This window comes from Microcebus murinus, chromosome 19 (assembly GCF_040939455.1).
Source record: "Microcebus murinus isolate Inina chromosome 19, M.murinus_Inina_mat1.0, whole genome shotgun sequence".
In the NCBI taxonomy this organism is placed as follows: Eukaryota; Metazoa; Chordata; class Mammalia; order Primates; family Cheirogaleidae; genus Microcebus; species Microcebus murinus.
Window position 1 is genome coordinate 29,055,575 of NC_134122.1, and position 60,948 is coordinate 29,116,522.

Consider the following 60,948-nt stretch of genomic DNA (forward strand, 5'->3'; position numbering starts at 1 on the left):
CAAGTAGCTTCCCAGGAAGCTATATGAATCCTGGGAAGTGGGTATTGGAAGATGAAGGAAAATACTAGACTTTCTACATAAGGAGGTAGGGGTGAGAAGGGGACACCGGCAAAATGTGAAAGATGGATGGGAAGTGTAGCGACAGCATGATTTGGAGGTAAAATTCTCACCATCTTAACTGAATGACCTGGGAATCCCTGCGAATCCCACGGAAAGCACTAGACATGCAGGAAAGGGGTTCTCAAACTCCAGGTGCAAAGAAATCGGGAACATCGTGAAAGATACAATATGCCCTGCCCCTACCCCACCTGGGACTATGACAATTAACTTGATAAATTGTTCTTTTTCTGTTTAGAAGTGCACAGGCTGGGGAAAGGAGAATTCCATTCTGGTAGAGAGGAGGGAAGCAAAAACCCTCGTTTGTATTCTTTGTACTGAAAAACGAGAAGAGAACGAGATGGGAGGCCTGCGTTGAGCGCTGGCTTTCCCACTAAATAGATGTGTGGACCTGGTCTTGTTGCTTAACCTCTCAGAGCCTTGGTTTGTACATCAGGGTTGCCGTGAGGATTGGATGAGATGCGTAGAGGAGTGTTTTGAACACCATAAAGTTCAAATCCAAGGTATGGGTTAAGAAAAAGTTTGCCTGACTTGTATTGACCAAATCCTCCTCCATGGGTATAAGCTTGTATGGGGATGTTACGTGCACGTTTTGGGTGGCAAAAGCTCTAGAACATCCTTGGAGGAGACTGTTTTGTTTTGCTTTCTAGCAGTTACTGGAAGAAGCCATATTTGAAGACACAACAGTGACTGCAGGGGCCGAAGGGACCACTGGCCGGCTTTGATGCCATTCCTGTAAGCCAGCTGAGACATAGACTGCACTAATTAAGGACCCATAACCATAGACATTTAGAAAAAATTAAAAATGGCAAGAGTGGCCTAACCTTTTGATAGTTTAGAGGAAATGTAATTGGGGGCAGGTGGGGGGGACAGCTCTTCTTCCACTGTAGTCTAACTGTTAATGTATCTATAAAGCAATGTTATATTCTAAATCCACAGAGAGAAAATTCCAAAGGACAGAAGTGCAAGAGAGAAGTCAAAAGTTTGCTGAGGAAATTGGTGAGGTTGGTGACCTGAGCCTGGCAAGGTTTGACAGGCAGGAGCCAAGATCGTGGTGTTTGACCGTCTCCCCTGGCAGGCAAACCGAGAGCTAGAGCTGCCGGTAAATGAAGTGGGAGACTGGACAGGGGTGGGGATAGAGCAGTCTTGGATGAGCTGGGGCAGAGGCTACCAGAGAGAGTGCTCAGGAAGGTGCTCTTGGCAGGAGGAAGACCAAGTTCAGATGCAGGCTTAGGAAAATAGGTGTCTTGATTGAAAGTAGCAGAATGTGAATATAATTTAATTAAGTGGATCAGGACAGGAGCAAAAATAGGTCTTCTAGGGCCCACAGACTCCTGTGATTGGAGGGGTAGGGAAGCTACAGCAAAGCCAGATGAGACCCCCCCCTGGGGTGCTGGGCAAGGAATGCCAGGGACCAGGCAGAGGAGGGCCTGGGCATGCTGAGGACATTAGGGAGGTTTGGGAGGCAGCCTGACTTGTCTCCAGAGAAAGCTGGAACTGGCTGCCTTAGCAGCCAAGACAGACGGGGTTGAAGACAAGAAATCAGGTGTTGGTGCCCAGTCACTGTGCCAGCCCAGCCCGGTGGGGCTTTCATGGGATAAAGCACATGTGCTGTAGACTCTTCCATTCCTTTGGTTGTATGTTTTCTATCTTTCCTGTTTATTAATAAAGTTCTTTTGAAAAAGCCAAATATTCTCTTAGATGGATTCATGAGGATGGGGAGCCTTTACTACCCAGGCCCAGGCAGCAAAGCCAATCACATTAGCAAGGCCAGCCTCCAGGAGCTCTCAGGGGGGCCACACAGATTCCTTGGGGACACTGCAGGAGCAAGACTGACACAGGCACCACCTGTGGGCCCACCCTCATCCCAGGCAACTCCCTCCTGCAGGACAGATGGGCTCTGGGCAGAGATGTGCACCTTCCAGGCTAACCCTGGGTAGGAGCCAGCAGGTGATCTGGCCCATGCTGGCCTACACTTGTAGGGGTATGATCGCATGGGGGTATGATCTTGTGGAGGCGTGATGTGTAGGAGGTGGACAAGGGGGCCCAGGTGAGGGTACCTGTGCCCACCACATTGGGCTTTGCCTGTTTTCTGCTTTGGGTACCTTCTAGCATGTAGCATCTGTGAGCCTCCCCGCAAGGCTGGGGCATCCTGGCTCAAGGAACATATGCCCCTTGGCCAAACCCACTGCCCTAATCTAGTCTCCAAGACCCCCCTCAAGGAGCCTCCTTCCCCGCCCCTCCAAGTTTTCGTGAGCAGGAAGAGGAAAGACCGCAGCCTCTGGCCTCTCCTTTGAGTGGCAGTGACGAGGCTGCTGTGCGTGCCTCACGGCCACCAGCTCCCGGAAGCACGCACAGTATATCACAGACAAGGAAACCAAGGCTTGGCGAGGCTTGCTCATGATAAACAGATGTAGATTCAGACGGAGGACTGTCTGACTCCAAAGCTGACTCTCCCAACACTTGACACCGGTCCTCTGCCTTCTAGAGTAGCTCTGAATCCCGGCCGAGTCACTCAAGTGTGACTCCTTTGTAAAATGAGAGAGTGCAGGAAATGAGATTCGAGATTCTTCCCTGTGCAAACAGATGAGGCTCCTGTCCCTGTTAGAGGTGGTGTGGAGTCTTGACATAGGGAGGGTGCTCAGAGACACCCCCACGCGCCCCGCCGCTGCCTTGTCCTCACTGCCAGGGCCCCGGAGATGGAGAAGGAATGACAAGTGAGCAGGGAATGCTTTGAATGGCTTGGCAGGGGAGCAGGGCCCTCCAGTGCCTCGGTGACAGCCTGAATAAGAATTCTGCAATTCATCATCTAATGAGTCAGCCCGGCTTTGGACTGGCGCCTCTGCCAACCCCAGGGAGCATGACTCAGCAGCTGAGGGGACCGGTGGCAGGAGAGCCTGCTGTGGTCCATGTGAGCGGTGACTGTGAGGAGAACGGCCTGTTCCTAGCTCCAAACCCCAAGGCGGAACGTGTGGTCAGACTCACACGGGCCTTGGGTTCCCAGCCATGTGGCCAAGTCTCCTCCCTCGGACCTCATCTTTCCTCCTCTCCACTGGAGCAGTCACATCCCCAGAGGTGCAGGGGCCACCTCTGTCCCCCCACAGCCTTGACAAGAGGTTGTGGACACAGAGTCTTCAGCCCCTTACCCTGCCTGTTTCCCTGGACAGGTCGGCCTCCCCAGAGAGCAACAGAGGCCACGTTGAGGCCGGGTGCAGTGGCTCACGCCTGTAATCCTAGCACTCTGGGAGGCTGAAGTGGGAGGATTGCTTGAGCTCAGGAGTTCGAGACCAGCCTGAGTAAGAGTGAGACCCTATCTCTACTAAAAATAGGAAAATTAGCCGGGCATGGTGGCGCATGCTTGTAGTCCCAGCTACTTGGGAGGCTGAGGCAGGAGGATCGCTTGAGCCCAGGAGTTTGAGGTGGCTGTGAGCTAGGCTGATGCCACGGCACTGTAGCCCAGGCACCAGAGCACGACTCTGTCTCAAGAAAAAAAAAAGAAAAAAAAAAAAAAACAGAGGCCATGTTGCAGGGCTGGGAAGGAGCTGGGCACAGGCTGGACAGAAAGCCACAGCCTCCCTCCCCACTCCTGGGTGTGGGGAACGGTTCTGTTGGGTCTTGATTTTGCCCAAGGCCGACCCGGAAACTATCTCTTCATGTTCACAAATAGTAGTATCTATTTTCTCTCTCCCAATAGTAATCAAGGGATGGTCCAACTTACAGAAGAAAACAGCCAAAGCAAGCCGAGGGGGGAGCCGTCCCCCGAATCCAGAAAGGGGTCCGGGGCAGGCAGGGCACACGCAGACTCTCCCGGCCGCCCGATCGGTGTCTCACTTAGATCGTCCACACATGGCTCTTTCCCCACCTACTAAATCCCTCAGGACAAGGGCTCCCCATTCACACTGGGCTCCCCGCAACCAGGCATTCTGTAGATATCTGTTGGTTGAAAGAATAAATGAGTGAATTTATCCTAAAACCAAGTCACCTTCATTGAAGTTGCATATAACCTTGGGACGAGCTGGCAACTCTATGGGGCGAGGCCCTTAAGCAAAAGAGGTTTGGCCCTTTTCCTGGGAAGGAAGGCGTGAATGAAGGGGCAGATATCCAAAGTCTGTAAGTAGCAGGTAACCTCACCCTCCTGAGCTTGTTCTTTTCTCTGTAGTGCTTTGACCTTCTAACGTGCTCTATCATTTCATTATTTATTCTGCTTAGTGTTTATTTGTGTCTCCTCTCCCCACAGTTTCCACCCCTGGTAGAATGCAAGGCCATGGGGACAGGGACTTTGTCTGTGTTGTTCACTGATAGATCCTAAGACCTTAGAACAGTGGCTGGGCTATAGCGCGCACTGAGTAAGTGAATGAACTTGTGTGCGCGTGGATGGGAGCTATTGAGCATTTACCCTCTGAGCCAACCCCTTTCTGCTGGCTGTGCACACTACACAGATTCTCTCAATAGGTGTGTGAGGGAGGTAACACTCTCATCCCTGTTTTACAGAAGAGAAAGGGCTGGGCGCAGTGGCTCACGCCTGTATTAGCACTCTGGGAGGCTCAGGTGGGAGAGTTGCTTGAGGTCAAGAGTTCGAGACCAGCCTGAGCAAGAGTGAGACCCTGTCTCAATTAAAAATGGAAAAAATTAGCTGGGCATAGCGGCACATGCTTGTAGTCCCAGCTACTCAGGAGGCTGAGGCAGGGGGATCATTGGGCCCAGGAGTTTGAGGTTACTGTGAGGTAGGCTGACGCCACGGCACTCTAGCCCAGGCAACAGAGTGAGACTCTGTCTCAAAAAAAATTAATTAATTATAAAAGAAAAATAAAGATGAGGAAGGAGAAGCTAGAGAGATTATGCAACACGTGCAGGGTCACCAGTCGCTGGGTCAGTAGCCGGGCAGAGGCCACACCCATGCAGCTGGCGGGGGCGACTCTTCACCTCGCCCTGGCAAGGGCTGCACACAAGGCCTTCTGGGGAAGCCACACCCCACTGCATCTGTTCTGGTCAACATTTTTCTCTATCTTCCTCCTCACCAACCTCCCCCTGCCCTCGACCTTCAGAGCTGGTGCTGGGTGCTGGGGTAGACAGGGCCATCCCTAGGCTGCAGCTCAGCCCCAGGAGCCCACAGAGAAGGGATCTGGGGAGCCCCTGTTCCCTGGGCTTGGTCCAGGGAGCCTCCCATACAGTCTCGGGGTGCAGCAAGGAGGCGTTACCCCAGCTCTGCAGGTGGAGGGCAGAGAGAGCCCAGCCCCAGAGCCTCAGGCCAGCTGAGGCTCTCAAACACAGGACCTGAGGCTCTCAAACACAGGTCCTCCCATCTCCTGCCTGGTCCCCCAGTCCCTGCCCTGCCCCACGCCTCCAACAACTCCAGTTCCCCCACCAGAAAGAAAATCTCAGCTGAGGGGAAGCTGCACCTCGGGCCAGAGATATATTTTGGGGGGTGGGATGGGGTCACGTGGGAGGTTGATGGAAGGAGATAGAGAAAAATATTGGCCAGAGCAGATGAAGCCGGGCATGGCTTTCCCGGAGGCCTCGTGTGCAGCCCTCGCCAGGGCTGGTAAAAAGTCAGCCCAGGCCGGCTGTGCAGACTTGGCTCTGTCTGGCTACCTGCTCCTGTATGATTGATCCCTGGGGAACAGAACGGAGACTCAAGAACACCAGCAACAGGCAGAAGCATGCAGACCTGGGGCGCACACGTCCACACCTCCAGACACAGGACAGCCCATGTCCAGGTGCTGGAGAAAACCCGGTAGTGCCCCATGTCCGGGCTGCTGCATGTGGCCGGGGAAGGGTGTCCTAGCTGGTGTTCCGATGAGAGAAGGGGGTGCATCTCTGTGGTCTGTCAGGGTGTTCCCAGCAGGGGCATCATGCCAGCTCTCGCCTCATCAAAGCATCAAGACTGGAATTTCCCAGAAGCTCATTTCCTACCATTTAATTCTCAGCCAAGGACCACAGCTGCCAAGTCTCTCCCAAGGGCAAATGCTGGGCGTTGGCAAGGAGCAGCGCCCTCCACGAACACCTCCATGCCCTGTCCAGCTTTCCTTCCAGAAGCCGCTGTCCTAATACAGAAGGCACATGCTCCTCCTCTGGGGGTCCTTCCTCCCTCCTCTCCAAGAAGGGGATTGAGAGTGACAAGAGCTGCACTTAACCCCAGCTCCATCTCTTACCAACCAGGTGACTTGGCCACTCTGAACCTCTGCTCTTCACCTGTAAAGTGAACACGGTAAGATACACCACAGAGCTCCTGGGATAAATCAATGAGATTAAAAATGTAAACACACTCAGCCAGGACCTTGCACATAGGAGACATTCAGCCAACATTCACTTATTCATCCCCTCCCTGGGCCCCTGGGGGCCTTGTGCCTTCTCCCTGTACCTTTTAGAGACAAAATACCTGGGCTGGGCTGTCTCCCTTCCACCTCATGCATCAATCAGTCCACCACGCAGAAAGTATGTGTTGGGCCCTGCCTCTAAGTAACCAATGCAAACAACAATGGCCAGCTGGGGGGTGGAGGGTGGGTGGCTGGTCACCCAGATGAGGTGGCTTTATTGGGGTGATTTCATCACCGTCCAGCACCTGGGCCTCAGCCAACGTGTGCATACCACAGGAGCCAACTAACAGGAGCCAGAAAGCCAGCTTATTAATTTAGGGGCAGAGCCACAGTCCCCAGGGGCCCAGACAGACACATCTCTCCTGGGGGGCTCAGGAGAATTACCGAGTATGGAATGGGAACAAGGCCAGGGCAGGGCTTTGGATGGTCCTAATGGCTGTGTCCATCGGTGACAGTCTGAGACATCCACCCCACCTCAGGACACACCTCTCCCGTGGCCTGACCATGGATGTTTTGGGGACAGGGACTGACTCTCCTGGCTAGTCTGGAGACGGAGCACCCAATTTGGTCTCTCTGGATCCCGTTTCCAAGCCCTGCAGAACGTCCTCCTCAGTTGGCATTTTCCTCCAGACGGAGGATGCAGTTACTCCTACACCCAGTTGCAATCGCAATCTTATCAGCTCCTCTGAGGCTTCACCCAGGTCTACTTAATTGGATTTGGGATATTCACAGACAGACAGTCTCCTAGGTAATTTCTAGAGGGCTAATATCCTCTCCTAAACTGAGTTTCTTCCTAATTGAATCCTCTGAAGGCAACTTCCAGGGCCCAAGCACCGCCCACACTGTGCGGTGTTAAGAGGCCCAGGAGGGAAGTGCAGACCCAAACAGTTCCTACCCCTAAACTGCTGTCAGGCCGGTAGGGAAAACAAAATGAACACACGCGATACCGCTCTAGAACAAGCTGGCGCTGAACGGTGTGTCCTCCCGTGTGGGGCCCTTTGTAGGAAGTATCATGTTCAAAAGCGAGACAGCTGGGGGTGGCTTTGGGGAAAGGGTGCGAGCTAAGCAGCCAGGCCTTGGGAGGACCCCCATCCTGCCCCCCACCCCCTGTGGGCAGCAGACTTACATACGAAAACAGAGCGGGTAGAAGGTTCAGAGGGTGGGTATGTGTGTGCAGAGGGGGAGTGGCTGAGAGGACCCCCAGAAGGAGAAGTGGAAGGAGGAGACAGCAGGTGAACTTGCACAACTGCAAGGGATGGATGGGAAAACTCAGATGGTGGAATGGTGTTGGGGGCAGATGTGGCGAATCAAAATCTCCCCCCATTTATGGAGGCCTTCCCCACTGCCTGTCCCTCACACCACTGCTACGGAGCTGCCCAGAGGAAGTGTGGGCTTGTTTAGAAACTCAGGGACGCCTGGGGAGGCCCTGCAACAACACAGCCCTGGCAAATGCCCATCACACACACGTGCACACACACACACATGCCCATTCATCCAGCCGCCGAGCTAACGGTCCACCGAGCAGGAAAGCCCTGCCAGGGAGAGGGGGTGGGGACTCCACCCAGGCCAGGAAGGACAGCCCTGCGCCTTCCACCTGCTGCAGGGCTCTGACCATGTCCCTGATTCAGTCCGGAAAGCCATCCCGGGGTTCTAGACACAACACGACCTCTCACCTGCACGCCCCTCAGGATTCTCAGAATTGCTAGCAGGGAGTTCCCGAGTCTGGGGCTTTCCATCGGGGCTCAGCTCTGGCCTCCTGCCTCCACCCCCGTATTCCTGAGGGTGCCACTACCAAAGGCAGACAAGGGCAAGTGCAGCCTGGCACACCATTTCCTGAGAGAATGAGGACTTGAGACTGAGGTCCCTTGAGCCCAGTTCTGGGAATTAGGTTCAGGGACAAGACGCTTGATACAGCCAAAGCAGAATGGCTTCTGTTCGCTCTAGCCTAAGGCAGGAGCTCAGAATGAGAGGGGGAGCTCCCAAATTTCCCAGTCCCCAGTGTTGGTTTCCCTGTAATTCCACTGGTGTCTGCTCTGAGGGAGCTAGGCCAAGGAAACACAACTGCCTGAGATGCCACATCCTTGCACAAGCCTGGCCAGCCCAGGGCTGCAGGGCCCAGGAGGAGGACAGGGCCTGTCTGGGTCTGGGGTGTCCTCGCAGGGCAGTGAGCTGGCAGCTGGGCTGCACCCTGGGAGTGTGCCCCAGGGAGCCAGCTGTCGGTCCAGGCTGTGAATAATGGAGGCCTCATCACGCCCCAGAGCTGCAGGGGAGGGGGCACCTGGCCCAGGTGTGACTAAGACATCAGGGTTAGGCGGGCGGGCTCCAGCAGGGAACAGGGCGGCTCCTCCAGGTTCCCACACAAGGAACAAATCCCCTGGCCTGCTCTGTAGCGCCCTCATTTCCAGGCCCTTCTACCCAGTTCCTGCACCACTCTGCTTCTCCTCTGAGACATCCTCAGACACTGCCACCATCCCTGACACTCCTCTGCTCTGTACCAAGGCCCGTGGACCCTCCTCATCTGCCCCAAGGCTCACACATCCTCTAGGCTAGGGTGCCAATATCATTTGTTGCTCAGGAGGCCTTTGGCATAAATATCCTTGGAATAGTCTTATCTGTATAATAAATGTCTGTCTTTCTACACACAGTATCCTAAGTCCCTATGGGGCGAGAGCCACGTCTCCAGCCCTGACATCTTTCCGTGCCCCTGGGCGGTTGAAAGCAGGCTCTCCACAGGGCTCACCGGTGACCATAGTGACCATCATTCCTCAGGGTCTGTCTCCGCAGGCCCCTCCTGAGCATTTCGCTGGTAACTCCTTCAGGGCATTTAACGCAGGTCCTGGCCTTCAGCCTTGAGGGTGAAAAGACCCTCCAATCCCCACACCAGCTTCTCAGTTTCCCTGTCCCTCGTCCACCCTCCTTAGGGTCTAGTCCAAAGTGCACAAATAGTGCAAAAGGCAGGGAAAGAAAACTCATTGGGCAAATGGCCTCTGCCCCTCCCGCAGCTCCCTGACACCCGTGACCCAGCCTTGGGCTCTGGGGAAGAATGACCAATCCTCAGCCCATCAGGTGGCTCTTTCCAATGTGATAAGAGGATCCCGGCCTCCAATAACTGCCCCAGCAGAGCAGGTGACTGAAATTCCTTCCACTTACCAAATGAGCTAAGATCTCAATCCCAGAGGCATCCGCAGAGCTCGTTAAACAAAAACCAAAAACAAAACCCCCGTACCCCAGGATTGTGATTCAAATCATCAGAGGTGGGCCTGGGACTCAGGGTTTTTCTAAAACTCTTGGGTGAGTCTAATGGGCAGGGGTTAAAACCACCGGACTAAGGCGTAGTAGGCCACAATTCAAAAGTGAGCGTGATCCAGTGAGACCTGGGTGTGACACGGGGGACTTGGGGTGCACACAGTGAGGGCCCCGGGCCCATTCTGGGTTGGGGTTAGGGGCAGCTGAGGCACTGAGAGACAGGGCAGGGTCTGGCTAAGAGCTGGGGCTGCAGAGCCAGCCCCTCTCTGAGCTGAGTGACCTCGAGCAGGACGTGTCAGTTTCCTCAGCTGCAGATTGGGGGTGGTATCAATACCCAGTTTGAGTAGTAGGACAATGAAACACAAAAAACATGCAAACAGCAACTGCCCCACACATCTCAGTTCTGGGTTACTGCAGCAGTTTGGGGAAGAGAAGTTCTAAAACTCAAAAGAAAAGGCAAGCACCCCCCCCCCAAACTTTGAAAAGAACTGGATTTGCAGATCACAAGGCACCTAAACAAACCAACAGGAGCAACTGCAAATCCGACTGTGGCCGTGACAGGCACCAGTTTGAAGCCCCTCAGCACCCCTCTTTCCTCCAGCCCTGACAGAGTGGGAGGCAGGGAGGGGGATCCCAGGAGCACTGGAGCTTGTTGGGGGACAGTTGTTCTGTAACTTCCAGACACGGGCTGCTTCTCTAGCCTTGCAGTTTGCCTCATTGCTGCTCCGCTAAGAGCTAGCTGGTCTGGGCCCTGAAAGAGGAAGGTTTCCCCTCTGGCACCACAGATGGTGGCCCTGGGCTGGCCTCTTTCACTTCCAGTGGAGTGCTCTGCAAGCTCCAGCTCCCGAAACCCCTGCCCTAAAGCCTAGAGCCTTCTTATTTGGTTTCTGGTAGCTGACTGGCCATTAAGGTGGTGGCCATCCCTGCCTCAGCCACATTCAGGCTTCATTCTCCAGAAGCTCCTTCAGTTCTGCCCCGATCCCCTTGGCCTTGGCCGTGGACCCTGCTTCTCCCCACAGCAGCTCATCTGCCTTCAAAGGCAAAAGAGGATATAGGGTACCACTTCGTCCGGTTGGCCCAGTGCTCCAGCCCTGGGGACTGCAGCATCCCTACCTGGAAGACAGTGGGTTGTGGGGGCTTCCCCGGCCTGGAGTTGTTTACCCTGCCCGGGGCAGGAAGGCCCTGTCCCTGCCCTTGCCCCCTTGCTCCCTCAGGGGTGACTCTGTCCCCTGTTCATTGTTTCCTTTCCGGTGGAATTTCTGCTCTTGAGGACTCAGTGTTCTGCTCCTCACGTCCCAGTTTCCTCTTGTCCAGACAGGGCTGGCCACCAGCCAGGAGCTTGACCATTCATGGAGAGGACAGGGGCTGAGGACAGTAGAGGGTTGGAGCAGAAAGAGGGAAGCAGAAATTCCTCCTTGGTCAGGGCCTCAGGGCCTCTTCTGCAGGAGCCTGTGGCATGTCCACCATGGGCAGCGTGTCCACCATGGGTGGCGTGTCCACCATGGGATGTCTGTCCACTATGGGTGGTGTGTCCACTGTGGGCGGGTGTCCACATGGGCAGATGTCTGCCATTGGTGGTGTGTCCATTATGGGCAGCATCCATCATGGGTGGCATGTCCCCATGGGTGGCGTGTCCACCATGGGTGGCATGTCCACTATGGGCAGGATGTCTGTCCACTATGGGTGGTGTGTCCACTGTGGGCGGGGTGTCCACATGGGCAGATGTCCGCCATTGGTGGTGTGTCCATTATGGGCAGCATCCACTATGGGTGGTGTGTCCATCATTGGTGGTGTGTCCACTACAGTCAGGGTCCACCATGGGCGGCATGTCCACCATGGGCAGCGTGTCCACCATGGGTGGCATGTCCACTGTGGGCAGCAAGCCCTCCCCTGTGCAGTGTGAGCCCAGAGAGCAAGCCTGGGCTAGATACATAAGGAGGTTCCACACAGATGGGGACACACCCCACCACCTTAGACTTTATACTCCCAAATCGGTGTCTCCCTCGATTTGGTACAACACCGTCCTGGCTCAAGAGGGGGGCAAGGAGCTCAGACAGACAGGCTACAATCTAGACCAACCTCCAATGTTGTCATAGCCAGGAGGTGGGTCTGCCCAGCACCTGTGCCAACTCCCCTGCCCATGGTATTTCCTGTGGGGTTTCACGAGGTGGGGAAGACAGAGGAGATGCAGGGGGCATGGCTCAGGCCTCCCTTCTCCTGTCCCAGACCCTAGCCCATGTGCCAATTCCAGAAAAGAGTGCAAGTCTGATCCCTGGGGTATTAAATGCACCCAGGCCAGCCTGCCCTCCCAACCCCTAGCCCTTTGTCGGGTCTGAGCTGCCTCATATCTGCCACCTCAGCTCTCCTCCCCCTCACAGTCTTAGCCCCCTCCCCCAGTGCCCCCAAGGCGGTGTTGCAACGTGAATAACAGTTACTCGTCCTGCCCTAATCAGCCTTTACTCACATAGCCTGTTCCTGACACAGCTGGGGGGACACAGCAGGGCCTCCCAGGAAGGGGACTGAGGAGGCGGCTGTGTCATAATTCTCAGCTGGGGCTTCAGGCCCTGGGAGTCGGGGGACAGCAGGAGTGCCATCCTGGGGGGTTGGCTTTGGATCCAAGTTCTTAACAGTAATAATGCCCTAGTCAGGCATTGTCCTCCGCAGGAAGCTGGGTCCCTCCATGCCAGTGCCAGACCCAGATCAGAGCCCTTGGTGGCCTTCCTTGCCCCAGCGGGGCCTGGCCCAGCCACGTATGCTGCATTTCTGGGGTTTCCTCGCCACAGGACCTGAGTGGCCACCCCCTCTCGCGTCTAGTGCAGGGCTCCAGCCTCTACACTCAGGAAGCCAACAGGCTAAAGAGAAGACACATTAAAAAAAAAAAATTACAATGTTTTAAAGTCAACCACAACTTACTGACCACTTTCTATGGATAGCAGAGTCGGCCATTCCATTTGCACCGTCATTTGAAGTCCTAACGAGACTGAGATGGAAGTGGCATCATTATCCCCACTTTGCAGGAGAAAAAACTGAGGCTCAGGGAGCAGAGAGTTGCCCAGAGGCTCTTGCTTCTGTGTGTGGGCCACGTCGGCCTCTTTCTCCAGGAAGCATCTTGCTCAGCCCTAAATGTCTGTGGGGGGAGACTGAGCCTCTAGGAGGTAGAGGACTTGCTGGTGACCACCCAGATTGCTACGACACAGGAAAACCCCGTGTCCACAGCAAGCGCAGCGGGCCCAGTCTGCAGGTTGGACTGACTGCGGAGTGGGAGGGGAGGGTCGTCTCGTGGTGGCGGGGGTCTCCTGGTGCTGCCTTTCCTAATCAGGGCGGGCCGCCTGAGGTCAGGAAAAGCAGGCAGCAAGGAGGATGCAGAGGGCAAAAGCAGAACTCTGAGGGCCACACGGGTGGCAGCGACAGGGGCAAGGAAGATTTGGGTGCTCTGGACAAGACAGCAGGCACAGAAAATGCAGAAGGAGGAAGCCATGTGGGCAGAGGCAGGACAGTCCTTCCATGTGGTGTGCAGCGGCACAGGGGCAGAGGGTGTTGCTCAGGACAGGACACAGCTACAATGCAAGCCTCTGAGGACAAGGACAGAGTCCAACCCGTGCATCTCTGAAGGTCTCATGAAACCCATCCCAGGAAAGATGCTAAGACCCTGCTCTGGGCCTTAGTGTCGGAGGAAGAGGGGAGGCAGCACCCCGTGGCCCCCACGCCAGGTCCCTGCTCCCTTTCACATGTCACAGGTCACACTGCTCTCCCAGCACTTACAGCCGAGAAACTATTAATGCAAGAGGGCGTGGGAAGGGCTCTGGGCCCAGGCAGATCCAATGGAGCCAGCAGCCCAGCTGCACTACAATGGCGAGGACAGCAGAGGGGGCCCAGGGTGACTCAGACCGAAGAGACACGCAAGAGGCCTGCTCCTCTACAGCAAGGAAGCTGAGGAGAAAGGAATGGTGACTCTGGCGTCCCTGGCGCCGCCGAGGAAAATTCCTTCTGCGTTGTATCATGCAGGCTGCATCGTCCTGGGACCTCCGCCCCCTCCTGCAGGCCCCCACTGATCTGGGGTCACCATCAGTCTGGATGTCCGCCAAGCTCGGAGGGGACTCAGTCAGTCATGTCCAGACCAGGATCTAGACTAGAACAAGAACATCCATTTCCGGGAAATAGGAAGACACAGAAAGAGCAGAGACCTATGACATGAAACTCACAGAGAGCAAGAAGGAATCAGGCAGATTGCTTCCTGGAGGAGAGGACAAAGGCGAGAGGAGACAATAGGTTCTGCTCTCCCTGTGGGGCTTTGTTCCTCCCGGGCCCACCCCATCCACATTGCCCTCTGCCGAGGCCATCCTGCCCCTGCCTCAAACCCCAGCACCACCTCACCTCCTCCAGGAAGCCCTCCCTCCACATTCAAGCCTGCACCGACGCCCAGCTCTCCCTGACTTTTACAGTTTGGCATCCAGACAATTTCATGTTTTTATCTCATTATTTCACACACATCGATCCTCTGCCCCAGTAAGTGTGGACATCCCTTCAGGGAAGGGAATTTACATTTCTGTGTCGAGCACCGATTGTCAATGAATCTTTGGCCATTTTGGGGAAATCGAGACCCACTTGACAGCCCATGTAAAATAAAGCAGGAGGTGTCAGGAGGGACACATAAGGGGAGACTCAGGAATGTGGAGAATGAGGAATGTGTTCTGGTAAAAGATGAGCGAAAGTGAATTAGAGTCACAAGCCAGAGATGTGGGGAAAGAGAAGTGGCTGGAGGGCTGGAATTGGGCCACAGTGGCCTGGGGCTTCTCTGGGGGTATGCACCACCATCTGGCCAACTGCCCCATAGTCACATCTATCCCAGGAACCTGTGCTCCAACATTCCCTGCCCTTCGAACTGCCCCTTGGTGGCCACCCTGGGCCCCAGGAGGCTCCTCCTTGCCTGATGGCTGTGAGAACATTCGTGCTCCTTGCAGCCCGACACCCAGCACCCATGCCCTCAGGAAATAAGGACCATAAGACACGTTGATGGCCACATAAGTTTAAGAAAATTGACAAAGGAGTGTGCAAATGTAATAAAGCCACTGAAGTGTCAGAGGGTGTCATAGGAAATTGACAAAGAATGGGCCAAAGGCGCCTGGCTTGGAGGTGCAGGTGACGCTCAGCTCCATCCCCACCTGTTGATAAGACAAGTCCCCTCCTCCTTGGGACTTGTCTGGAGGGATGCTGGAGGGATCAGCATGCCTGTGGGACATCAGCAGGGTCTGCACGTGACCCCAAAGCCTAGAGAGAATGTCTTCCTGGGACCTAAAACCTGCAGAGCTGGCTGCTGTGAGTGTGCCAGGACCAGAGTGAAAGCAAAAGGATCTGGTCTGAGGCGGACGACAGGGGCTGGCAGCTGTCCTCTTGGGTGACTGGCCAGTCCACTTCCAAGGCACTTAGTGCCCACACTCCGAGACATGCTAAGAGAAGTAAAAGTGAACACATAACACATCCCTCCCCTGAGGAGCTTGCATTACATGAAAATGAACAGCTCGGACTGTTTGGGTTCCTGTCCTGCCTCTGCCGCCCACCAAGAGCAGCTGCCACTTAGTGAGAGCCTAGAATGTTCCGGATGTTCGACAGACGATACTGCATGTCGTCCTTACCACAGCCCTGAAGGATGGGGACTGTTATCTGCCTTTTACAAACAAGGAAACTGAGGCTATGATCGTTCAATCATAGTTTAAAAGAAAGAAAGAAAACAGAAGCTCAGAAAGATTAAGTTTTGTCTAGCAGCATGGTCAGCGAGTGTCAGATCCTTGACTGGGGGCTACTACTCTCCCATTTATGGTGCGGTCACTCTGTGGCCTTAAGCACAGTTAAAAAGACTGGGTTAAATGATTCTTAGAGCTCCCCTTGCTCTGAAACTCTTGATATAATTGGAAGAAAAAAAATAACCTTAGATGAGCAAGAGCTACACGGGGGCTGGGGGTGGCACAGGTTTGGGCGTTACAGGAGTTTAAGGAGAGAGGGTTGCGGGCAGAGGAGGGGACGTCAGCCCTGCATCCAGTTGGCAGGGTGGGGGGCCCTGGACAGGCTGAGGCCACCCTGAGTCTGGCGGTCCCAGGGCCATGATCGTAAACAAACAGCAGTGGAGACACACACAGTACTTGTCTCAGCTCAGTCCTAGAGAGGGGCAGAGACAGCCGAGCCCAAACACAGGCTATTTTTGGCATTGTGTTGTTTGGAGAGCAACCAGGCCAGAAATAGTGCTGTGAGTTAGCAGGACCTCGGCCTTCTCCCACCCCCAGCTCTCCCAGTGAAATCACCAAGAATTGGGAAGCTGGGCCCTACATTCCAGGGAGGCTGTGTAACTCCCTTCCCCACAGGAAGGTTCCGGAGCTGAGCATTTGACTGTAAAAGGGATTCTGGAAGGTAGGAGGGAAAGAGGGATTGAGTCAGAGAGAGTGAAAAAGAGAGAGTTTGAAACAGGGAGAGACCCGTGCAGCAGAAGACAGGAGACAGGGTAGACCAGGAGGCAGGAGGTTGATGGAGGAACCCAGGAAGAGGGAGGCTGTGGGAGAGAAAGGGAAAGTGAAAGAGTGTAGAGGGAGAGCCAAGAGGAAGCAGAGATCAGGCAGGGGGGCAGAGGGCAGGGGGCAGGGAGCAGGGGTGAAAAGGGGTGTCGGGAAGATCATGGCGCTGAGGCTCCACCGTGGGGGCTGGGGTGGGGTGGGGCTGGGGGCGGACAGTTACGGAAAGTATGAGTCTGGTCTAGTCACGAACACCTGCTGAGGGGCAGATGGAGACATCTTTCCCAGTTGGCTGAAACCGGAACTTTCCCCCCAAAATCCACAGCCCTATAACTCACTCCCTTATCTCTAACCCTCCGGAAATCAGAAATCCACCTATTTCAACAGCAGGGACTTTTTGATCTCTGCCCATTTGACCTTTTGCAAAAGAGCTGAGCCTGGAAAGAGAGGCCTAGGTCAGGGCTGTTCGTGTGGGGTTTGGGGAAAGGGGAAAGTGGCCATCCCTTGAGTCAGGCGAGGTTCTGAGAAGGGTGTTTCAGGGAGGTCAGCCGGGTAACAGCACCCCCACCCCCATGGCACCCCGCAGGCCACTGAGCCTGGCGGCGTGTGGGAGGCCTGGGCTCCAAGGGCAAGAGGGGTGGAGGAGGCAAGGCCACATGCGGGGAGATGAGCGGCAGGGACCACGGTCGAGTCTGGGTCCCAAAGCACAGAGGCAGCCCCAGGTCTTCAGAGTCAAAGGGAAGATCAGAAACACTAGAGGACCCAGGTATGGTTTTACCTGAGTTTCTAAGACACACCCACCATGTGCCTACACATTCCCTCCAGTTTGGGAAGAGACCCATTCATTCGTAGGTCAGCAGTTTCTGTTTCCAAAGTAAAATGCTCACCAGCCCCCACCCCAATCAGGATGTAGAACTCTCTCTCCTGTGAACACATCACGATCATCCTCCAGGTCCCTGAGCAGGGACGACATTGGTCACTGCCCTTGTAAGGCCCAGGCTGTCCGCAGAAAACAGCAGGGACTTTTACAGCTGAGGCCTGGTGGGGTGTGGGACAATGGTCCCTGGAATAGCAGACGAGGAAGGGGGAGGTGTGGCTACAATGGCTGGATAGGTGCAGGCACCCGGAGGCCATCTCCAGCTATGTCTAGACCCATGGCTCCTCCAGGTCCTTGGTGTGTGGCACTCCCCACCCAGACCCCCAGATCCCTGTGTCCCTCTGACCTCTAAGAATGGAGGGCAAGGCCTTGGGGACATTTCTGAGGGCAAGAGATGGGTTTGGGCTGGACTTCTGTCTTCTCCATTCAAGAGGTTGAGGGCAGTGGCTCCTTCCTCACCAGCAACCGCACGCTCAAGGACTACAAACCACAACCAAAAAAAGGAAAAAGACATAAACAGAGGTAGTTCCCAGGAACAGTTCTCACAAACAGTGTTTGTGAGCTGAATTTTCCAACCAAGGTTCCCCCTTCTTTCCCTGACACCCCCCACCTCCACCTGACTCCAGGGAACAAGAAAACAAAGCCTGAGGAGGAAAAAAATGGAAGAGCTGTTCAGCTGTGGTTGCCCTTGGTATCTGTTTACTGAAAAAATCCAAAACAAATATCCCGACACTACCACCCACTTAAACTTCCTGTGACTCGGCTATGGGCCGTCTCTATGGAAATGCCCAGCTGAACCCCTACACAGAGCATGACAGTGTGTGGACCCCAGGGTCAAGCGTATCCTCTCTTCCTGGCAGGACCCCTCCATCCACAATGTCCAGGTCACACGGCCCAGGGCATCTGACACTGCCCAAACCCCAAAGGCGCTAGTTGGGTCCTACACATTCACCCGTCACTAGCCAATTTCCACCCTCTATAGAATCCACTGGTCACTCTTCCTCCACTTACCTCCATGCCCTAAAAGCACACCCCACACATGCCCTATGAATTGGCACTCTGCTTCTATCCCTCTTCCTGCTGTTCCAGCCCCCAAGTGTCTGGGTCTGGAGGAAAAGGATAAGGTATACGTTCTCCCGAGTCACAGCAGCAGCTCAAAGAAACGAAACTTACGCATTGGACTCCTAATTGCTTGCCGAGCCTTTACCTTGGTAACCCCTGGTCCCTTTCAGCCACCAGCACCCCACCCAGCACACCTCAAACCCCAGCCAGACAGAGCTGTTAACACAAAGGGAGCCCTCAGGGGCACCGAGAGAGTCTGGCCACATGGGGGGAGTCAGCCACGAATCATCGGAGGCGGCCGGGCGGGCACATGGCTGGAACGAGGGAAAGACGGGGAGTCCTCTGTTGGGCCCGAGTCCTAGACAGACAAAACCCAGACAAACACGTGGCACGCAGCATGCCCTCTGGCTGCTGCGTGCAGGCCAAGAGGAGGGAGGGGTGTTCTTTCCTGGAGGTTGGTTCTCCAAGCTGAGCACTAGGGAGGGTGATCCTGAACCCAGGGCACTCTGGCGCCATCTGGCACCGCAGGTCAAGCTGGCAGGACATCCAGGAGAGCGGGACACGGGAGGTCCTGGGGCCAAGGCAATCGGGGTTTGTACAATTGTTCCTGAGCCCTCTTACACACGTACACACGTGGAGCAGCACGCACACACACGCCTCGGCAAGTCGTGGAGAGGGAGGTGCTGAGGGGGCCGGGCCGGCTGTTCAGACAGACTTCCAGAGCCAGAAAGTGGGTGGGGCTGGAGCATGAGTTAATCTATTTCCTGTCCACATCTGGTATAAAGGGAGCCAGCGGCTTGAGGAGAAGCACAGCTGTGTCTGGCTGCAGGACCAAGAGCGCTGTCCAGAAGGAGAGCCACACCCCCTCCACTAGCCGCCAAACCGCAACGAGTCAGCAGCTGGGGCAGCAGCAACAGTAGCGGCAGGACAAACGGCCAATCACAAGGCACCTTTGGGAACTTCAGGTAGGAAAAAGCAAACTCTTTCCACCTCTTATCCCTCCCCAGAATCTCCTCCATACGACCCCCCAGAGACCTGCAGCCTTGAGTTGAGCCTGGCCTGGCAATGAGCACAGGGGAGCAGGGAGGGTGCTCACCCCCCACCAACAACCGCAGCACCCAGAAGTAAGGACTCTGTCCCTCTCCACCAAGACACTCCACTGCCCCTCCTCATGCCTGCTAACTTGAATGAAACGGGCGTTGGGAAGCATTATAGGGAACCAAAAAGCATTGTGCGAGTCAGGAGTGTCATTATAACTTAGACTTTCTGCCCCTTGGAGGGGAAGGGAGATACACTGGAGCTATTTCTACGATTCCCACAGGTGAAAATGGGTTTATGACTCCCTTGGGCTGACCCCAGTAACACTCAGTCCGAGACAGAGTGGGAAGGGCTGAGTCTAAATGCATCGATTGTGGTCTCCTAAACGTATTGTGGTCTTGTGTTCAAATGCTACCTGCCAGCCATAGGCAAGGAGATCCTGGTCCACAACCGGATCCCACCTGCCCTCCCCACTTGCCACTCTTCCTGAATGATTCCCTCATCAGCTACTTTTCCTCTTGCTCTAGGATGCAGATGTCTCCAGCCCTCACCTGCCTCACCCTGGGCCTGGCCCTCGTCTTTGGTGAAGGGTCCGCCCTATACCAACAGGAATCCCAGGCGGCCCAACTGGCCACAGACTTTGGGGTGAAGGTGTTTCAGCAGGTGGCGCAGGACTCCAATGATCGCAATGTGATTTTCTCACCCTATGGGGTGGCCTCAGTGCTGGCCATGCTGCAGCTGCCAACAGGAGGAAAAACCCGGCAGCAGATCCAATCGGCAATGGGATTTGATATTGAGGGTGAGAGGTGGGGCGGACAGGGAGGCGGGAGTCACAGAACAGGGGCCGAACCAACCAGAAGCAGAAAAAAAGGCTGACTTTGGCTTAGACAGGTCAACCCATGTACAGCTGTGCTCTGGGGTCCACCCCATCTTCTTCCCACCGCACCCTGTGTCCCTTTGCCCCTGACCTGCCAAGGGTGTGCAGGCCTGTGGATTTGCCACTTGTTGACTGTGTGACCTTAACCCCTGTAAGCCTCAGTTTCCTAATTTACAAAATGGGGATAATAAAAATACCTACCACATAGTGCTGCTGCAAAGATTAAATAGAATTACGCATACAAAATGCTTAGCATCACCATTACTGTAAGAAAAAAGTTAGGGTTCAAAATTTAAGGAGAGAAAAATATTCCAACCCAAAGAAAGACTTAAGACCCGAGACTTTTGAGGAAAGGAGGGAGAAGCAGAAAAGAGATTAAGGTTTGGAATGAAATCTCCCTCCAGAGAGCCCTGGAAGAGCAGAAAAGCCCCATCCATGTGGGCAGGGTCAGGCCTCTCATGGGAGAAGTCGGCCCAGCGAGGAGCCCTGGGCTTGACATGGGCCTAATGTGTCCTTTTCCGCTCGCCTTGGCACAGAGAAGGGTGTGGCCCCTGCCCTCCGCCAACTGCACAAGGAGCTCCTGGGGCCATGGAACAAGGATGAGATCAGCACCACTGACGCCATCTTTGTCCAGCGGGACCTGAAGCTCGTCAAGGGCTTCATGTCCCACTTCTTCAGGCTGTTCCGGACCATGGTCAAACAGGTGGACTTCTCAGAGGGGGACAGAGCCAGATTCATCATCAATGACTGGGTGAAGACACACACAAAAGGTGAGTGGCAGGGGAAGGAAGTCCTGCCCAAGGGCCGGAAGAGAAAGGGAATTTGGAAATCCATATAGCCTAAGCTCTCCCCTCTCTTTTCTGCGGACAAGCGGCCAAAAGCTTTAAGAACCAGAGCGTAATAGCTAGTATTTGTTACAACCAGGCTTCCTCATGAGCTAACTCTGCAAGCATTCCTAAAAAGTGTTGTGAAATTTAATAAGAACAGCAATAACCAGGACAAGGGGCACACACAGGGTGAGGGTGAAGTGGGGGGGGGGCAGGGCGGTTACCTCCCTAGCTCTGATCTTGGACAGGATCCCAGGACAGAGAAAGTGCGGTGAGCTGGAAGACTTTCTGTACCTCTTGGAAAGGTAGAAAAGGTCAAAAGCAGCTAGATGGGTTCATTTAAACTCCTTCCTGCCCATTGATGGGATCTCTTCAACACACATCCCTTTGAGGACTAGGAGCTGAAGGGAACCATCTGAAAGGCTTTAAAAGTATCTAATTTCCTGATCAATGGCTTTCCCACAGGTATGATTAGCAACCTACTTCCAGAAGGGGCCGTGGACCAGCTGACACGCCTGGTGCTGGTGAACGCCCTCTACTTCAATGGCCACTGGAAGACGCCCTTCCCCACCACGGGCACCCACCAGCGCCTGTTCCACAAGTCCGACGGCAGCACCGTGTCTGTGCCCATGATGACTCAGACCAACAAGTTCAACTACAGTAAGTGCAAGAGCCCCCTTCCCCGCCACCCACCCCGACTGCATTTCATCCCTGGGGTCTCCCAAGCAATGTTTAAAGTGTCACCCTCTGAGGGAGGAAGACCCCAGGGAATGTTCTCCTCTAAGGGAGGAGGAACTCTAGAATACACCTAGGCTTTGACCAAGGTTTTCCAAGCGTAGACACAGGGGTGACAGGAACAGAAGAAAGGAGCTTTATCTCATGCAAGAGGAAGCTGAAACCCAGAAACTCCCCCAGGCCCAGGCTGGCCCACTTGACTCTTGTCTCTCATTCTCAAGTGGTTCTTGTGTAATTGCCAGGGGCCAGCAATCCTGCTGGAGAGGACCAGTGGAGGGTGAGGTGAAGAGGATGGGGATTGTGGGAGTCTGGGAGAGGGGAGTGAATGTGAGGAAGGCCCAAGGAGACAGAGAAACCAGAAGACGATGAATTGGCAGGAGAGATGGGAAATGTAAATGAAATCACTGAATAGGGGAGCAATGGGTGGGGAAACCCCAAAAGCCAGGATGGAGAGCTTGGCTTCCCGAAAGAGTGAGTAGACGGGAGAACTAGGTGAAAACCAGTGCTGGGTTGGAGCCAAGGAGAGCTGGAGCCATTTCCAAAGCGCCATCTTGGTGTCTTAACAGCCGAGTTCACCACCCCTGATGGTCATTACTACGACATCCTGGAGCTGCCCTACCACGGGGACACCCTCAGCATGTTCATTGCTGCTCCCTATGAGAAAGAGGTGCCCCTCTCGGCCCTCATCAACATCCTGGACGCCCAGCTCATCAGCCACTGGAAAGGCAACATGACCAGACTGCCCCGCCTCCTGGTTCTGCCCAAGTAAGCCCACCTGCTCCTGCCACACTCACCAATGCCCCAGACGCTGCTCTCTCCCTCTCTCCTGGCTGCCTGAAATCACCACCCCCATGTTGAATTTCCCAGCTCTGTGATGCTTGCAGGGCAGGGACGTGGGTGAGCGTGGGAGGCTGATAGGAAACACTCTGGCCTGGGTTTGATTATGACTCCTCCAATCATCCCTCTTCCTGTTTCTGCTGGAGAGCAGGGGAGAGCCTTTCTAGACCACAGCCACACACGAACCACCCCCAGAGCACCCAGTAACAGCCAGCCAATGGGAGAGCCAGGGAAAGAATGGAGGTGGGGGGTTCAATCAGTCCACATCCACTTATGACGCCTGCACTCCCACCCCCACCCCTCAAGTCTGCATCCAAACAACGCAAACGAAAGGAATCACTTCTGCAGATGGGGCAGCTCAAACCGCAGCTTCTAGCTGGGGTTTTGACAGAGCATATTTTTATAATAAAATGTTTCTGCAGAAGCAAAGGGAGTAGAGAAGGCTGAGGCTAGATAATTCCAGAATTACAGGGAAGCCTCCCACCATGCCTATGCCGAACTTCCAGATGCTATAATGCCAGGCTCGGAGAAAGAGGAGAATTTAGTTGTTAGCTGGTGCGAGCTCTCGCTTGCATGCATTCTCTCTCTCTCTCCCTCTCTCTCTGGCTCATAAAAATCGAGGTAATTAGCAGTGCCCTGGTGAGAAGCAGAGTGCCCCAAAGCCTCACTGCTTGAATGCTCTTCAGGCTTACCATCGACAGACCAGATTTTTGCTCAAACATCCTTGCAGAAGAATTTGCCCTTGGCCCCCCAGCTAGACTGAATAAAATTATGCTGAAACTACTGCCTTATTTGAGGAAAGTAATTAGTCATAAGTTCGAGGGGGTGGGGAGATTGCAGAAGAATAATCATGAATATTAGAAATCTCCAGCAAGGAGAGAGACTTTGCAAACAGATTTGAATAAAAAAACAAAAAACAAAAAAAAAACAGGCCTCCTCTTCAACTTGCTCCTCCGTTCCTCTTCTGTCCATCTGCCCCCTGGGGACAGCTGGTAGGGGAAGGGGAGAGGCAGGGGCTGCTAGCCAGAGGGGACCTGAGCTCAAGCTGTCTCTTGCTTCTGTCCATAGGTTCTCCCTGGAGAGTGAAGTTGACCTCAGGAAGCCCCTGGAGAACTTGGGGATGACCGACATGTTCAGCCCGGGCCAGGCAGACTTCACGAATCTTTCAGGTGAGATTTTTCCTCTCATTGTCTCATCCCAGTGGACTGTGCAGTCCTGAAGAGTACAAAGGGCCTCTCCCTGAGAGTGGTGGCTGATCTGCCCGTGTATCCACCTCTGTTACAGAGCAAGAGCCTCTGCACGTCTCGCAGGCACTGCAGAAAGTGAAGATTGAGGTGAACGAGAGTGGCACGGTGGCATCCTCTTCCACAGGTGGGTCTCAGCCCAAGGCTTCAGGAGGCCTGGTGCCTCAGTCGCCCTCAGGATAACTAGTCCCTGAACCCAGAAAGGACCCTGAGGCCCTGCCCTGCATAGGCCTCTCTCCCTGGGTCCCCGTTCCCTCACCTGATGGCTCCTGAGGCCCCTAAGGTGAAAAGACCTCCCAAAGAAAAGCCTGAGCTGTCCCCATAGTGAGTAGTAAACTTAAGAAACTTGCCCTTCAGCTGGGCACGGCGACTCATCCTAGAACTCTGGGAGGCCGAGGTGGGTAGATTGTTTGAGCTCAGGAGTTCGAAACCGGCCTGAGCAAGAGTGAGACCTCATCTCTACTAAAAATAGAAAGAAAATTGGCTGGACAACAACAACAACAAAAAGATATATATATATATATATATATATTTTAGCTGGGCATGGTGGCCCATGCCTATAGTCCCAGCTACTCGGGAGGCTGAGGCAGGAGGATCACTTGAGCCCAGGAGTTTGAGGTTGCTGTGAGCTAGGCTGATGCCATGGCACTCTCTAACCCGGGCAACAGAATGAGACTGTGTCTCAAAAAAAAAAAAAAAAAAAGAAAAGAAAAGAAAAGAAAAGAAAGAAAGAAACGTGCCCTAAAAGGATTTAGATAGATGTATGTTTTTGAGCGAATAGCTGACCCATCTCTACCAAGGTAGTCCTGGAGGAAACCAGGTATCAGAGAACGTCCCTAAACTTTTAAGGTTTGTATGCAGGAGAACAAATAAGCCTCCTAAAAATCACCTCCCAGCACTGCCTTCAGATGGAAAGCTAGTGTCCCCTGGTCACTTGAGATCAATCCAGGCACCAGCGCCAACGTCCCTCTGTTTTAAGACGTTGTCCCTTCTCTTCCAGCCGTTGTAGTCTCAGGCCGGATGGCCCCCCTGGAGATCATCATGGACAGACCCTTCCTCTTTGTGGTTCGGCACAACCCCACAGGTGAGCCCAGAATCTACCACATTCCCCGTCCTCCCAGCCATTCTCCTTGTCTCGGGCACCAGTGCAGACAGACATAGACACCCCTCCAGCCTCGCGAGGACCCAGGGCGAGAATCTGTAGCCCTGTCCCGCTGCCTCTCCCAGGAGGAGGCGTCCTCCAATCCCAGACAGGCAGCGCCAGGACTGCAGTCCCAGCTCCACCAATTAGGCAGCGGCAGACGTCTGCAGACAGTTCCCGTCTTCTCGAATCTCAGTACCTCCATCCACGTCAAGCTCGGGGAGCTGTCCTGTCCCTTCCAATTCTCAATCCACCATTCTCTCACCCTCAGGAGCAGTCCTTTTCATGGGCCAAGTGATGGAACCCTGACCATGGGAAAAGAAGCCTTCCTCTGGGACAAAACTGGAACTGTATCAGAAAAGAAGAAACTAGGAAGAAAAGAATTTTAGTTTTACTGACTCTTTCTGGAGAAAGAGAAGACATTTGCCTATTTGAAAAATGGTAAATCTTTCAAATCTGTCTCCTAGACCTCAGAGGCCTTTCCCAGGAGTTGGAAAGGGGCCCTTCAGGTCAAACTCCCCAATTTCTAACGGGGACCCCGGGAGAGGGGTCAAGCGCAAGGCCCTGCACGTCGCCAAACCAGACCGTAACACCCACAGAACCGTCTGCGCAGCTGCTTCCACCCGTCTCCCTGCCCACTCAGGTCTCCAGTCCCGGTTCCTGCTGGGCCCTGGCAGGAAGGAGCCACACGGCTCACAGCAGCCTTTGTGTGCTTGGTAGAAGTGATCGTGTTCCAGTCACGTCGCCGTCACTCTTGCACTGTCTACCACGGCCGAGGAGGCTGGCGACAGGCCAAAGGCGGCCACTAGAAGAAGCACCCTTTCATCTCAAGGACCGTTCTGGCACTGACCACCTGTCCCTAGGGCAGAGCTGGCGCAGTGCACGCCCCTCAGCGCTGAGACCTCCGGGCCTGGCCCTTCCCCTCCCTAGAAACAGTGTACATATGTTACTTTGGAGTGTAGGTGACTTGTTTACTCATAGAAGCAGGTTTTTGCTTCCCTTTCTTTTACAGGATAGAGGAAGAAAGGTCAGATGTGTGCCTGGCTCCTCGCCCCCAGTCTCGTGGCAGGGAGGGTGGGATGCCAGGGCTGTGCCTGAATGTTTATCACGTCCTTGCCCTTGTTAGAAAGAGGACTATTTGGGGGGGGGAGCCATTATTTAAACTTACTCATAGTGTTGTTCCTTTGTGGTCTGTGTCAGTGCATCTCAGGAGTCTGGCCACTTGACTGTCATAGCCCTCCAGGCGTCAAGCGTGATGGGGTCCACACTGCCACCTTGTGGCTGCCTGGCCTTTTTCCACTTGACGGATCAGGGCCCCTGCCCAGGCGAGCCAACTTCAGCCTGCTTTAGGGACCGAAAGGACGGGGTGGGTGAGAGACACTGGAATGAGGACACGGTAGCTCCAAACTTTTTGAATATATTTAGGGACAGAAATGCAAGGGGCTGCACGACCTACCAGGACAGAACTTTCCCCAATTACAGGGTGACTCACAACTGCATTGGTGACTCACTTCAATGTGTCATTTCCGGCTGCTGTGTGTGAGCAGTGGACACGTGAGGGGGGGGGGTGAAAGAGACAGAAAGCTCAGATTCAACTACCTTAGTTAGATAATCTTTTTGAAAAGCTACTAGCTAGAGGGTATGCCATGAAGATTAATTTATTGAAGAATTGCACATAGATCCGAAATGAATGTACTCTAATAGAAGCCTAACCCACGATGCCCTTCACTGAAAAATCCTCATATTTTGTTTTTTATTTTCTCTTTTGATTATGCACTGGACAGCAATGGCCACACACAGTTACCCACAGAGGGTGGGGTCAAATGCTCTTGAAATTGTGTTGAATTATATGCTTTTTCACTTTTGATATATAAACAAGTAAAAATGATTCAAAAAATAATAAAATAAATAAATACAAAGAATATGCCAAAACGGTCCCTGCCTTTTCCTTCCAGTACAAGAAATAAAAATATTGTTGGTTTGTAGACCTCTCGGGTGAAAGGACCTTTGTGAAAACTATACCCATGGGCGCAGGCACGTTGACCTGCCATGGGTGAGTCCACAAGACTGGTCACCATGGCTCTGCCACAAGGCCCAAAGGACATGTGTGTGGATGGCGGGCAGGGACACTGACTCTCCCCAAGGCATCACCCTCACAAAGGAAAAAGGGATCTCCCAACCACTATCCTCCCACCCAGCTGGGCTTGCTCATGGTCACTGTCCCTGTAGACTCCCAACTCTGTTCATGCCATTTCCTCCCACCACCAAATACCCTCTACCTACTCCCACTCCCCATTTCTCCAAACCCAGATCAAGTTCCATTTCCTCCACCTAAGGTGTCCCCATGCATCCAGCCAACATCATCACTCTCAACTTGACATTTACTGACTTTTCTGTTCCCTGGTCTGTGACAGTACTTGCATTCATGTCTGCTCTTTAACTTTGTGTGTGTGCCTTACCTTCCCAATCCAATCTAAATACCAGGTTCCTTAAAAACAAGACTCTTTTGTGATATATATTCTTACTACCATTCCAAATACGGAGTCCTGAAAAGTCTTTTATTCTCGTCCTACAATATCTTAAAGGCTCCTGGCAGAGGAGACACTTCCCTCAATTAGTTTCTGTTCATATATTCAAAAATAAGTGTTTAAACTGAAAAACTAGGCTGGGTGCAAGTAGCTCATGCCTCTAATCCTGGCACTTTGGGAGGCCCAGGTGGGAGGACTGGTTGAGGCCAGGAGTTCAAGACCAGCCTGAGCAAGAGCAAGACCCTACCTCTACAGAAAATAGAAAAATTAGCCAGTTGTGATGGTGCACACCTGTAGTCCCAGCTACTGGGGAGGCTGAGGCAGGAAGATCCCTGAGCCTAGGAGTTTGAGGCTGTAGTGAGCTATGATGATATGACTGCACTCTAGCCTGGGTGACAGAGCAAGACCCTATTTCAAAAAAAAAAAAACAACTGAAAAAATACCAATAACTATCTGTCAAATTTGTGTGCCGTCCAAGTCTAGAACACTAAAGATAGCACAGACAGCACCAGCCCTCTGGATACCAAGCCTATTTCTTAATAGAAACTAATTATGGTCTGGGGGTTCTTGGTCAAAACAATGTCTGGTAGTTAAGAGATAGTGAGTTCACTGTCACTGGAAGTATTCAAGGATAGCCAAGATGACTGCTTGGTGGGGATATACTTCAGTGATCAGGGTATAATACAAAGTGACTTTTTTAAATTATGAAAAATAATGCTCACAGTAAGACAAACGCTCAAAAAGGTAAAAGTGGAAGCATAATAGGCCCCTTGTTTCTTGGGTGTTCTTTTAGAACCTTACTAAGCATTCAATAAGCATGTTAAAAAATACTCTTTTCTTTCACAAAATAAAGTTATTATATATAGATACATAGATATATATAGAATGCTACACTTTGCTTTATTTGCCTAATGAGCCAGCCATCCTAGACATCTGTCCCTAATTCTTTTTACCGGCTACATATACAGATGTACTCTAATTCCTTAACCACCGATGATGGACACTTCAGTTGTTTCAGGGCTGTTGTCATTGGTGGTGCTGTTACCAACAATGTCACCCTTAAACATTTATTCCAGTGCTCATGTACCCCAGGATAATTTTCAAGGGATGGGACTAAGTGTCTCTATTAGCAACCTTCCAATCCTGAAATTGTGTGATTCTGGTAACACAAACATTTTCAAATGATACAAAACAATCGAAGGTGATCATTTTGCCTGGTTAGAATCTTACCTTTTCTCAAACTTAAATAAAACTTCACAACTTTCTTACATGAGCCCACTGCCATGAATAAAGATAGAACTAAGAGAACCTCCACATTATCTTTTTCTCTAAGATGATGTTAGACTTCCTTGGAGCAAATTCTGGTCATAGTGTTTTTGAGAGTGAATTGAGAAAGGGTATTCATTCATTTACTCACTCCTTACTCATTCAACATGGACAAAAGGACTTCTGCCTGCCCCTCCCATTCCTGGTTCCCTCTGAAGGTCAATCCAGGGGCATCCTTGGGTGCCTCCAATGTGATGTCTTAAAGGGGACACAGTGTTAGATGCCCCCTCATCATAGATTCCTTTCTTTAGATTGGCTTCTTCTAGAACATAAATTTGCAGTCTTAGGCTGAAAAAAAAATAGATTGGCTTCTTCAAGCTTTCTCCTCTCTCATGACACCAATATAGTAAGAGGGGACCCAAACTCTAGGCAAGCTTGGAAGAAACTTCCTCTCTCCTTAGAAAGCCAGTGGGAAGCAGGCAAGAGGTTTGGAATGGGTAACTTACCAAAGCCACTCTCAGCTTTGGAAAGAGATGCTCTTTCAACCTCAGTGAGTTTTTCATCTTTCCTCTCCTGTTCTCACTATGTAACTGGCAAGCTTTGTAGGACCAAGATATGGTTGTAGTACTAGAGAAAGAAAAGGCCATAGAGACCACTTGACCTGCATTTTTCTTTGTTAGCTAGCTTAGCCCGGAGCTACAAACACAGATGAGGCCTGATCAGGTTCACGAGATCACTCTACCCTGGGACCTGTGGCCAAAACTTCAACTAATACTAAAGTATTCCTCTTTCTGCCTCATCCTCTTGTACACATACCCCTTTGGGTTCATAGGGCAGCTGGAGTCATGAAGGCAATAGTCCAAGAATTCAAGGCCACTGGGACCCAGGAATAGCTTTCAAACTCCCTGAAAGTATGACCAATTCCAGGCCCCTGGGCCAGTGGGTGACAAGCCACCCCTCTGTAACAGATTTGCTTAGAAGCCTAAAAAACCTCATTTTGCCCAAAATGCTTCAAAAAGCAGAACAAGTTAGCCCTAGTTCTGCAGTATACAGTTCAAAAACTGTCCATACATGCTGAGAAGGTGCAAGAGCAAAGAGTTCTTCAAAAGGCCCCTCACCACAGAGGAAGTTTGCTCCAGGAAATGCCCCATTTAACAGTGCTGAGTGCTTTTCTAAGATATTGTGAACACAAAGACCTGCTGGCGCAGCCTCCCTGTTCTGTTTGACTTTGCCTGGGGCCCCTTCCTCAGCTGTTCTAAGTTTGTCTTCCTTTCTTTCTTTCTTTAGAAATGAAAAACTAACAGAATCTGCCTCCAGCCACCACTGCTGCAGATTTCTTGTAAACCTCCCCCAGTGGAATTATCTGCCCACATGTGTTCTAAATCCCTCAATGGTAAAAAATATTCTATCGGCATGAAATTTGTCAAGGAGACATCATCTGTTTTCCAAAGCATTTTTTTTTTTAGGTAGTTCCTCAAGTAAGTGTCATAATAATAGTAGCAAACTCTGACGAGGAAACTTGAGACACTGAGAGGTTGGGTAACCTGCTGCTATCGCTACTATTACTCAACAGCCCCAGGGGGTTGGGCACCTCTGCTCATTGCACTGCACTGTGGTGGCTCTCTCCGCAGCATGTGGGAGCAGGAACAAATCTCCCTGACCTCCAAGAAGTGCTCAGACATGGTCAGGTGCAAAGGTGCTGCCCTCCCCCGCCAGTACCTGCGCCTTCCGCATTCACGCAGGCCGACTCACCAGCCTGACAGCCACGTTTTAAACACAGTCGTTGATCCCCTAGCCACCAGATGTCGCTTTGACTCCAATGGAAAGCGCTTCTCTGAAGCAAAGCAGCTGTGGCTTCAACCAAAATCTTGCCAAGCTGGAATTCCATTCAATATAACAAGTATTTATTTAAAAGCCGAACTTTGTACTGGGTACTGTGAAACATTAACAAGAAAGTGTAAGGGATGCCTCTAAAGATCAGGTAACTAAGGAGAACTGACACCAAAAAGCTGAATGAAAAGCTATGCAAGTCCCTGCAAAAATAATTGAAAGGGGCCAGGAGTGGTGGCTCATGCCTGTAATCCTAGCACTTTGGGAGGCCAAGGCAGGAGAATTGCTCAAATCCAGGAATTCAAGACCAGCCTGGGCAACATAGTAAGACCCCATCACTATAAAAAATATTAATAGAAAAACTAGCTGGACATGGTGGTGCATGCCTGTAATCTAAGCTACTCAGGAGGCTGAGGCAGGAGGATTGCTTGAGGCCAGGAGTTTGAGGTTGCAGTGAGCTATGATGATGTCATTGTCAAAATGGTCACTACCATCTGGACTGGAATGTAAAAGGCTCATCAGACGAGCAGCTGCTTGAGGATAAATAAGATGGATTTGGGTCTGCAGGGAAGGAATTGTAGGGCATTCCAGAAAACAGCATGAACAAAATCACAAAGAAAAAATTATGGCAAAGCAGGTTCAAGGGACACACATGACAGTGAAGTCCCAAGTGACCAGGTTGGTTTCAGACTGCTCGCTCCCTCCTCTGAGAACCCAGCAACTCTCCCATTGTCTTCTCCTAATCTAGTGGGGCCAGTCTTCCCTGAGTCCCTTAAATAAGTCACACTTTCCTGTTATCCTCTATGTCCCAACCTTACAGCCTGCAAATCTAGGAAAAGACAGCAATGTCAATGACAACAGGAAACCAAGAGATGAGATGCTTTCTGGGAAAAATGGAAGGAAGAGGTAACTCATTTTTGGCAAGTGAAGTTTAGGATGACAATGGAATTTGCAGTGGGGGATCCAGTATACAGTTATGCAACAAATACTGGGCACATGTCAGGCACTGCACTAGGCACAACAGAAACAGCAAAAGAAGACAGTTTTATCATCTAGCAGGAATAATAGATATAAAATTCATAATATTAAATATGAAAATAGAATTGGGCATATATTGGATAAGAAGTAAGATTTAAATGTCTATACTTGTAACCATCTATACAGATCATAAATGAAGCTAGCCAACAAGCACTGTGCTGGGTGCCAGGAAGACATGACAGGTGTAGATGACACCATCCTACAGGGAGCTTACAAACCACTGAAGAGATGAGGCAGACCCATATGCAGCCAGTGGACAATATGTCATGATAGTGCAGTTCACCAGGCAGAGTTCTCAGTTACAAGCAACAGAAGCCAACGCTGGCTAACTGAAGCACAAAAGGAAAATGGGGAGCTCAGGGAACCACCAGGACAGCCAGAGAACCAGGGACGGAGGGAGGTCTCACACTATGAACAATGTCCCACATCACACCTGTGCCCCTGCCCACCTGGTGGATGCAGGACACTGCCATTGGTGCCACTCCCCTGCTGCCCTAGGAACTTGACCCTCTGACCATTTGCTAGGGTCTTATCTACCCTCCATCACCTCATACCCACCTCAATCCCTCCTGGACCAAAGTCTTGGCAAATGCACGGATGGGCAGAGCCCAGCAGACATGTCCATGCTGTGCCTACAACTAATGCTATAAAAGTGAACACCTGGAAATCTGAATGCCATACTGGGAGGTTGGTCTGTCTCCCCCTAGAGTATGGAGGATTCCTATACTCTAAGAAGGGGGTTTAGAGGAAGGTAAAAGGAATGATAAACATCAACCACAGAAATTGTTCAAATGTTCAGAACTATTAGGGGCAGGATATGACAAGGTCCTACATGATTGCTCATTAAAAAGAAGAAGAAGAAGAAAAAATTTTAAAAAAAAGAGATTACTGCAAATGACACAATCAGAGAACTATGAATTACTGTTATGGTTTGAACGACGGTGTCCCTTCCAAAATTCATGTGAAACTTAACTCACAATGCAACAGTACTAAGGGCTTTGGCCCTTAGGAAGTGATTAGGTACCCTTATAAAAGGGTTTGACAGAGGGAGTTCCCCACTTTTTCACCCCTCTGTCCCTCCTACCGTGTGAAGACACAGTGTTTGTCTCCTCCAGAGGACGTGGCAACAAGGTGTCATCTTGGAAGCAGAGAACAGCCCTCACCATATAACAAACCTGCTGGCACCTTGATCTTGGACTTCCCAGCCTCCAGAATTGTGAGAAATAAATTTCTGTTTATAAATTACCCAATCTAAGGTATTTTGTTCTAGCAGCACAAACAGAGTAAGACAACTAGCTAAAGAATGGGCCAAAAGTGGGTGCAAAGAACATCACATGAAGGAAGAACACGGATCATCAACCTACAGAGCTGAAAGGATTCAAAAGCCTCCCAGGCCACTCACTCAACCACCGCGGGAACCAGCTATACAACCGCAGGAGGGTGTCATGGGGTATTAGTCTGTTTTGTGTTGGCATAAAGGAATACCTGAGATTGGGTAATTTATAAAGAAAAGAGGTTTATTTGGTCCATGGTTCTGCAGGCTGTACAAGAAGCATGGCACCAACATCTGCTCTGGTGAGGGCCTCAGGAAGCGTCCAATCAAGGTGGAAGGTGAAGGGGGAGCAAGCATGTCACCTAGTATAAGCAGGGGTGTCACATGGCAAGAGAATGAGCAAGAGACAGAGGAGGGGGTGCTCACGCCCTTTTACACAACCAGCTCTCACATGAACTAATAGAGAGAGAACTCACTCATTGCCACAGGGAGGGCACCAAACCATCCATGAGGGATCTGCCCCCCGGGACCCAAGCACCTGCCACTTGGCCTGGCCCCACCTCCAACATAAGAGATCAAATTTCAACATGAGATTTGGAGGGGACAAACATCCAAACTCTATGCCATGGGAAGGTATCAGCATCGTTTATAGAACAAAACAAACACCATCCCTACCTATGAAGGAGAATCTTGCCTCTTCCATTTTTCCACTTATATTAATACAAATGGGACCTCTAATCTTCCACGCTCATCTCTGAGTCTTCTCCCTTCTTCTCTGCTTAGATGAAGGATCAACTTCAGTTGATTGGCCCATTAGAGGTGTCTCTAATTTGTCCCTCTCTGTTTCATTCTTGTGATTGGATTCTCAAAACTGCCCCCTGGGTGATCTTCAAGACTTCCAGTTGTTCTTTCAAACTGTCCCACATATTACTATAAGATTATTTTCTTAACACTGTTTTCACCAAGTTATTCACCAGCTCAGACAATCATAATGACTTTCAGATGCCTACTGAATCAAATCTAAACTCATCTCCATGCACAAGCTATATTGGATCCATTAACTCACAGATTCTCCACCTTCATCACTCACTAACAAATAAGAAATCCAGCCCACCATCTTCTAACTACTTTGAACCACTTGAATTCTATGATTGTGCATGAGCAAAACCCATATTTCTCACAATTCTCTAATGAATCTTATCGTTTCTGCAGTTAGGCATACCACATCGAAACAAGGAATTCTAGAAAGTGTCAGCTTTCTAAGGAATGTAGGAGTGTATGTCCCTAGAGCTTCCAAATTTCCACAGGCTGTTGCCTGGGTCTCTGCCTTATGTCGTTACCTCACCACTAAATACTTCCTTATGCACAACCTTCTCTTCTTTCCCATGAGCATATTTCTTTTTATTTGTTTTGTCTTCTGCCTTTTTACACACTTCTATTTCTTCTTTTCTATACCCTTTCTAACTCTAACACCTTATTTTATTGATCTTATTCTTGACCTAATAAATAACACCTAGATAGTTCAGCCAACTACCTATGCCATTGGTAAGATATCCCATTGGTAATACCATATACTTTAGACTATGCCATTGGCAAGCCTAAGGTGTAGGCAGAGAAAAAGAAGCAAAAATGAAAGGAAAAATAAGAAAAGGTTAAAAAAAAAAAGGAAAAGTTGGGAAGGAGAAATAATAGCTACCATTATCAAGTGATTAAAGTGTCCTAGATACTTTCTATACATTACTCCTCAGAACCACCTTGGAACTTATATACTGCTGTCCTCATTCTTAAAATGAGGAGATAGACAGGCTGGCCTAAGGCTGTACATCTTAGTAAGAGTTAGAGACAACATTCCATCCCAGGTGAATTAGGCCCACCCTTTTGCCAGTAGAACATATTACCTCCATAACAAAGAACAAGGGGGGAAAAAGGAATATAGAGTGGAGACAGGTAACAATTGCTTCAAGCGCTACTCAAAAATAACAGCATCATTCATTGCCAAAATTATCTAAAAATAGATATTAAGTCTACGGCATGACAAAATTTAAGATTTTTCTCTTCCCATTGTATCCACGCCTCCTTAGTTCACTGTATGGACACACACACACATCCACTCAGCTACGAAGCTCATATTACAATTTACATCCTCCTCATCTTTACATTTAGGTTTGCATTTCATCTTTTCTCTTTCTAGTTTTGACTAACACTAACCTTTTAAGATTCTCTTTATTTCTTTCCCTCTTGCCTTAATTCATGTTTCTCTTCCTTTTCTTTATACCAGTTTTATATCAGCCCCACCTTTTCTCTGGTATTTCTCATCTCCCTCATTTCCTACACATTTCTCGTACTTTACAATGAAAGTGTCGGGCAGGTGTGGTGGTTCACACCTGTAATACTAGCACTCTGGGAGGCTGAGGCGGGAGGATCGCTTCAGGACAGGAGTTCGAGACCAGCCTGAGCAAGAACAAGACCCTGTCTTTACTAAAAATAGAAAAAATTAGCCAGATTGCTGGAGCCCAGGAGTTTGAAGTTGCAGTGACCTATGATGGTGCCACTACACTCCAGCCTGGGCGGCAGAGCTAGACCCTGCACTCCCCACCTTCCTCCCCCAAAACAAGATTAAAGTGTTAGGTTCTCAGTAGATGTTTAGTATGAACTCTATACTTTCCTCATGCCTGCCCCACCACTGCCCTTTTTTCTCCTGTTTCCCTGGTCATTTCTCCTCTGCTACACATTAATTCCCACCCTGGTCCCTCTTAATTGCCCACATCCCTTCCACTGGAGCTCCCTGCTTTCTCAAGAACTTCAAGGATCTTCCCATCTCGCTCATTGAAGTTCCCACCCCTTTTCCCGCCTTTTTCCCCCCAAGGCTCCAAAGCGCGAGGACTTCATTGTCTTCCTCCCCCAACCTCCAACCAACTCCCACCAGACCTCCTTGTTGCCATGACGACAGAGCTACTCAAAGCTGAAGTCAAGGACCTGGTTGCCATAGCTTCTGCTTCTCCGCCTCCTGCCCCGCCCGCGCGCCCCGCAGCGTTGGCGCCTGCGCAGTGCGTAGCGCGGCGGGGCTCACAGTCTGGGCGGGTCGGGGCGGGGCTTCGGCCGAGAGGGCGGGCCGGGAGAAAAAGGATAAGAAAGGGAGTGGAACTGGCACCTACGGTGGCCGAAGTGGGACGCGCCGAGCCGGAGGCTGCAGGATGGTAGGCTGTGCGAAGAGAGAGGGGAGGGGGAAGCGAGGGGCGTGGGCTGCACCTGCAGGGGTCCTTGGGGGCCGCCCTCGGTCTGAGCCGCTCTTTCTTCCCTCTGGTCCTCGGAGGCCTCACTTACCTGGGCGGGTGGGCGAGCCGGCCTCGGAAGGAAGAGCTGGAAATGGCATTCGGGAGAGGGGTGGGGAGGGGGCGCATTTGTGGGACGCGAGGGTTGACTAGGGGACGGCGGGACGGTCCCGAACCGGAAGGATCGTCCGGGTCTCGGTCCGAGGGGGCCAGACCACTGCCGCAGGGAAGTCGGCCGAGGGAGAGGGGCGCGGGGGTCTGTTCGTGGGGGGAGGGAGCCGGGGTCGCGGGTCACCGAGACCCTCTTCCCAAGCGGCCCAGACGGGAGCGCAGGGCCCCTGTAGGGAGCGAGGTGTGGGAGGGGACAGTTTCCGGATCCAAGGAGTGATCGCCCTGCCTGGGTTCCTGGCCATGCTCGCCTGGAGGCTGGGCCGAGGTGCGGAAGCGAAGTAGGCTCGAGGTCTTGCTCTCAGGGACCCAAGATTTGGGATCCTGAGCTCGGTGTTCTTCGTTCTCCGCCCCTCATTCCACTCCCTTTCCGGAACCCAGGCCTTCCGTCTTCCTGCTCACTCCCCACCCCCCTATCTTAGCCGCCCAGAGCTCCCTTGTGCCCCTCTGTTCTCTTCCTTCCCCACCACCAAGAAAACAGCAACAACAAAAAAACCTTAGTTCTCCTGAATTCTGATTTTTAGCCTACTAATCTAGTACTGTTCCATCCACCCAGGGATATCAGCCCAGGTAAAGTCCATGGAGAGGACTGCTGGGAGAAGGAAATAACTCCAGGATATGGCCCAGACCCCTGGAACTGGGAAGCAGGGGTACAGGGGGTGGTGAGGGCTCAGCACTCCATCCCGCTTCCCCTAGCTTGCTCTTTGTTCTACAAACATTCCCTAGAGGAGCCCTTTGGGTGGCATGCCCTGAGGGACTGAAAGGGACATTGGTCACCTGGTGTCTGGCCTGGAGGCACCTTAAAAGGAAGAAAAGTTAAGAGAAGAATGTCAGGGGCCCAAAATGCTGGCTGGCTGAAAAGAGAATGGTGGAATTTGGACATCTCAGTCCCATGTGTGGCATTAGACATACGCAATGCGGAGAAGGATACCCCTGGGCACAGGACTGGAGCTGGAGGCCGGTGTGTTGGGGATATCATTAAGGACTTATGACTAGGATGGGATAGAGAATTAAGGTAGCTTCTTGAGGAATAAAATACTCAATTTCAGCAGTGGTGGTGAATAGAGGGAGCATGGAAGAGAATCCGCATCTCTTTGGCACCAGCTATGGGCTTCTTGTCACTGTACCAGGCATTTTACATACCTTTGGAAATAGGTCAGGGAACAATAATAATAATAATACCTAACAGGTTATAGTGCCTGCCATGTGCCAGGCACTGTTGTGTATATCCATTCATTTAATGCCTCCTAACAGTTCTGTAAGGTAGTTACTTTTATCATCTCCATCTTACAGATAAGGAAACTGAGGCCCAGAGGCATCAAGTAATTTGCCCAAAGCTGTACATAATTAATAGAGCCAGGATTTGAACCCAAATGGCAGACTCAGAAGCTCTGTCTTCCCCCAGAAGGCAAGACAGACACCTGCTCATGGGAACACCCAGAGTGGAGGGGCTGGGTTTTTGAAGAAAGTAGGAGCAGGAGCTGTGAGTAGAGAAGAGTTAGATGGGATGAGTTTGGGGCCATGTGTTTATGGAAAATAGAGGCTCAGAACCAAATCTCTGACCCTCACTTCTGCCCTCTAGATGCGATTCATGCTGCTATTCAGCCGGCAGGGAAAACTGCGGCTGCAAAAATGGTACCTGGCTACTTCAGACAAGGAGCGAAAGAAGATGGTTCGGGAGCTGATGCAGGTTGTTCTGGCTCGCAAGCCCAAGATGTGCAGCTTCCTGGAGTGGAGGGACCTCAAGGTTGTCTATAAGAGGTGACTCCCCACCTACTCTCAGACCTGCCTAAATCCTGCTGGATTAGAGTTTGGCAGTGGGTTAAAAGGGCTGAGAAAAGGCAGTCCCTTAGGTCAGGGAGACCTGGGAGCTGAGGACATCTGGAGGACAGTGGTGAAAGCTTCCTATACTTTCCAAACTCCCCTTGAAGAAATTCTTGTTCCCCACTTGGTTTTGCTGAAGCCTGCCACCTGCCTCAGGTACATACTTTTGTCCCTATGGCTCTATCTTATCCACTGCACATGTCCCTTGCAGTCTCATTTACCAGTCAGAAATCCTGCCCCACTTTTCACAACACACAGGCACATACACAACACACACACATACCCTTTCCAGTTCCTTCTCTTCTGAGCAGGTGAATTAGTTGGCTCAGGTTTTTGCTGAGTCAAACCAAGCAGGTCAGAGAGCAAGAAGGAAAGAGCTTGCCTCTTGCCTGTTTGTAAGACAGCACTAAGAGGTAGAGTGAGCTGCTCTTTGCATACCCTAGGGCTACCCCACCTATGTCTAGTCAGGGGCCAGACCCCAGGGCTGGTTGGAGGTTTGAGCCTGGAATGCCTGGGTCCTGAAACAAGCTCCCAGCTGTGTCGCATGTGCCCCTTTCCTCAGATACGCCAGTCTCTACTTCTGCTGCGCCATCGAGGGCCAGGACAATGAGCTCATCACGCTGGAGTTGATCCATCGATATGTGGAGCTCTTGGACAAATACTTTGGCAGTGTAAGTCTCCCCACCTGCCCCAGTTTCCATACCCAGAAATCCCCTCTTCTTACTAAACTAAACTTTGAGGCCCTTCCAGTCTCTGCCCTGGAAGTATCAGGGGAGAGGTGAAGTTGGAGCAGTAAGAACAGTAATTAATCTCCCTTTTTAATCTTTAAGCCTATTAGCCTTGTCCCTTAATCATCCCTGAGCTGGGGGGAAAGTGGGGGCAGAGTCTGGTACTTAATCTCCACGGAGAGCCCAGCCTGAACTTCTCACACAGAGACCAAGTTCAGATTTTATTAGTGGTTCCTGACTTTGGCTTTGCATTGGAATCTTCTGGAGAGTTTTTAAAAATAGCAATGCCTGGGTCCCATTCCCAGAGATTCTAAATGAACTTATCTGGGGTATAGCCTGGACATTGGCCGGCAGCTCAGATCTGAGATGGGAAATAGTAATAACTCCGTAATTTGTATCCCACTTAATTTACCAAGTACATGAGGTTCTTGTGTTTGTTCCTCATTCTGTCCTATAAGTAGTTATTGACATTAAAACTTAGGCTCAGGCCGGGCTGGGTGGCTTACGCCTGTCATCCTAGCACTCTGGGAGGCTGAGGCGGGAGGATCGCTTGAGTTCTAGAGTTTGAGACCAGCCTGAGCAAGAACAAGACCCCATCTCTACTAAAAATAGGAAAATTAGCCAGGCATGGTGGTGCTCGCCTATAGTCCCAGCTACTCGAGAGGCTGAAGTAGGAGGATCCCTCGAGCCCAGGAGTTAGAGGTTGCAGTGAGCTACAGTGATGACGCCACTGCACTGTACACAAGGCGAGACTCTGTCTAAAAAAAAAAAAAAAAAAAAGAAAAAGAAAGAAAGAAAGAAAGAAAACTGAGGCTCAGAGACATTCAATGATGTGTATAGTTAGCTGGTTAGTGGCAGAACCCTGCTTGGAACTCAAGTAATCTCCTCCCTCCCTGCCCCACAGTGCTGAGGAGAGAGGCTAGCCAAGCCCTGATGGGAACATGTCACAGATTTGGGGGAAAAGGAAAGGAGGGCCACAGAGAAGGATAGAATAGGACAACTAATATTTCATGATCAGGGAGAAAGAGGCAAGAGGAAGAGACGAAAAAGCCAAACTTAGTACCAAGTCCTGGCAGTTGGGAGGACATGAGGCCTGGGGCCAGAACCCCAGGTGGGAAGAGTGGTCATGAGAAAGGTAGGGGCAGGGAATGCACCTTGAAGCTCAACTCAGCCTCTGCCCCTCCTCCCAGGTGTGTGAGCTGGACATCATCTTCAACTTTGAGAAGGCCTACTTCATCTTGGATGAGTTTTTGATGGGGGGGGATGTCCAGGACACCTCCAAGAAGAGTGTGCTGAAGGCCATCGAGCAGGCAGACCTGCTGCAGGAGGTACGGGCAAGGGACAGTGAGGAGGAGGAAGAGTACCCTGGCAGAGGGTTCTCTGCCTCCCCTGGACACCCTGCCCGCCATCAAGGGGGCCCCCCTCCCTGTGGCATATGGCCCCCACGGCGCCCTGCTCTCCAGCTTGTCCTCAAGCCCTGATCCCACGGAGTGGGAGACAGGGAGCAGACAGCCCACCAGTGCTCCCCTTATTTCAAGCTCTGTCCTCCTCCCAAGACCTGAGGTGACTTGTCCCTACTGAACCTCTTTTGTCCCACGTCTCTCTTGGCATTAAGGGTTGCTTAGAGAATTAGAGAAGGGGCACATGGCAGATCATCCTTTTTTTCCCTGATTTCTTCTCCCACCCCACCTTTTTTTTTTTTTTTTTTTACACACACCTACTCAAAAGGCTCTGCTGCCCAGGAGCAAAAGGCTGTGGGAATTTGGGGGCTGGGGTCAAGGGTGCCTGGATCTAGTGCCCCTGCTATCTGGCGCCCCCACCTTCACCCCATTACTGCCTGCCCCCTCTCTGCTGTGCCATTGCTGAGCCTTGATGCAGGGAAATGAGTCACCGGAATCTGCAGTGATGAGCGAGCGGCCTGAGCTGGCTCTGAGGAGGGGGAGAGATGGGGGGGCCCTCTCTGCAGTAGGAGAGGGGTAGAGCTGAGCTGGCCCCCTCACCGGCCCAGCGTCCCCTCCACACGCACACACTCACACACACTCACACATGCCTGTGCCCTGGCACACACACCCGCCCATGTTACTGGTGCTCTGCTCAGGCCCTAATGACTCATCTCTCTGCAGTCTGGTTCACCTTCCCTCAGGGACCTGGTGCCAACCTCCTACTGCCTCCCCCCACTCTGAAAAACAGCACCCCACCATCTGCACCCCCAGCCCCCCAGCAGCAGGTTTCCATTCTCCCAGTCCCAGCTCCACTGCCTTTGCCCCCAGGCACTGAGGGGGAGCACCTGCTCCCCAAGCTTGGGGCTTTAGGTTCTCTGGGTGGTGATGGACTCAACCTGGACCCTACTGCCATCATTCATTCACTGGCTCTGGGTGGCCCCAGGAGGCTGGCGAGCTGCCCGGAAGGGCTCGCAGCACCCCAGCCTTGGGCTCACGTTGGCTTCTCTCCCCCTCCTCGTGTCTCTCTGTGCTCCCCCCCCACCTTCCTCGTGATTGCTGTCGTCTTGCCCACCCTGTCTGCCTCTCCTGGTGTCTGCGTCACCCTCTGTCTGTCTCTGCCTCAGGAGGATGAGTCGCCACGCAGTGTGCTGGAGGAGATGGGTCTGGCATAGTCCGGCCGCCCGGCTGGGCGTGGAGCTGGGAGCTGGTGGGGAGCAGGGCGTGAGTGGCTGCTTCTCGTCTCGCCCAGGGCCCTTTTCTCTGTGGGACCCGGCTGCTCCTCTGCTGCCTCACCTTCCTCTGGAGTGAGCTGTGGGCTCCGCTGGCCCTAGAAACATTCCCTCCTGCCACCCCTACCTCCTGTTTCCCCTTTGCCAGTGAAGGTTCTAGGAACTAGGAGACAGGAAAATGTGACCAAGACAGGGGTGCTATTTGGCTTTCATTCCCTGCCTTTGAAGAACCAATGTTCCCCCTGATGTCCTCCCCTCCCTATAACTGTAAATATATAAATACGTCAGGTTAAAGGGAAAAGGTTTTCAGGGCTCTTCTCTTCCCTGTGCCCATGACCTACCTCCACCCTTCCCCATCCAGCCAGGCCAGCTCCTCTGCCTGGGAGGGGCTTCCCTGTAGTGAGAGGGAAGGCCTTTGCCCTCCCCTGCCCACTCCTCCTCCTTGGCTGTAGTGGAGCCTCTGTCCAGTGCCAGGGGAGGAACAACATAGTTAATTTTTTTCTAACCTTGCCACTTTGAGGTAATGAAGGGTTGGGAGAGGGGCGGGCTTGGTGGGAGCTGGCCCTGTCCCTCCTTCACTCCAGTTCTGGGCGAGGCAGGACCTGGGGGAGGGCGGAGGTATGTGTGTCTGCCTTTATTTCCTTTCTTCTGAAATAAAAGGAAAAGCATTTCTGGACTTTGCTTGCCTTGGGCTCTTTGGAGGAAGGCAGGACTGCTGGCATCACTGCCCATTAGCTTCTTGCTCTGAACTAGGAATTTACAGTTGCCAGACCTGGGAAGAACAACAATAGATGACTCAGCTAAATTTGAATTTCAGATAAAAAACAAATAACTTTGGGAGCCGGAGAACTGTGTCCCAAGCAATGTTTGGGACACACTTAATTCTAACAACCTATCTGATGTGTGTGTGTTTTTTTTCTCGAAACAGTCTCTGTTGCCCAGGCTAGAGTGCTGTGGTGTCAGCCTAGCTCACAGTAACCTCAAACTCCTGGGCTCAAGCAATCCTCCTGCCTCAGCCTCCCGAGTAGCTGGGACTACAGGCATGTGCCACCATGCTCGGCTATTTTTTTCTATATATTTTTAGTTGGCCAATTAATTTCTTTCTATTTCTAGTAGAGACAGAGTCTTGTTCTTGCTCAGTCTGGTTTCAAACTCCTGACCTTGAGCGATCCCCACACCTTGGCCTCCCAGCCTATCTGTTATTTATCTGGCCTCCCAGCCTATCTGTTATTTATCTGTAATTCAAATCTAGGTGTCCGGTATGTTATGTGGCCACCTCACACCAAACAGATTTTCATACTCAATGCCTTTGCTGAGAGAGGAACAACTCCTAGGGACATGGGTCCACTTCCCTTAAGATTTCTTTGTAGGAGATTTCATTTGCCTGGCTTGGTTTCATTTGGGAAGGATAATCAGAAGTTCAAGGGTATCTAGGATTAGAAAAGGGCTAAGAAATGGGGAGAATTAGGGTTTCTCTGTGGCTGCCACCCCCTGTTCCCCACATTTCTTATGGGGAGCCTAGGACCATGGAAGTCAGGGAGGAGTTAAGGAGAGGTGTCTAAGCAGCCCTGGCATCAAGGAAAGAAGAGACTCCAGAGTGCCCAGAGCTGTGGCACCTTCTGTGCAAAGTTATTTTCTTTGAACCAGAAGCTTGCTGGGCTCATCCCAGACAACTGACTCTGTTACATTCCACTCTGCTGCTCTCTGTCGAGCCCTGGGAACCAATGCCTTTGACTACCACCATCCCCAAGCTGGAAGTGGACTTCCAGAGTTTCCTAATGGGTGTGAGCCATACTCTGCCCCCAAATACGGTTTCAGTGGTTCCCCAACCAGCCCTGGCTTTGGTTTGGGGGTAGGGAGCCCTGATGAGTATTGTGGCTGGCGCTTCCCTCACCGCCCCTTGGGAAGGACCACACAGGCCCAAGGGGACGGGTGAATAACCGAGAACAAAGTCCTAATAAAATAGTCACTTTTATTTCTTAGCAAAACTATTTCCTCCGTGAGGGGTATTTACAACAGAGAAAGGAAAGAGGGGTAAATTCACAGCGACTTGGGAGTGGGTGGAGAGGTTCTGGGAGGCCCCAAGGGCTGAAGACAGACACACTTCACACAATTAACTGGAACTGCTTTTTCCGGTTTTGGACGGGGCCGTCCCGTCCCTCAGGGGGAGGGAACTCGCACAAACCACCTGCCCGCCTGGGCTGGCCCCGAGTCACTGGTGAGTGAGTTTTGGGAGTTCGGGCCACAGGAAGAGGTCCGACAGGTCCCGGCACAGCTCGGGGGCGGGGCGGAGGCGGGGCCGGGTGGTGGCCGAGGGGCGGGGCCAGGGCGCATGCAAACACCAAGAAGGGAGAGGACGACACGGAGGGGGGAGTGGCGCGCGCGGGGGGCGCGCGGGGGCGGGGCCGGGGCGGGTCACGGGCGCCGGAGCAGCACGTGCTCGATGTAATTCTCCAGCTCCTCCTGCTCCTGCAGCCTGCGCTCCTCTGCCTCTGCCTCTTCCTGCGCGCGCCGCGCCTGGGCCTCCCGGTCGGGATAGTGGCGCGAAGGTGGCAAGGCGTGGTGATAGTGGCGGCGGCGAGAGGCTGAGGGTGGCTGCAGTGTCCGAGGCCGGATATAGTTTGGAAAAGGGTGATAGGGCCCTGGGGGAAATACCTCGTCCTCCTCCCGATCCCAGGGCGGGAGCACCTCGTTCCAGTCGGGCAGCTCGTCTCGAGCAGGGGCGGGAACCGGGGGTGGGGACTGCGGGGAGCGGACGTGGGTAGGGGCAGGGGCGGCTCGGGGGGCCGGTACGGGCTCGGGAGGGGCGTTCTTCTTCCGCTTCCGCTTCTCCTCCACCTCCTCGATGATGCTGACCACGTCGTCAGCGGGCAGGTGGAGTTTGGTGGACAGCTCAATGAGGCTATCGATCGTCTGCGGGTCCATCTCCTCGTCATCGTCCTCCTCCCCGCCCTCCTGTGCCCCCTCATCCTTCCGCTGGTGTCCCGGCGTCTCCTCCTGGGAGCGCTTGTCCTCGGCTCCGGCTTCCCCGTCCTCCTCCTCCGCGAAGAGTAGCGCGTTCTGCCGCGCCCTCTCCGCCTCCTCCGCCTCCGCCTCTGCCTCTGCCGCCTCCTCATCCTCTTCCTCCACCCTCTCCTCCCCGCCGCGTCTCTCCTGCTCCGCCTCCTCCTCCTCCCTTTCGCTCTCTTGCTCCTCCGCCGCCTCCTGAAGCCCCCCACCCCCTAGGCTGCGCAGCCGGGCCCCGCCCTGCATCAAATACTGGAGCAGCAGGTCGGAGGCGAGGTCGGCCAGCCGCTCTTCCTGCGCCGCGGCCTGCCGCGTGGCCTCCGCTTGCCGCCGCCCGGCCTCTACCTGCGCCAGCCCTTGCTGTAGAAGGCGCTCTCCCGCCTCAGAGCCGCCCAGGAGTGAGCTCTCAGGCCGGCGCGCCTTGGGGAAGGGGGCACCCAGGCCTTGGTACGCCTTGGACAAAGGTGCCAATGCCTCGCCTAGGTGTGTTTTGGGGGAGGTATCTCCATCCCCGAACTGGTGGGTTTCGGGAAGGGGCCCGCTCTCAGGCATATGCGCCTGGAATTGCGAGGGGCCCGGGGGCGGCAGGGGCGCGCGCTCTGGGACGCGCGCCTGGAACTCTCCCCAGGAAGCGCGCCACACGCGCTCCGGCCCCGGGCTCTCCAGATTGACTCGGGTCAGCGTGTGCGTGCGGGTTTCCGTCTCTGCTGCCGCTGTCTCTTGCTGGCGCTTAGCGCTACTTGGACTGAAATCTCGCAGTTCCTGGAGCAGAGACGCTAGTGTCTCGAGCTCTTCGGAGGGGTCGCCCGCCTCGGGCCCATTCTCCTGAGTCTGAGGGCGAGGCGGAGCCGCAGGCTCCTTGGTCTCTGGCGCCGGGAGGCTGTGGGTCTGGCTGCGCACGGTCTCTGTCAGCAGAGCTTCAGCTGCTTCTTCCGCTGGCCCCTGCTGGGAGCCGCCTGGCGCGGGGGGCGAGGCTGGGCGGTCGAGTGCCTGCAGCAGCACCGCGGCCAGCGCCCGGGGATCCACGCCCTGGAAAAGCTCTCCCTCGTCCTGCGGCTCGGAATTTCGAGCAGCTCGGACCTCTAGGGCGCTGCCATCCTTTTGCCGGGGCACTGCGTCCTCAGCTACTGGCTCTTTATGCTCAGAGCTGAGGGGAGGAGGCTGCGCCTCAGGGCGACCCGGGGGCGCTGCTCCTAACCCCTTGATCAGTAGAAGGAAGCAGAAGAGGGTGGAAATCGGCAACCTGAGGGATTTCATGACCAAGAGGCTGCCGGAGACTGAAAAAGAGAAAGGGGCAAAGAAAGAAGATTTCTGTAAGAATTACCCGCTCTCTAATTCTACATTCCCTCCCCCACATTTAAGCAGGAAATCCAGGGCTTCCCTGATCCCCTAACCTTACCCAGAAGTGGAACGTTTAGGAGCACAGGAGGAAGATGTTGTGCCGATCTCTGGAGTCGTGTAAATGGGAAAAGAACGCCTGAAACCCTTGCTCACCCAGTGCCTCCTCGCCCCCTTCCCTGAGCCATCTCACTGCCATCGCCCACGTACTAAGCAGCAAGGATGAGGAAAAAAATCTATGCTCCCTCCCCATAGGACTTCCCGGATGGTGCGTGGGCGACTTCAGCAGCAAGAGAAAAGCTGAGACTCCCCCATTTACCAAGGACCCTTACTGGGGGCTCCCCGCTGTGTTTTCAACACCCCCATCCAGGAGGAGAGAACCCTCCCTCACGCCCACGGCTGCCGAGGGTTTGAGGGACGGACAGCGGAGTATTTACCAGCTGGTGTCACGATGCGGGAGTTGGAGAGGAGGGTCGGGGCGGGGTGGGGCAGGGGAAGATCGGGACGCGTCCGCCTGGGCTCCGAGAGGTGGCTGGGGTATGAGCGACGGTCGCAGTCTGGCGTCCAGTGGGCTGGGCTCAGCTGGGTCGGCGCAGCTCCGAGCGGCTCGCTCGCTCCGGCTTCAGCACGCTGGACAGCGCCCGCGCCTCCACCGCCTTATAAAGGGGAGCGCGCAAGGTCACGTGGGCGCTCCCCGCCCCATTGACGTCAATGTTCATTCATGGGGAAGCGGGCGGGCGCCCGGTGGAGGGAGGACGTCCAGCGATTGGAGGGTGCCCGCCTCTCCCTGCCGGCGCCTGCGCATTGGGGCCTTCGGCTCGAGGGGTGTGCGCTAGGCGAGCTCCGGGAAATGAATGAATGAATGAAGGAAGGAATGAATGAAATGCCGAGGCGGGCGGGGCGGGGGGCTATGAATGAATGCAGGAGGGATGAAGAGAAAAGGATGAATGAATGAATGGGAAAATGAATGGAAGGGTGGATGCAGAGGCGCTGGAAAGCGGGAGGGTGGGTTACAAAGCAACTTGCAGCTGCGAGAGCCCGCGTTACTGAGCGGAATAGGATAGGGGCACCCCCAACGTCTGACTGGGCACCACTAGGAGACCAATGCTGGGGACGGGGAGGATGAGGATTCGAAAGCCGAGGAGTGGGCCGGGCTCCCACCCCGAGACCGTGGTCGGTAGGGAACATGCCCAAGGACGACGTGAACCTGAGAGAAGAGGGAACGATCTGCGCGCCTGCAGGCTCAGTCCGCGGGTCTGCGGCGCAGGGTGGTGGCCCCAAGCCGGGGCAGATGGGTGGATCTTGCGATTTTGGCAATCCCATCGGAAAGAGTCCGAGTCGGAAGAGAAAGGGGAAAGATTGAGAATGTGTGTGCCTCTAGGTCGTGTCTTTTCACGACCGGTGCGTGTCTGGAGAAAAAGGTGTGTCTGTCCTTCTGTCCAACTGACTGCCGCGTATGTCGGGGTCCCCGCTGTGCTCCTTTTCAGCCCACCTCTCCCCACCCTCCTCTAGTTTCTTTCCCTCCCGCCGCTTCCCCCACCCTCCAAGGACGTTTGGAGGGCGAGACCAGACCAGGTGGGGAGGGGGTTGCGCAGGTGGGGGGGTGACTCAAGTCCAGCCCTCTCCACTCCTTAAAGGGAAGGTTTGAACGCGATGTGAGGGACCGTGTCAGAGATAGCCCCTCTCTGCCACCAGACCCTTCGACCGTATCTCCTGCCACAGGGGTTGGGGCTGGGGGCTTGGACAGCTAGAGGTTCCGGGGGTGGGGGGAGATGACGCACAGATTGCGCAAAGAGAATCCATCAGCGAGTCGGTCCGGTGAAGGGAGACCAGCCGTGGGCGGGGGGAGGGGGGAGGACGGAAATGGGGAGGGGGCAGGGGAGAAGGGAGGGTGGCACGGGGAGCAGCCACTGCAGGAATGAAGCGGGGGAAGGATGGAGGCTGGAGGGGGCTGCAGTGCAGGCAGAGAGCGGTGCGGGGGCGTGGGCAGGGAAAGGGGGGAGTGACAATGACACATGCCAGACACACAAGAACTGCGGACACAGGGGTGCCCATGGGCGCACACAGGGCACCCGTGCCCGGAGATTCTGGAAAGCAGGATCAGGGCTGTCAGGGGCTCAAAGACTCCTTCAGAGACAATCCTCGCCCCCCTCCTCATCTCTTCCTCGCACTGACCCTCATTCTTACCACCACCACCCCCCGCCCCGCCTCCACACACACACACACACACTCACACACTCACGTGCTTTCCCTCTATAACCAGCAGTGGTTTCTCGCTTCCATCAGTGGCTCGACTTTCCCAGAAGAAAGCCCATCAGCTCTGCGGGGAAAGAGGTGGGGAGGAGTAGAGAGAAAGGAAATAGAGAAGAGATGGGGACAGGGAAGGGGGAAGGAAAGAAGGAATCTGGAACAGGTAGAAGGAGCAGACTAAAGGATGAAAAAAAACAAAACACTGAGAACCAAGGTGACTGGAGATTCCAAAGAAAGGAAGGAAAAGAAGGGACAGGAGACCCTGAGGCAGTGCCTCATTTTCCCCCCACACTCGCAAGCAACTCTCCAGGGTCTCCCCTCGCCCCTCCGGGCTCCCCTCCTTCCTCTTTCCCTCCCCATCTCCTCTTCATCTTCCCAGCCTGGTTACAGAGAGCAATGGGGTGGGGAGGGGGTCACGTTACCTTCTCGAGGAGGATGAATCAGAGAGAGATGGCTCAGACATCTGGAGAGGGGGAGGGGAAGCCACCAGAGAGAGAAGGAAGGGGGAAAGAGGGAGCCTAGGGGGTCTGACTGAGAGGCTGCTGGGGATTAGAGACCAAGTGCAAGATGAGGGGAGACAGACACCTAGAGAAATTGTTTGTGTATTTGCCTCTGTGTGTGTGTGTATGTGCATGCACGCAACTGTGTATGCATGTACATGAGTGTGTATATGTGTTTTTGTGTGTATCGAGATTGACCAATTATGTATTTAATCAGATCGAGAGTATATGGGCATGGCAGTGCTTCCAATTTAAATATTTGATCTTCTCTTGCAATCTGTGCGTCTGTGTTTTTGCTTGTTTCCAGGTGTCTGTGTGTGGGTTCCCATCTCTTCTGAATGCCTGTATACCTATACAGTTGCAAGTCTTTGAGTGCACCTAGCACCAGATAGGTGCACTCTGTTGGTGTCTGAAACATGTGTCTGGCTTGGTGGTACACAATCGTGTGTGTGTGTGTGTGTGTGTGACTTTGTGCATTTCTCTGGATCCCTCCATGTCTATACGTTGGTAAACGTTGGTGGGTATATGGACTTCCCTGTGCTTTGATCTTTCTTGCCCCTCCCCCGATTCACCTTCATTTCTAGATCTATGCGCAGTAAAGCCTCAGAGTCCAAGCCACTCGGCTGCAGCCCACAATTTCTGGGTCCCTGCCCGTTGCTTTCAGAGTGTTCCCCATTCCTCCATTTCCCCCCAACTCCCCATCCTTCCTTCCCTTCACTTAAGCTCAGAAGCTCAGGGGGCTTCTCAGAAATTGACATCCCAAGAGCCTCAGATATCCTATGGTTGGGTGGGGGCAGGTGGAAGCATGAAGCGCCAAAGGCAATAGGCTTGGGGATTCCACAGTCTGGGTCTTGACCCCTCATGTCTGCATGGTCTCTTTCTACCTCTCTCCATCCCAGTTCCCTACCTTGGTCAGCTCATTCACACACACACACACACACACCCCTACCTACTGGGCATGAACTGTGCCCTTCGTACGCTGCTGCCTCTGGGGCTTCTGGAAAAGGGCTGGACTACGGACAGGTTCCTGGGATGGGGAGAGGAGGGAGATGGCAGGAAAGAAAGATAAATGTAGAAAAAGCTGGAAAAGGCAGAGCTGAGATGGGGACCTGGAGGGGATTCCTGGCATTTGCTCTGAGTTGTTTGTATGAATTCATCTCTCTCTGTCTTTGTTTCTGAACCGCCCATGCTCTCTAAGAGGGTAGGAGGGGAAGATGGGGTCCAGCAGAGTAGTGATCCTGGCTGAGGATCTGGAAAACCAGGGGAGGGGGCAGAGCACTGAGTCTTTTCCTTGAGAAGAGCTGGGAGAGAAAGAGGGGGCAGGGGCTTGGGGTCCCGAAGCTCACCCTCCCCCTCTTCTCCTCCCCCTCCCCCCAACTGGTGACTCACCTCTGCAGCCTTTCATTGCGTCAGCCATAGGGGGACAGGCAGGGAGAGGGTACTTTGTAAGATGGGCAGGGGTACCTACTTTGCATTGAAGGAAGGAGCTAAAGGCCCCCTGAAAATGGACCCATTTAGAACACATTGTCCTACCTGCTACCCACCCTAGGGGTGTGGACTCCTGGGACAGGGATGGGGAGAGGGCTGGGGGCCACACTGGAGGGTCTGGAATGATGAGTGATGGGAAGGGGGTGCTCACCCTGATTTTTAGTCTGGGGCCCCATTCCCTCAGACCCCCACCCACTCCTGAATGGGGGAGGGGAGACCCAGAGAGCCGGAGGAGGGCAACGCTGCAGAGATGAGTCACCAAGAAAGGCAAAGAGAGAGAGGGAGAGACAGAGATGGGGAGAGACACAAAGAGAGACAGCCACTGGAGACTGAGACACAAGCACAAGTCCGCGCGCGCGCGCACACACACACACACACACACACAGACACACACACCATGAAGGTGGTATCCACAAACTAGTAAGAGAAAGGAAATTATGCACTTCCATAATCTTGAACCAGCCCCTTGAACATTCGCTTGCCACACACACAACACACTGTCATACAGAGTTCGCTGAGATTCCGAGACACACCCACTTACACAAACACAATGTCACACCTAGCCTAGCAGTCAAGACCTATGCTGAAGATGCATCCAGGGCAATGGAGATTTGCACTGAAAGTTCTCAGTCCTTTTAGTGGGAAGGGGTCAAAACCCTCTCACTTTAACCCTCTAAAGTCAAAACGTTTGACTTTAGAAATTCAAGACGTGGCTTCAGGGACTCACAGGCTGCACTGTGCACACGCGACAATATACACAAGTCACCTGCCTCCCCATCCACACGTACGTAGTAACATCAAGCATTGCCCTCACCAAAAAGCCACTTGGGGTACCTCATTCTGGGGTACTCCAGAAACATTGTCCCGAATACATACCTCCCAGAAACCCCCTGACTCGTACACACATGTACAGAGACGTAGACACACAAAGACGCCCATGGACACACTCACACGGACGAAAACCACCTTGCGCTGCCTCGCCCGCGTCCGCACACGGCCTGGCGCCCCCGCGTGCTACTTTTCGGGATCGCAGTCTCCGCCGCTCCAGAGCTTGGCTCCCAGGCGGGGAGGGGGGGGCGGTGCCCAGGCTCCCTCCACCTCCTCCCTCCACCTCCTCCCTCCAGCACGCGTTGCCCACCCAGAAATGGGGAGAGCGAGGCGCGCGGCTGGCCACCGGTGAGTCCAGAGCTGGGAGTTAGATGCCTGGATCCTGGGGCTGAAGGAAGCTGGTCCTGGATGCCAAGAGGAACTTGGGAGAAGAACCCACAGAATTTGGGTGGCAGCCGACTACCGGGCCCGGGGGAAAGCGAGGGCCCAGGCTAGTCAGGGCGCCGCGCAGCTGCTCGCCTCGGTTCTGAGCAGCCGCTTCTTCCCTTGCTCGGCAGGGGTGGGGGTGGGGGCGCACAACAGCCAGCAGCCCTCCCCAGCAACTACCCCCCCCACACTCAGGAAGTCATTAGCCCCATTGCCACAGGGCTTAGAGATCCTCTTTAATACAGGCTGCTTGGGAAAAGGGGAAGATAATGTGTCTCATCCCTCCCCACTGAGAAGAACTGAAACAAACACAAAGGGTGGGCAAAAGGTTCATTTTATTGCCTTACAGCCTTGGTGGCAGTGAGAAGGGTGGCAGCATGGCCAGGCGCAGGAGGCAGCCAAAGCAGAGCAGCACGACAGAAAAACTGCAGCTGGGGAAAGTAGTCAAGCAGTAGCTGTCCCCTTTGCCCACCTTCCCCATCCTGGGCCCTCCCCTGCCCACAGCTTGGATTCCATCCCCAGCAAACCCTGGCTGTCAACATTTGCCTGTCAATTGTCCCTTGTCCAGTGTTCAAGCTAACACCATCACACAGAGTGAGGTTCTGGGGCAATCTCTGGGCTTGGGCCATCTGGGTTCTCTCCCTGGGAGATTCCCAGCTACTGTGAGTGACTTAGAAGTCACTTTGATCTTTCTGAGCCTGTTTCCTCCCTCTGCCTTGGATGTGGGGATCTGGTGTAGGAGACAGCGCTGTGCAAATGCAGCTGTTACTACTTGCATTTAAATAGAAGACTCTCAAAGTCCAAGAAGCATAAATGATCCAGAAGAAGGGAGCGGTGTCCAGAAATACTGGGAGGTAGCGTTCCAGTCTCACTAGAAGGCAGCCTGGTTGGAACCAGGAGACAGCCCCCATGCCAGGCTGAGGGACCCGCCCTCCACTGCACCAAACTCTCCAGCCCCCTGGTGAGTTGGGGACCTGCGGGAGGAGCCTGGCGAAACTGCAAGGGCATGCAAAGTTGGAGGAAACCCCGGACAGAGGGGCAGGCTCAGGAAAGTGCCTCACCAAGGTAGACAGGGAGCCGAATGGGGGAGCATTATAAACACATTTCCCTTACGTGGCGTCTCTCCACATCGCACACTAGGTCAGCGATGAGGAGGTCACAGCGAAGGGGGACCGAGGGACAGGAAAATGGGCACTGAGGAGTTAAGAGTCAGGGAGCTCCAGGGAGGAGGATAGGGGACAGAGAGAAGTGGGAAGAGGACACTGATCTAGAGGCACCTGAGGCTGAGGGGACAGTGAGAAGAACGCAGGGCCGGCTCTGAGGGCTTTGGAAAGGGCAGGAGAAAGGAAAGAAACACAGATCGGGCGGGGCACACCCTTCTGCTCGCTTCCATCCACGAGGAGGCAGGAAGGGCGGGTTCATTTCAGGCCGGAGCAATGACTGGGTAGGACTCTGAAGTCTGCGAAGGGACCAGTTCTTTGAAAGCGGAAAGGGTGGATAATAGCAGCCCAGGGGGCTCCCCCAAATCTAGCGTTCCATGTCAGGGCATTTGGGGACACGAGAGGCAAGATGGCAGAGGTGAGGAGAAAGGGCAAGGTGGGTAGGAATCTGAGCTGACTTCTAAGGGGGCGGAGCTTTGAAATGGCAGGGGCGGGGCTGACTCAGGATCAGCGCGAGAGGGCGGTTCTAAAGTGCAGCCTATCTCCGCCCTGAGGCCTCAGATGTCGGCCTCCAGCAGGTACTGTTCAGTGTAACCCTTGACCAGCTCTAGCCCCAGGCCGACTTGGCAGAAATCAGCCAGCTGTGACCACAGCTGGGGCGCCAGGAAGAGCTGGCACATGACGTTGAGACCGGCGAGGCGCGGGGCCTGGCGCTGCAGGTGCCACAGCAGCTGGCTCTGCACCTGCGCGCCGTCGCTGCCAAAGGCGTCGATGTTGAGGTAGCGCCAAGTGCCGTCGCCGCCATGCGGGATGGGGAAGGGGCGCGTGCACAGCGTGAGCACGCGGGGGCGCGCGCGGCTGTCCACGCGCCACTCCAGGCCCTTGGACGCCAGCAGGCGCAGGTTGCTCTCGCTTGGCCGGTAGGGCTGCCAGTCCTGGATGATGGTCCCACCCGGAAGCACGTCGCGCTGGACGGAGGGCGATAGCAAGAGGCGTGCCACGTCGCCGCCTGCCTCGGACACAGCCTCGGTGGGCAGTGGCGAGAAGGTACCGGAGGTCCGTAGCGCTGCCAGCCGCGCGCCCAGCCCAGCCAGTAGCGCGGACGTGTTGAATCGGACCAAAAGGATGCCCTGCGGGGGGCACGAGTGAGCCCAGGGCGAGCGAGAGGGCTGGCCCTTCAGGAGAACCGACAGCGAGGGGCCGGGCCAAGTGGGGTATGAAAAAGTCTGGGTTTCGAGCGTAGCAGTGGGGCAACAAGGGCAAGGACTCCAAATATCTGGATCCCCAAGGAGAGGTGGGATCAGCGTGGCGTAGCCAGGGAAGGGGTGTGGGTCCCTGGGTCTCCGGGGTAATGACAGTGAGGGGAAGGGAAGACAATGGCTCAGATTAACATGCTTGGGTACCTGAAGAAAGGCAGGATCATAGGCAGGGTCACAGAAGTTGGGATATAAGGAATGAGGGTTTCAGGCTGGGAGTCAGGAGTGTGACTTTCCCTGGGCAAAAGGGTCTGGGTATGACTGGGAGTCCCAGGGCAAGGCTCATGGGCCGCTCCACTCCGTAGAGCCAGGAGAGAAGCAAGCCAGTGTGCGGGTGGGCATGGGGAGGGCCGCCCGTATGCCCCAGCGGACAGGTCTAGTCCTCCGAGCCACTTTGACCTTCTCACCTGCTTGGTGATTAGGCGGTATTTCTTCAGCTCCCGGGGGCCCAGCTGGTCGTCTCGGGTGAGTCGTGCCACCTTGACCCCCGGGTGCTGTCGCTTGACCAGCTGCGAGCAGAAGCGCTGCAGCAGCCCGGCCACGCCCTTGCCACGCTCCCAGGGCGCCACGCGCAGCCCCTCCACCAGCGCCGTCTCCCCAGCGTCGATCACGTTCACCGACTCCAGTGCGATCTGCGGACCGAGGCCGTTAGGGGGCCCGCTCCTCCCCGCCTCCGCCCCTGCCAGGGCTGCCGGCTCTCGGGGCTCGCCTCTTCCCACACGCTGAGCACTCCGTCGTCACCGCCTGGGCGCCAGGCCAGGCCTGCGGCGGCCCGGGGAACTCTCCTCAGCACTTGGGGCTCGGATTCCAGAGCCGGCAGAACAGTCATTCGCCGGGGCCTCTTCCACCTCGTGAGACGCTCCAGCTCCGCTTGCAACAAGTTCCTGACCGCTCGCCACGCCCCTTTCCTTGGCTCCACCCCCAGAACATTGCCACGCCCCCTGGCACCTGCAGCTGCGCTACTTCTTAGCTCCTTCTCAGCCCCACGCTGCGCTCCCCCGGCTCCCGGCTTCCAGATGCTCTTGGTGCGAGTTCTGTCTGCTCCCAGGTCCCAGTCGTCCCAGTCTAGCTGCTGCCACCTCTAGCCTACCCCCTCTTGCCTGCTCCCCTTTTTTTTGTGCTCTTGCCCCCAGAAACTCCTCGAATGGATACTCAGACTTCGAAGCTCTCACCAGTTCCTCCAGGTCCTCCGCGTTCGCAGTCACCCCTCTCACTGTCCTAGCCCCTGGATCCGTACCCCTATACTGTGGTCCCAAAGCAGCCTCTATTTCCTCAGCAGCTGGAAGATGCCTGGGGAGAGGCCCGCCCCCTCGGCTCCCTAAGATCCACGCACCCGAACGTGGCTTCCCCTTTTCATCTGGGCCCGCCCCCAGCTCACCACTCCTCCGTTGCGCTTGGCCAGCACCACCGTGCGGTCGGGATCCTGCAGCCAGCTGTGGTAGCGGCTGGGAAGGTAGTCGAGGCCACCGTAGATGCCCCCCGAAATGGCCAACACCTCCTCAAACTCCCGTTCTGTGGCCACCACGAAGTCCAATGGCTCGGCCTCCGCCTCAGGCCCTGGTTCTGACCTGGGCTTGCCTCCTAAGGACTCACCCTTGACCTCAGGCCCTGAGTTGGCCCGCAGAGGCTCGGCCTCAGCCTCAAGCCCTCTGGACTTGGCCTGTGGCCGGGTCTCGGAGCTCGGCTTTGCATCTGGTGCAGCCTCCGTTTCAGGCTTAGGGACCTCTGCGATGGCAGCGCCACTGCCGGCATCCAGCTTCATTACCCTGCAGAAAAGAGAGAACCCAGCAGCTGGATCAGAGCCCCTTGTTCGCACATCTGGCTTCCTACACAGAAGCAGTGCCAACAACCCCTCCCTGCACAAACACCCTTTCTTTCCTGCTCTCCACACAGACCCTGGAAGTGGAGGTCTCCCAGCTCCACCCTCTTCCCACCAGCTCCCAGAAATCCCAACCCTGCCTGCTCTACCCCCACCAGTCACAAACTCAGGCGCCCCAGTGAGCTCCCCAGGGACTAGCCCCAGATCTCCTCTATGCCCAGCCGACAACCAGCACCCAAAGGACAGAAGGCCCTTGGGGTGGTAAAAAATTGAGGGAAACTCCTTCAAGGGCCCCATCACCTCTCTAAGATCTCTGCAAGGACAACATGAGAAAGAAACTCCCACTTTCCACTCTGCCTGCAGGAGGGTTCCCCAGGGAAGAACAGAAGATTCAATACTCCTCCCCACTCCTTGCTTTCCTGCCACTGCCAGGTATCAACCCAGGGCAAAGGGAGTGAGATGTAGACCCCAAATCTCCTCAGACTACTGCCTCAGTTTACCCCCAACCTCCTGACATACATATGCAAATATAAGCAAAGGGAGTGGGCAGATGGACAGCTCCATTAGAAAATGTCAAACTATTTCCAGGCCAATCCAAACCCCTTCTTTCTCTTGCTGGAGTTTATTCCCTGCGTTCCCCATAGGGGGATTTGGGCTCCACTCCAAGATAATTTTCAAAAGGGCTCTGTTGGAGCTCTAGCAAAACCAAAGAGAAGACCCCAAATCCTAAGTCCTGAAAACTCCTATTGCCAGATCTGTCTCTGCCAGACCAACCAAATGAACCAATCACAGCCCACTCCTCTTGATTTCAGTCAATTTTGAGGCTCACCTCACATAACCTACATTAAGCCTCATTAACCAACATCCCAGGGGCACATAGACCAACTACTCTGTAAGGGCAATACTGGGTTTGGCTGAAATTGTGTTTGTTTATTTGTTTCATTTTGTTTTACAAAAACTTGACTTAAGTTTGGGGAAGGTTGACCGGCAGTGGCACCAAGGAGTGGTTTGCGAATGGTTTCAGCTTCCATGCCATAACCATAGCTTGCATAAATACAGCATGCCTGCTATACAAACAAAGCTTCAAAACAACAGTTCCACCTCCCTCTTTCTTTTCTGACTCTTTCTAATCTGATTTCAACACCTAAGGCTCTCCCAGCTAAATCCAGGTGAGATACAACAGCAGAGAGGAGGGAAAGCCAGGCTCAAAAGATTTTAAAGCCCCTGCTGGGGCCACCAGACACCACCAGGTTCAACCCATTCCTTTCACAGTAAGGAAACTGAGGCTCTGGGAGGTTGAAAACCTTCCCCAAGGTTACTCAGCTTGGACAGAGCCAGGCTAAAAGTAGTTTCCTGGCTTCCAGGCCAGTGGGGAAGACTTCCTTTTAGTGTAACTGGGTCTTCAAATCCAGCCTCTATGTAGAGCAAGGAGAGGACTTACTGGGTCCTTAATATGAGTCAAACGTCCTGGGTGGGCTAAGCTGACACAGGACCAGAGATGGGACTGCTGGGGAACCCCCACTGCCTGGCCCACACTGTCAGGAATCCCTATGCGAACACTCAGAACTACACGGACCCCAACCCTCAGTCCAGCCCAGGTACCAGGCTCCTTGCAGCAGGTCCTGAGGACAAGGGGCCCTAGAGATGAGCAGGTTAGCTCCTGGCTCCCACTGCACCTCCAGGCGATCTGAACCAGCTGTTCATAGGTCCTGGGAAAATAAAATCTGGTGGTTCACTGGTGACTCTAGCAATACTCCACTGCCCCCAGAGAGGATGGACAAAGTGTGAGCAACCTGTAGACTGGAACCAATTCAAGCCATTAGGCTCCAGTTTCTCTCCCTTGCTTTCAGGATGGGGAGATTATTTCCAAATAGTATTTCTACATCTCAGATAAGGTTGTTTATGGTTGGAGGATGGGGAGGGGGGCAGGAAGTTCCCAGGATCACAGGGAAGAAGGAAGAATTTTCCAATTCATCCCCCATCTTTTCTTCCTAGGCACTCCCTCTAACCCTCTTCCTTTTTGGAGGTCACAAAAGAGGTTCCAAGGTCCTTAAGCCTTGGAGGAAGTGAGCAATGGGAACAAAGTAGGCTGGGGTTCCAGGCTAACCGAAGCTGTGGGCTGCCCCTCAACTCTCTCTGCATGCTGTGGCCATTTCCCACCCTCCAGACTGGCTTCGTGGAACTCTAACTCCCATAGGTGTCTAGGCAGAGGTAGAGGCAGCCCCAAGCCTCCAGAGCACTGTGGGAGATGTAGTTCAGGCATCTTCTGGACCAAGCTCCAGCAAGAGGGATAGCATTTCCCTCCCCATCTGTATCCCTACATCCTTGGGACCATTCTTTTAATCTCATAAATATGAATGATCACTCTAGGGAGGGGGTGATCAGAGGCATAGCTGGGCATGCTGGGAGCCCCCACCCCCGCCACGCTCCCACCGCACCCCACACACCTGAGATATTGACGCCCTTGAGGCCGGAGGCTTCTCGGAACCCAGGGAGGGAGGAGAGTGAGGAGAGGGAGGGAAGGGAGTAGGGACGCGGAGAGGCGGAGACAAAGAAGGCAGCTACACAAAGCGCCCGAAGATGAGAGCGAAAGGGACAGGAACAGAGGCTGAAAGGAGACAAAGGCGACAGGGAGATGCGGAGCCGCAGGAGATGAGTGAGGGGAGCGGGCGGAGGCACAGACACCGAATCACAGACATGACACCTCGTGACTCCGGGCCCAGCAGATGCCAAAAAAATCCTATAGCGCACCCCTCCCCAGGGGGACCATAAATAGAAAGCAGCATCACGCACGCCTTTTTCCTGGCTGGGGGGGGGGGGAGAAAAGGGGTCACGGGGAGGAGAAAGTCAGCAAAGAGGCTGGAAGAGAACACCTCGAAAACAGCGACAGGGGAGACGAGAGCAAGTGGAGCGGACTGGAAGGCCCCAGGAGCACAGGCTGGGACCGAGGAAGATGGCCTAGAGATCAGGGAAGGCGGGTAGTCCAGAGGGCCACATGGTGGAGGAGGGGGGCTTTACAGGAGGGTCTTTCCTGGTGAGGGTCTTCCCTCCGCCCCATTCCTGGAGTGGAGGATTGGAGGGCAGCAGGCGGGTGGAGATTCCGTAGGAACCTGTCTACTTTGCAAGGGTGACCCTGGGCACCGGATCCTAGGGACAGGTGCGAGCGAAATGGCGACAGAGGTGGAGGGGAGGGATGACAGGAAAGCGCCTCTGGACACCTGGAGTGAAGTCTCGGTCTCAGTAATCTAGGTCACCCGACGCGGACGCGAAGGGTCGGGCAGCAGGGGGCGCAGCCGCTCTCTCCCCCTGGTGTGTGTGTGTGGGGGCGGTCTCCTGCTGCCCCCATACCGCTGCTGAAGAGCACGCCGGCCCCCGTCCCCGGGCCCTGCGGGCCTCCCTATCCCTACCTCTCCGGAGCCGGAGCCGGAGCCCGAGCCAGGCCGGGATGCTGAGAGGCGGAGCTGGCGCAGACAGCGAGCGGTGCGGAGATGGGGGTCCCTTTGGAGCCCGGATAGTCAAAGGAGGAGGATGTGCGGGGCCCAGGCTGCGCCGTCGGGTCCCGACTCGGACTTCGAACGCCAGCCTGGGGCCAGCGTCGCAGCTCAGTTCGCTACGCGGGCCCGGGCGCCCAGCGGTTCAGGGCCGGGCAGCGCAAGAGGTTCCCGCGGCTTCCCTCCGGCGCGACCCAGCCGGCGGCTCCGAGGGGCGGAGACCCCAGCGACGCGGGGGAAACCCGGGACGGATCTGGAGCGGACTCGCGTCCAGCTGGGGGCTGACGGCGGGGGTGGGGCAGTGGGGTAGGTACCTCGGGCGGCGAGGCCCTGCTGGAGGGAGCAGCTGAGGGGCCTCGAGTCCTGCCAGCGAGACTCCGCCTGGTCCGGCTGGGGAGCGGGACTGGGAGTGGGGGTGTCTCGGGTTTAGGTGGAGGGAGGGCGGTTGCCACCTTAGTTATGGCCCCACCCTCCCGAGCACCTCTCTTCTCAGTCTAGGAGTCCCCAGCGCCCCGAAGTCCCTCTGCTCCAGGGGCCACACCCTCAATGGAATCCCCCCTCTCTGATTCCGACTGCTAGATGAGTAGGAGCGGCTTGCCAGGACTGCATCTGAGAAACTGACAGAGGAAATCGGAAACCGAGAAGTCTGGGAACTGGAAGAGACACCAAGAGACAGAAGCTGAGAGGCTGAAAGGAGCGGAGCTGGGCCAAGACGTCTCTGTCTTCCGACACTGCGTGGAGTCCCTGAGCAGCCTCGTCTCCTGAGTGCCAGGGCCCCTCAGCCTACAATGACCAGCTGTTATGTCCCTGGCTGGCAGGTAGCAAGGCCCCCGCCGGGCAGCAGGGAAAAGACTTCCAAGTACACCGTGTGTACCCGAACACATGCACACATGAGGCTCTGCACCCCCTGCTAACCCAGGTGGGTGGGAGGAAAAGGGAAGCATGGACCTGGGACACGAGCGAGCGGGTGGGGTGCTGCCCCTGATGCTAATAAGCTGGTGGCCCAGGCTCTTAACTCCCGCAGGGCTCCCTGTGCCACTCATAAAGTAAGATCAAAACACCTGCAGATCTACCCTGTAGGGAGCCAGGAAAGTTATACACAAAGCCATTTAGTAACTGCAAAGTATTCTCAGATGGAGCGAATGCTGAGGTCTCCTGAGGTCTGCTGGACCTTCTCCCTCCAGGGGAGGCCCAGCTCTCATGCTCTCCCCCACCAGCTCCCAAGTTCATCGCTCACTTATCTTATTCCATTTTTTGTACTTTCTAGGGTGTTAACTTCATACATAACCTGGTAAACCGCTCCCATTGGATGTGTTAATGTAATAAGTTGGAGGATCATTTTCTTGCACTCTCACACACAGCCACATCAAGGGTTAAAGAGAGGAGAAACAGGAAACAGAATTCCAGGCCTCAAAAAGTAACTGACAGGCCGAGCAGAGCGCGGTGGCTCACGCCTGTAATCCTAGCACTCCGGGAGGCCGAGGCGGGCGGATTGCTCGAGGTCAGTAGTTCGAAACCAGCCTGAGCAAGAGCAAGACCCCGTCTCTACTATAAATAGAAAGAAATTAATTGGCCAACTAATATATATAGAAAAAAATTAGCCGGGCATGGTGGCGCATGCCTGTAGTCCCAGCTACTTGGGAGGCTGAGGCAGGAGGACTGCTGGAGCCCAGGAGTTTGAGGTTGCTGTGAGCCAGGCTGACGCCACGGCACTCACTCTAGCCTGGGCAACAAAGTGAGACCCTGTCTCAAAAAAAAAAAAAAAAGTAACTGACAAGTCATCCAACCTTCTTTTTTTTATAGGACTTTCTCCATCTCTGATTTCTAAAAGTGGTAACACGCTGCGCATCTCACAAAACTGCAGTTAAGGTGGGAAAGCACTTCAAAAAGTTAAAGATTTCAAGGAAAAAGTCACTAGTGGCCAAAGGGAGACGCGATCATATGCTAGTCTCGCCCCTTTCATCAGAAGC

The 60,948-nt window shown here is 53.9% G+C and overlaps 4 protein-coding genes and 1 long non-coding RNA gene across 10 annotated transcripts; 2 read left to right on the top strand and 3 right to left on the bottom strand.

Annotated features, from left to right (window-relative positions):
• Positions 1-14,690: 14,690 nt before the first annotated feature.
• On the bottom strand, positions 14,691-18,908 carry LOC105868416 (uncharacterized). The gene is made up of 2 exons (XR_001152694.3): positions 17,404-18,908; positions 14,691-15,127 (listed from the first exon to the last, which is right to left on the bottom strand). It is a non-coding gene; the product is annotated as an uncharacterized LOC105868416 (long non-coding RNA).
• A 9-nt stretch (positions 18,909-18,917) lies between these two features.
• On the top strand, positions 18,918-25,765 carry SERPINE1 (serpin family E member 1). Of its 4 annotated transcripts, XM_012759278.2 has the most exons (9): positions 18,918-19,084; positions 19,685-19,956; positions 20,571-20,804; positions 21,327-21,521; positions 22,163-22,361; positions 23,502-23,602; positions 23,718-23,804; positions 24,678-24,761; positions 25,090-25,765. In XM_012759278.2, the coding sequence occupies exons 2-9, from the start codon at positions 19,686-19,688 to the stop codon at positions 25,125-25,127; spliced, it is 1,209 nt and encodes a 402-aa protein (XP_012614732.1). In that variant the 5' UTR covers positions 18,918-19,084; position 19,685; the 3' UTR covers positions 25,128-25,765. The 4 variants fall into 4 exon arrangements, with proteins under 4 accessions (XP_012614732.1, XP_075851466.1, XP_075851467.1 ...); XM_075995351.1 differs by lacking the exon at positions 18,918-19,084 and having other exon boundaries at positions 19,140-19,956; XM_075995352.1 differs by lacking the exon at positions 18,918-19,084 and having other exon boundaries at positions 19,140-19,980; positions 25,090-25,696.
• A 10,068-nt stretch (positions 25,766-35,833) lies between these two features.
• Positions 35,834-42,092, top strand: AP1S1 (adaptor related protein complex 1 subunit sigma 1). The gene is made up of 5 exons (XM_012759277.2): positions 35,834-35,950; positions 37,776-37,954; positions 38,580-38,688; positions 39,936-40,073; positions 41,312-42,092. The coding sequence occupies exons 1-5, from the start codon at positions 35,948-35,950 to the stop codon at positions 41,357-41,359; spliced, it is 477 nt and encodes a 158-aa protein (XP_012614731.1). The 5' UTR covers positions 35,834-35,947; the 3' UTR covers positions 41,360-42,092.
• Positions 42,093-43,368: 1,276 nt separating this feature from the next.
• Positions 43,369-46,392, bottom strand: VGF (VGF nerve growth factor inducible). 2 transcript variants are annotated; one of them, XM_012759273.2, is made up of 2 exons: positions 46,198-46,392; positions 43,369-45,699 (listed from the first exon to the last, which is right to left on the bottom strand). In XM_012759273.2, the coding sequence occupies exon 2, from the start codon at positions 45,677-45,679 to the stop codon at positions 43,832-43,834; it is 1,848 nt and encodes a 615-aa protein (XP_012614727.1). In that variant the 5' UTR covers positions 45,680-45,699; positions 46,198-46,392; the 3' UTR covers positions 43,369-43,831. The 2 variants fall into 2 exon arrangements, with proteins under 2 accessions (XP_012614727.1, XP_075851465.1); XM_075995350.1 differs by lacking the exon at positions 46,198-46,392 and adding an exon at positions 45,822-45,964 and having other exon boundaries at positions 43,832-45,699.
• A 5,160-nt stretch (positions 46,393-51,552) lies between these two features.
• NAT16 (N-acetyltransferase 16 (putative)) lies at positions 51,553-59,225 on the bottom strand. 2 transcript variants are annotated; one of them, XM_075995354.1, is made up of 4 exons: positions 58,895-59,225; positions 55,047-55,434; positions 54,076-54,300; positions 51,553-53,542 (listed from the first exon to the last, which is right to left on the bottom strand). In XM_075995354.1, the coding sequence occupies exons 2-4, from the start codon at positions 55,428-55,430 to the stop codon at positions 52,970-52,972; spliced, it is 1,182 nt and encodes a 393-aa protein (XP_075851469.1). In that variant the 5' UTR covers positions 55,431-55,434; positions 58,895-59,225; the 3' UTR covers positions 51,553-52,969. The 2 variants fall into 2 exon arrangements, with proteins under 2 accessions (XP_075851469.1, XP_075851470.1); XM_075995355.1 differs by lacking the exon at positions 58,895-59,225 and adding an exon at positions 57,935-58,217.
• Positions 59,226-60,948: the final 1,723 nt, after the last annotated feature.

Excerpts from the sequence above, each read along its gene's own strand:
- SERPINE1 (XM_075995352.1), top strand. The coding sequence starts at position 19,566 with ATGCTACCTGCCAGCCATAGGCAAGGAGATCCTGGTCCACAACCGGAT. Across the intron at positions 21,522-22,162 it reads GACCAACAAGTTCAACTACA|CCGAGTTCACCACCCCTGAT; the intron begins GTAAGTGCAAGA and ends GTGTCTTAACAG. Across the intron at positions 23,603-23,717 it reads AGACTTCACGAATCTTTCAG|AGCAAGAGCCTCTGCACGTC; the intron begins GTGAGATTTTTC and ends CCTCTGTTACAG.
- AP1S1 (XM_012759277.2), top strand. Across the intron at positions 37,955-38,579 it reads CTCAAGGTTGTCTATAAGAG|ATACGCCAGTCTCTACTTCT; the intron begins GTGACTCCCCAC and ends CCCTTTCCTCAG. Across the intron at positions 40,074-41,311 it reads AGGCAGACCTGCTGCAGGAG|GAGGATGAGTCGCCACGCAG; the intron begins GTACGGGCAAGG and ends TCTCTGCCTCAG.
- VGF (XM_012759273.2), bottom strand. The coding sequence starts at position 45,679 with ATGAAATCCCTCAGGTTGCCGATTTCCACCCTCTTCTGCTTCCTTCTA.
- NAT16 (XM_075995354.1), bottom strand. The coding sequence starts at position 55,430 with ATGAAGCTGGATGCCGGCAGTGGCGCTGCCATCGCAGAGGTCCCTAAG. Across the intron at positions 54,301-55,046 it reads CCAAGCGCAACGGAGGAGTG|ATCGCACTGGAGTCGGTGAA; the intron begins GTGAGCTGGGGG and ends CTCGGTCCGCAG. Across the intron at positions 53,543-54,075 it reads ACCGCCTAATCACCAAGCAG|GGCATCCTTTTGGTCCGATT; the intron begins GTGAGAAGGTCA and ends TGCCCCCCGCAG.